At 43.9% G+C, this 72,089-nt stretch overlaps 2 protein-coding genes and 1 pseudogene across 4 annotated transcripts; 1 reads left to right on the top strand and 2 right to left on the bottom strand.

Annotated features, from left to right (window-relative positions):
* Positions 1-2,923: 2,923 nt before the first annotated feature.
* Positions 2,924-4,635, bottom strand: LOC125537816 (annotated as a pseudogene).
* Positions 4,636-5,582: 947 nt separating this feature from the next.
* On the bottom strand, positions 5,583-6,971 carry LOC125534021 (heavy metal-associated isoprenylated plant protein 4-like). Its single transcript, XM_048697329.1, has 4 exons — positions 6,747-6,971; positions 6,488-6,663; positions 6,294-6,378; positions 5,583-6,187 (listed from the first exon to the last, which is right to left on the bottom strand). Exons 1-4 carry the CDS (start codon positions 6,868-6,870, stop codon positions 5,652-5,654), a joined length of 921 nt encoding a protein of 306 aa, XP_048553286.1. The 5' UTR covers positions 6,871-6,971; the 3' UTR covers positions 5,583-5,651.
* A 32,686-nt stretch (positions 6,972-39,657) lies between these two features.
* LOC125539651 lies at positions 39,658-60,468 on the top strand. Of its 3 annotated transcripts, none has more exons than XM_048703151.1 (18): positions 39,658-39,745; positions 39,853-40,061; positions 45,188-45,334; positions 45,569-45,612; positions 47,245-47,282; positions 48,176-48,266; positions 49,309-49,414; positions 49,495-49,565; positions 50,687-50,756; positions 51,272-51,334; positions 53,038-53,109; positions 53,926-54,027; positions 54,129-54,203; positions 54,339-54,461; positions 57,961-58,077; positions 58,539-58,595; positions 59,434-59,530; positions 60,258-60,468. In XM_048703151.1, the coding sequence occupies exons 2-17, from the start codon at positions 39,894-39,896 to the stop codon at positions 59,491-59,493; spliced, it is 1,404 nt and encodes a 467-aa protein (XP_048559108.1). In that variant the 5' UTR covers positions 39,658-39,745; positions 39,853-39,893; the 3' UTR covers positions 59,494-59,530; positions 60,258-60,468. The 3 variants fall into 3 exon arrangements, with proteins under 3 accessions (XP_048559108.1, XP_048559107.1, XP_048559109.1); XM_048703150.1 differs by lacking the exon at positions 60,258-60,468 and adding an exon at positions 59,607-60,200; XM_048703152.1 differs by lacking the exons at positions 39,658-39,745; positions 60,258-60,468 and adding exons at positions 44,900-45,016; positions 59,607-60,200.
* Positions 60,469-72,089: the final 11,621 nt, after the last annotated feature.

Consider the following 72,089-nt stretch of genomic DNA (forward strand, 5'->3'; position numbering starts at 1 on the left):
TAGCTTCCATCCAAGTGAACATCGAGATACATCCTCGTCGTGATAGTTTTGGTTACCCTAACCCTAGCCCTCACTTGTGGTTTACTTTGGTCACTTGCACTTGCTATCATATTGTGTCATTTTCTCACCATATTATTACTAACATCTATTGCTAGAATAATTGACTCATGTTAGAAATTGTTAGGCTCACATTTATATTCGTCACTTGCCTAAAATTGCTAATAAGTAATTAAAATTTGTAATCGTACATATTCACCCCCACGCATCTAGGTCCATCTCATCCTTTCACCATGCCAATATAAATTTTCAAATAACAAATATATATGACATAAATATATCCTTTTCTCCAAGCTCCCTAGGAATAGGGAGCTAGGGTTGATAGGGGCTCCGTGTGTACCAGTTGTTCCTCGCATGGGCCTGCATGTTAGTTATTCAGGTCATATCTTGCTAAAACGTTTAATAAATTACCATTTTTATGTGCTCTATTATATAGATGTGAGAATCTTGCAATCGCGGTGTAGCTCACAATTGTGGTTTTAACATATTATTTGGTGACACCACACTTTGAATTCATGATCTAGTTACCTAATCATGATAATATTACACTCTAGATCCATCTATCATATTATTTATTTTATTCATATACTCTAAAGGGATTTACCAAGTTTTGTGAATATTTAAGAAACTATGAAGAAATACCATAAAATACACACTAACGGTTGTATGTTGAGTAATGCTATAATTTTGTTTTCTTTGATTTACAGTCAATTTTATCTTAATAAAATATTATCTCAAACAATATTTAAAAATATAAAAGACCAACAAAACATAGTTAGCATTTTGGTCAAGAAAATTTATTTCCAAAGATCAGTACTAGAGTTGAATGATAGATATGTAACTTATCATATATGCATAGTTATATTCGTTCCATAAGTTAGGCTTAAAAATATTATTTAAAATGTGGTGAAAATATATATATGGAAGTAATACTTTCGGTGCTATGTAAAGAGGTTTAGTATAATGAATATAGATTGATTCCTGCTCTAATGCCTCAACATCACGACTGGCGCTGATGCCGGAGAAGGTCTGATGCGGTAAACTATTAAATAGGCGATCCCCCTAGACGAAGGAAGAGCCATCCCCACGATGTTTGACGCATGTATATAAACAAAGAGCTCACGATGCACCCAATGTGTGGTGTGCACATGTAGGAGAACAAAGATCCTCAGTCGACTGAAACACAAACGGTGTGTACTAACAAGTTGTCCACGTCGACCCATTAGTGAAGGAGTCGACAGATTGTCCCCATGACAGTTGGCCAGTTGGCCCAGAACATTGTTCCTCAATGTTGTGATCTAAAACTCCAGATACCGAGAATCCAGTACATTGTTGCCTGGAATCGTCGTGAAGTTGTCCACAAACATACGCGGACAATCGTGTTGGGACACCGACATCCCCGAGAAGAGCCCAAACATGGTGACGGTAATGACGACCATAGCGAGCAATGCGAGAACTGGGATGTGTCGGTGGCCAGCGGCATACCATATGAAGGTGTACATGTCGTACAACTCGACGAGGACGCCAACACTATTCACTGACATCACCGGGATGTTCGGTATCTCGTTGATGGTAGAGATGTCGTAGATCAACAACATTGCTCAGTTGAACATGACGGTCATGTAGGAGTATGACTCTGTATATCCAATAGAATAGAAGATGTAAATGTATACATAACTAACTTTCACATCACCAAGACCTAAAAACGCTCCTTCGACGGATGACGTAGATGTAAAATAATCACATCATTTCTTTCAAGTGATGCAAAATACAACACTTGCAGATGAAAATTTGCATCAAAAGCCGCCTCATGATGTAAAATCTGCACCCGCGCGCCAACCGTCAATAGCTAGTTCCTTTCTTCACCACCATCGCGCGACCACCTCCTCTCCTCCCACCGCACAACCGTTGTTGTGCCACCCGCCCACCACACCGCCCTACCGTCAAATCCGGAATGTCCACCGCCCTCGCCACCGTTTCCACTGCATCTCCAACACCCCTCGCCTTCAAATCAGTCGGCCGCTTTTCGGCCATCGTGCCGCCGCCCGATTTGAACTCCAACATCGCCCGGCCGGCCTCCCGCCTCCGCCCACCAACCGTCGCCTCACTCGCCACTGCCATGTCGCCGAAGAGACTCGAAGAGCAAGACCGGCTTCTTCGGATGCGGGCGAAGCCTTCAGGAACTACGATGTCGAGTTTCACTGTGACGACTATAGCTACTGGATCGACACCTTCGAGTACTCGGAGGTGGCCATGTGTGCGTACGGCATCGCAGCTTGGTGTTTCGGCCGGCCAAGGCACGAGATGAATTTTCCGAAGATCGAAACCCAAGCGGATATCAGAGTTCATCAGGCCGAACAATGTCAAGATTCTATGAATGGAGGAGAGAAGAAGAAGTCGGCGATTCTCGTTGCTCTCGGTGATAGCGACGACGTGGCGATAGCGAGGTTTGCGAGTGAGCATCCGGAGTATGTCCACGCCGAGCGCGAGTCCTTCTGGAAGCGCAAGGTTGAGCAGAAGAACCAGGGAGTTGAAGAAGGAGGAGGAAGCCGGCTCCTCGATGGTGATCCCCGTCGAGTCTGACTCGCCGAAATGGCCTGACTCCGAGGAGGAGGACGACGAGTGCGATGACCCAACAAGCAGGAGTTCTGGGAGCAGTTCAAGAGCGGCGACAAGTAGACTAATGGAGATGCTCTCAGGAACATCGGTCTGCTTCACGGTACACATGCACAAATCTTTCTCTAATAATAAAGCACGGATTGACTTTGTCGGGTTCACCGTCACAATACGCTTTCTTCTTATGTCATAATACGCATTTACAATTTTTATAGACAAAATCATAATATAAACGAGGTGGTACTAATTACTTGGTGTCTATAATTGATCCCAACACACTTAAAACTTCCGTTCGTTCACGGGCTCGGGCCGTCGCTGCCTATTGGGCCTGCGCAAGCAGTTTTGGAAGGAATCAGATTGTATCGTATTCGGCGCCTTCCCCAGGCGCCTCCATATATGACCAGCCCTCGCCGCTTGTCGATTCCGCACTCGCCCGTCCCCAAAAAATCCCCAACCGCAGGCACCCCTGGCTCTGGCGCGATTTCGAAGCCTCCTCTGGTCTTGAAGATTGGAAGGCCGCCGATCTACCGGCTCTGCTGCTGCTGCAAATCGAACCCAGATCCACGCACCCCTTGAGCTCCTCCAGGTAGTCGTCCGTCAGGCTCCTTGGCACGCCCCACCCCAGAATCCCTGGCGCCCGCTCCGGCGCCGTCTGGGGCCCCGTCTTCCCCGGCGAGCACCACCGGTCACGCCCTCCGTGGCCATGCTGCCTCCCACTGCGCATCGCACCATACCTCCTCTGCCCCGGGGCTGCTCTTGACCCAGCGGTTACGGCTGCGTCGGTGGGTAGGCGGGGGCGTCCGCGGATGCCGGGTGCAAGGAGAATAAGGACAAGGAGCCCGCCGTGGCCGCTGGCGTGGCGGTTGTGGAGCAGGGGTGCGGGAATCCCGACGAAGAAGGGGCCATGGCCGCCGCGGAACTCCTCCTAGCAGTGCATGGGCGTGTGCCCGCCATGGCCCCGCCGTCGGGCTCCCGGAAGCGCGCAGATGAGTAGAAGCCCTCCGCCATGGCCAGTGAAATGCGGGGGAGCGAGGAGGATTCGGCGGCACGCGCGGGTACGGGGATCTCCCGGCGGTGGTGAGTGCAGGCGGCAGTTCTGGAAATCGGGATGGGGGAGTTTTCCGGAAGGAAGGAAGAGATTCGCTACCAACGAGGGCGCTGATCTCTACTACCAAAGCCGACGTGTTACTTCTAAAAAACCGCCCACGTGTTAGCTAGCGGGCACGCGTGTTGAGTTTTCAACACTTAGACGTGTTAGCTAGCGAGGGTGTCACCAAATCTCTCCGAGACGTGTTAGCGCACATATGTGTTTATTTTCTTACTGAATTTGATTCTATGCTACATATTTTTATTTTAAGGTTTAAATTAACTCTGTTTATGTCTTATTCGCAAAAAAAAAATCTTGTTCTCTCCCTCACGAACTCATACCGACTATGTGGAGGCGAAAACTAAAAAGGAAACAAGCATCATATATACATGGATAAGGATTAGACAATGTCTGACAAAGGCTTATATGCTCGCACTTTCAATAAAGCTAGAAAAAAGGAAATTATGATTAGCCCTGAATTGAGGTACAACAGACTAAGTAAAACAAGAAGTTAGAATGTCTATACGACAGGACATCGCGGTGTTAACACATCGTGCATGCCTGGACGTCGGACGAAGTATACTATATTTTTATTATCCGATGTGGATAACTCAATAGAAGCATTGCGTGTGCGGTATTATTATTTTTACCATTATGGTAATCTAAAGATAAGGTTGTTCATCCGATTTAGTTGACTAGGATTCACTTCCCAAGTTTCGAACTAGTGCCCCAAGGACTTCTATCGTTAATTGATTCATCATTTTTGTTATCATCAAACTTATCATCTATCTGTCTAGCCTGATTAATGATAATTGACGTTTGCTTTACAGCGAAGCACGTCAACTCTTTTTTCTCCCATTGCAACGCACGGGCATGTTTGCTAGTCTATACCTAATGGGGGTATTGCTTCTGGTGGTACATCATGGAAATTGCCTCCAAAGTTGCAAAATATTACCCACCAATGTCAAGTGATTAAAAAACGTTTCACACAGGCAATCCCCTGCCTGGGCCGGCCCATGCAGTAGGGACCTCCTATACTATACTTTGCGCACTGGGAGCATCGCACCCGTTTGGGCCGGCCCATGTCCGGATGGCCTGTTTTTAAAATTTTCATTTTTCATTTTTTTTCGTTTCATTTTTCCTACTTTAAATAATTTGAGACTTCAAATATGTTCCAAAAATTAAAAAAAGAATTTTTAAATAAATAATTTAATAAATCATAAAATATTTTTTTGATTCAAAAAATGTTCACTATTTTCTAAAAAATGTTTTTTATTCAAAAAATAAATTTTTAGGAAATCAAAAAATGTTCATGATTTTTGAAAAAGTTCATGTATTAAAAAATGTTAATGAAATTGAACAAAATGTTGCCAATTCAAAAAATGATCATGAAAGGAAAAATATCCCAAAAATTCAAAAACAACGTGACATACAAAATAGTTTATTCATTCATAAAATGTTCGTTGATTCAAAAAGTGATCATGCATTTCAAATAATGTCCGTTTATATCAAAAAGTTTTTCATTAAATCAAAATAATGTTCATGAATTTAAAAAATAGTACCACCAATTTCCAAAAAAATGTTCGCCGATTCAAGAAATTTGTTTTAAAAATGTTCACAATTTTTTTAAAAAAACAAATATTATAAAATGTTCATGAATTCAAAAAATGTTCATGAATTCAAAAAATGTTCTCGATTTCAGTAAAATGTTCGAAAATTTGTAGAAGTGTTCACACCCTTGTACATTTCGTTTTTTCCCCTTCTAATATATCGACATGCAAGGTTTTTTCGTGTTTGCAAAAATAAATAAAAACGAAGAGTGTAGTTCAGTGGTGTTCTTATTTAGAATTTCAACACATTCGCCATAAATAGCCTACAAAATACAAACACTCTACATGACGGAGCATCCATTGGGGTTGTCGTGACTGAGGAAGTCAACAGGGTGCGAGCAATGCAAGAAGGACGTGTCCTGGTACCCTCTGAGCTCAGAGTACGTACTGTATGACCCACAGCCACCATCGTAGCCATGACCGTAATAACCACCACCGCCACCGTAGCCGTGCCCGTGGCCATAACCGTAACCACCACCACCACCGCACGGCGAGAAGCTGTCGCCGCCGCAGCGGTGCGACGGGTGCGAGTAGTCGGCGAAGTGCGGGTGCGTGCAGGGGAGGAAGTAGGGGGCCACCACCTCCTTGATCTTCTCTATAACCTCTGCAACCTCTTCGACCACCTTCTCGACCACCTCCTCTTTCTTCTTCTTCACCACGACCGTCTCCTCCACGATGCGCACCGTCGTCTCCACCTTGTCGATGACGCAGTGCTTGCGCGTCCTCTGGTAGATGTACTTGGTCAGCTTCTTCTCCTCGATGACGCCTTCAATGACACAAGTGTTCTTGCCCAAGTCCGTCTTGGCAGCGTAAATATCTGCATTAGTCGATAATTAATTAGCATGTGCACGTATCAATATAGATGCAAGATCACCCGCAAAAAAAACATAGATACAGGACGAATTTGTGAGAGGGGAAATTACGCTTGTGCTCAAGTAGGATCTCTCTGACCATGACTGCGCAGTCCGGACAGTGCAAGGGAACCTTCACGGTTATGATCTTGATCTCCTGCATTATGAAACGGGAAAAGGGATGAATGGTGCACATAAACGAAACGCATTTACAACTTACAAGGTGGTTTTCACTTTTCAGATAGAGAGATTGTCTGTTTAATTACCTCTTTCGTGCTCTTGACCTCGGTGATTATCTCCTTAGGGGGAGGTGGGGGAGGTATGTACTCGACGTTCCTCCTGCATCCCTTGGACACCTTCACCCTGAGCTTCTCCTCGTCGAACCCGACGCCCCTCACCGTCACCTTCCCTGACCCCGCGTCCAGTTTCACCTCCTGAACCCCTGCAGCACACCACGCACGCCCCCAGCCCGCCGGTGTCAGTCAGTATGCTATGCTATAAAAACAGAAACTGAGAAGCACGTACCGTGGAACTCGGTGAACTGCGTCTCGATGTCGCGAGCGCATTGCCCGCAGTGGACGTGCACCTTGTACACGGCCGTCTTCAGCTCCACCACCTTGGTCTCCTCGACCTTGGTTTCTCCCCCCATGGCGACTCTATCCCTCAGCCGGTGCTACTACGGAGTGCTAGCTAGGCAATGCACTAAAAAGAGTGGATGCTGCGATGCATAACGCATTCAAGGGGTTAATGTGCGCGGCTCCAGGAGTAGGCTTCAGGTGTGAGGTGGGTGCGTGTGCACGCAGGGTGTGTGTTTGTTGGAGAGTTGTTGGAGGTGGTTCGCGTCACTTGTTTTCTTGTTTTGCTTTTTTGAGTCGGGGTTCACATCCCTTGTTGATGGTTGAGAAAAAACGGCTCGGAGGATCGGGATCGATCCACTTCGCATGCACTTCGAGCGTGGAGGTATGTGTTCGTCCGGGACGTGAGTGACGACGTGCCGTGGGTTTTGTCAATCCAAACTCGTGGTTCGCCAAGAATGTTTCCCCCAAGTGGTTGGGCTGTCGTGTGATCGACCGCGCGCGCGCGCTTCACGGCGGGTCAACTTTTAGCACAAGCTAATTGATTAGTGTACACTTCGCCTACGTCGACGTGCCATCGTCTGCTGGTTAAAGTATTCATGATTGACCTACCAAGGCGAAAACGTTGACGGCTCCAAGTCGACGCTGCGATCAGCGGTGTTTTTTTTATAACAGCGGACGGCAAAGTTCTATGCTGACGGCAACCATCGGCGAAAGTAGAAGTCGGGCCGGATAAAAACAGAGAAAACTCAAAATGTAGATTATCAAAATGTTCTTTTTTCAGACCATGCATGTGAACATTGTAAAGAAGAAGAAAGCCAGAAAGGGTCGAAATCCAAGTCAACATCAGTACTAAGCATGGAGGCACGATAACGTCCATGCTAGCACGGGCTCTCCTCCTCCTCCTCAGGAAAAACCTTCTTTCTCCTCCCGCCGGCGTCGGTCTACCTCGCATCAAATGGCCTTTGGGCTATGGAGGTGCGGAGGATCTCAGCCCCTCACCGGCAGGAGGGACTCCGATGTCATTTTTGTTAGGTTCGGCGTCTTGGTTGGAGTTGTGTACTGGTAGTGATGTCTCTCGGTAAGAATAATGTTTCCCACGTCTGATTTCCGTCCCCCACTGAATTCAAATAATATCTTCCACGTCTGATCTCCGTCCCGATGGTGCGTTCGGCATCGTCGGAGGACATGTAAAGGTGTGTCACCGTCGGATCACACGGTACCTATTTGGATCCAGTTTTCGTTCGTCTTTGTTCGTGTGATTACAGGTTTGATCTTTTTGATCTACGACTCAATTCATCGGCAATGGTTGTTGTTCCGGTGCTCTGTTCTTTTGGGGCCTTAATATAACGACTTCCCAACCGTCTACTATAACAATGTTTGTCCGGCTCAGGTAAGGGAAGGGCGATGATGGCGGCGCGCTTTTGGCTCGCTTCAATGTTTGTAGTCATCGCTAGATGGCCATGAACCTAATCATAATTTTTATTACATCTAGTTTTCTTTGGACTGCCATGATTAATTATGAATAGATCGGCAAATTCTCTAGTAAAAAATTCAAGTCAACAATGAGTACACAAGCGCTGACGACCGGAAACAAAAACGACTATGCAATCTAAGAGCCAGCCCAAGGAAACAAGAAACAAAAATAGACAAGAAAGAACATGCCCACTAAGAGCATCTACAGCCACAGTCACCTAATTTGACCTCCTATACGCCCGCGAACGCGTCTGGACGCGTCCGTTGAAGGTGACCGGGCGCACCTCATTTCTTCTGTTCCACAGCTGCATCCCTCCTATGGTGTACCCCAAATTCATACAAAACCATGCAAACGATGTTCCTACGTACTTGAGCGTATAACGTAGCAATCCGGCATAGAACATAGTCCGATACAAAAGATGTGGGCCGAGTTCATCACTTAACAATACTAAAAATCAACTAAAACCGGCAGGGGAGGGGATTTCACAATTCTCTCCATGTTGGACGCTTCCCTTAGGGTCTCGGCGGCTGGACTCGGCGTAGGCGTCAGCTGCTACGGGCGCGTTGTTGTCGTCGTCGCTATCTGAAGCGGAGGAGGATGAGGACAAGGTGATGATGCATGCCATGCGACGGGCTTCGCGAAACTGCTCCTCCCGGAGCCGTGCTACTCCCTCCGCCGTTCTCGCCTGCTGCCTCGCCAACCGCTCCGACTCCTCCAGCGCCACGCGGAGCGTCTTCGCATCTTTGCGGCGACGATGTCAGGCGTCCGTCTCCGCGGATATGTACGAGCGGCGGATGGCGGTGCGGAGGTCCTCGTCGTCGTTGCTGGCCTGGGGAAGTGGTTGTGGCACGGATCTGCTCGATCCTCCGTTGGATTCGTGGCTGAGCCGCCTCTGCTGCATGCTTCTTTGTGAGCGGATACGCGTGGCCCACGGACTTCGGTTGCGGTTCCGCCAGCAACAACACCCAGCAGCGCCCCGGAGGGGCGGGTGCGGGCGGTGATGGGTGCCGCCTGGCAGGGGCCGGAACCCACCCGGCCAGCCGCCGACACCCCGAAAGAGGAGTTGCCGCCCCGATTCAGCAGCGAGTGGTGGAGGGCAATGCAGAGCGTTAACTCCTCCTCGTTGGGCGCGGACGAGCCATCAGAATCCCCGGCGGCCTTGAGCCACTCCAGTAGGTTGGATTTACTCTCGGACATGGTGGGCAGGGGAAGACGAAGTGGATTTGGGGGAGAAGTGGAGAGGTCGAGAGAGTACAAACTGACTTTAACTAGAGTTTGCTCGTCGGACGTCATATATATGTGGGGGCTGGAATGGGGTCATTGCGGGCCATAGCGGACCAGGCCGACATGGCGAGCATGCCCAGGTGCACCCGGGCGCCCCCATATCCGCCCCCATATTTGGGCTGGATATGAGGGGTGCCGGTTAGCCCGGGCGTTTGCGGCCCGTTTGAAACGCCCGCCTAGGTCATTTTTTTGTGACTGGGCGAGCCGCTCGGGCGTTTGAGGAGAGTTTGGGGCTCTCGGTTGTAGATGCTCTAAGGGCATCTCCAATGTCGTCTCCTAAAATGGACACAGTATCTATCGTAGACTGGTTCGGACTCGTCTGTGGATATGGATACAGGAGGAGGTGTTCATCCAACCACATCCCCTAAATGTCCATTGATGATGGCTTGAAGCTATGTCGGTATTTCTCCAAAGAGGAAGGGATGATGCAGCACAGCGGCGGTAGGTATTTCCCTCATATATGAAATCAAGTTTATCGAACCAGTAGGAGGACCAAGCAACAACACGTAAACATCACCAGCACACAAATAACAAATACTCGCAACCCGAGGTGTAAAAGAGGTTGTCAATTCCATTCGGGTAAAGGTGCCACAAATTAGCAAACGGACGTGAGAGAGTTGTAAATATTGATAGATCGAACGCCAAATAAAATAAATTGCAGCAAGGTATTTTTGTAATTTTGGGTTTAATAGATCTGAAAATAAAAGTAAAGGAAAATAGATCGCAAAGGCAAATAATATGAGAAAGAGACCCGGGGGCCGTAGGATTCACTAGTGGCTTCTCTCGAGAAAAATAGCAAATGGCGGGTGAACAAATTACTATTGGGATATTGATAGAACTTCAAATACTCATGACGATATCCAGGCAATGATCATTATATAGGCATCCCGTCCAAGATTAATAGACCGACTCCTGCCTGCATCTACTACTATTACTCCATACATCGACCGCTATCCAGCATGCATCTAGTGTATTAAGTTCATGAAGAAACAGAGTAATGCAATAAGAACGATGGCCTGATGTAGACAAGATCTATTTATGTAGAAATATACCCCGTCGTTTTATCCTTAGTAGCAATGATACATACATATCGATTCCCCTTCTGTCACTGGGATCAAGCACCGTAAGATCGAACCCACTACAAAGCATATCTTCCTATTGCAAGATAAATAGATCAAGTTGGCCAAACAAAACCCAATATATCGAAGAAGAAATACGAGGCTATAAGCAATCATGCATATAAAAGATCAAAGAAACTCAAATAATTTTCATGGATAAAAAGAGATAGATTTGATCATAAACACAAAGTTCATCGAATCCCAACAAACACACCGCAAAAGAGTTACATCATATGGATCTCCAAGAGACCATTGTATTGAGAATCAAACGAGAGAGAGGAACCCATCTAGCTACTAACTACAGACCCGAAAGTCTACAAAGAACTACTCATGCATATCGCAGAGGCACCAATGGAAGTGGTGAACCCCTCCGTGATGGTGTCTAGATTGGATCTGGTGGTTCTGGACACTGAGGCGGCTAGAATTAACTTTCATCGACTCCCCTAGGGTTCCTGAATATTGGGGTATTTATAGAGCAAAGAGGCGGTCCGGGGGCACACGAGGTGGGCACAACCCTACAGGGCGCGCCTGGGCCCCCAGGCGCGCCCTGGTGGGTTGTGCTCCCCTTGGAGCACCCCCCCCCAGGCGCTTCTTCGGCCCATTGGGTGTCTTCTGGTCCAAAAAAATCTACAAAAAGTTTCGCTGCATTTGGACTCTGTTTAGTATTGATTATCTGCGATGTAAAAAACGTGCAAAAAACAGCAACTGGCACTTGGCACTATGTCAATAGATTAGTACAAAAAATGATATAAAATGACTATAAAATGGTTATAAAACATCCTAGGTTGACAATATAACAGCATGGAACAATAAAAAATTATAGATACGTTGGAGACGTATCAGCATCCACAAGGTTAATTCCAGCTCGTCTCGAGTAGGTAATTGATAAAAATAGAATTTTTGATGTGGAATGCTGCGTAACATGTCATGTCATATTCTTTTCTTTATAGCATGGACATTTGGACTTTTATATTGTTCGAAGCAATAGTCTAGTTTTGACATGATAACTTAAATGCTCAAGCATATAAACAAGCAACCATGTCTTTTGATATGTCTCCAGCGTATCTATAATTTTTGGTTGCTCCATACTATTATATTATCTATTGTGGATGTTAATGGGCTTTATTTTACACTTTTACATCATTTTTGAGACTAACCTATTAACCGGAGGCCCAGCCCAAATTGTTGTTTTTTTGCCTATTTTAGAGTTTCGCCGAAAAGGAATATCAAACAGAGTCCAAACAGAATGAAACCTTCGGGAACGTGATTTTCTCAACAAACGTGATCCAGGAGACTCGGAGTGGGCGTCAAGAAACAATCGAGGAGGCCACGAGGCAGGGGGGCGCGCCTACCCCCCCTGGGCGCGCCCTCCACCCTCATGGGCCCCTCGTTGCTCCATCGACGTACTTCTTCCTCCTATATATATCCACGCCCCCCCCCCCCAAAACATCTAGGAGCACCACGAAAACCTAATTCCACCGCCACAACCTTCTGTACCCAAGAGATCCCATCTTGGGCCCTTTTCCGGAGCTCCGCCGGAGGGGGCATTGATCACGGAGGGCCTCTACATCAACTCCATGGACTCTCCGGTGATGTGTGAGTAGTTTACTTCAGACCTTCAGGTCCATAGTTATTAGCTAGCTGGCTTCTTCTCTCTCTTTGGATCTCAATACAAAGTTCTCCTCGATTTTCTTGGAGATCTATTCGATGTAATCTTCTTTTGCGGTGTGTTTGTCGAGATCCGATGAATTGCCGGTGTATGATCCAGTTTATCTATGAACAATATTTGATTCTCCTCTGAATTCTTTTATGTATGATTGGTTTATCTTTGCAAGTCTCTTCGAATTATCAGTTTGGTTTGGCCTACTAGATTGATCTTTCTTGCAATGGGAGAAGTGCTTAGCTTTGGGTTCAATCTTGCGGTGCTCGATCCCAGTGATAGAAAGGGAAACGACACGTATTGTATTGTTGCCATCGAGGATAAAAATATGGGGTTTATATCATATTGCATGAGGTTATCCCTCTACATCATGTCATCTTACTTAAAGCATTACTCTGTTCTTATGAACTTAATACTCTAGATGCATGCTGGATAACGGTCGATATGTGGAGTAACAGTAGTAGATGCAGAATCGTTTCGGTCTACTTGTCGCGGACGTGATGCCTATATACATGATCATACCTAGATATTCTCGTAACTATGCTCAATTCTATCAATTGCTCGACAGTAATTCGTTTACCCACCGCAATACTTATGCTCTTAAGAGAAGCCACTAGTGAAACCTATGGACCCCGGGTCTATCTTCCATCATACTCCCTCCGTTTTTATTTACTCTGCATATTAGAGTTGACTGAAGTCAAACTTCATAAAGTTTGACCAAGTTTATAGAAAACAATATAGACATTTATCATAATAAATCTATACGATGTGAAAGTACATTTAATAATAAATCTAATGTTGTTGGTTTGTTATTGTATATCTTAATATTTTTGTATATAAACTTGGTCAAAGTTTGTAAAGCTTGACTTTGACCAAAGCTAATATGCGAACTAAATAAAAACGGAGGGAGTATTAATCTTTCATCACTTAGCTATTTCTATTGCCGTTTATTTTACTTTGCATCTTTATTTCTCTTTATCATAAAAATACCAAAAATATTATCTTATCATATCTATCAGATCTCACTCTCGTGAGTGACCGTGAAGGGATTGACAACCCCTTTATCGCGTTGGTTGCGAGGTTCTTATTTGTTTGTGTAGGTGCGTGGGACTCGAGCGTGATCTCCTAGTGGATTGATACATTGGTTCTCAAAAACTAAGGGAAATACTTACGCTACTTTATTGCATCACCCTTTCCTCTTCAAGGGAAAACCAACGCAATGCTCAAGAGGTAGCAAGAAGGATTTCTGGCGCCGTTGCCGGGGAGAATCACGCCAAGTCAAGTCAAGATTTGACTCCCGACAACGAGCCATTTCTGGCACCGTTGCCGGAGAGTCTACGCACAAGTCAAGACATACCAAGTACCCATCACAAACTCTTATACCTCGCATTACATTATTTGCCATTTGCCTCTCGTTTTCCTCTCCCCGACTTCACCCTTGCCATTTTATTCGCCCTCTCTTTTCCTCTCGCCCTCTCTTCTCGTTTGCCCCTTGTTGCTTGTTGCCCTTTTTTCTTTACCAAAAGGTGTTGATCTTCACCTTAAAAGGTTGGAAGAAATCGGAAACAACGTCAGAAGTTTTATATCCTTGCAGTTTGAGCATAATAATTTCTTTAGAAACGAGCTTAAAGAACAAAAATATTTTATCGGTTTCATGAATAAAGATCTCGATGATATGCCTAAGGAATTTTATGGTTTGAAATCTCAGTTTGCTCATCTTGAAAAATTAATTGCCCAAATTTCTGATAAGTATACCACTTTAGTTAATAAGATGGCCGCTAAACCAGAAGAGTATGAAAATAAAGATGAAGATCTAAAAGTTATTGATTTGTCTCCTATTAAATCTTTGTTTTGCAATATGAATCTTGATAATGATGGGACTGAAGATGAACCACCTTTACCTAGAAGGCATTCCAAAAATTCGGAGTTTTTAGATCTTGATGCAAAAATTGTTAAAAGTGGGATTGAAGAGGTTAAAACTTTAAATAGCAATGGACCCACTATCTTGGATTTCAAGGAATTTAATTATGATAATTTCTCTTTGATAGATTGTATTTCCTTGTTGCAATCTGTGCTAAATTATCCTCATGCTTATAGTCAAAATAAAGCTTTTACTAAACATATCGTTGATGTTTTGATGCAATCTTATGAAGAAAAACTTGAGTTGGAAGTTTCTATCCCTAGAAAACTTTATGATGAGTGGGAACCTACAATAAAAATTAAAATTAAAGATCATGAGTGCTATGCTTTGTGTGATTTGGGTGCTAGTGTTTCCATGATTCCAAAAAACTTTGTGTGATTTTCTAGGTTTCTGTGATTTTGATGATTGTTCTTTAAACTTGCACCTTGCGGATTCCACTATTAAGAAACCTATGGGAAGAATTAATGATGTTCTTATTGTTGCAAATAGGAACTATGTGCCCGTAGATTTCATTGTTCTTGATATAGATTGCAATCCTTCATGTCCTATTATTCTTGGTAGACCTTTCCTTAGAACGATTGGTGCAATTATTGATATGAAGGAAGGGAATATTAGATTTCAATTTCCATTAAGGAAAGGCATGGAACACTTCCCTAGAAAGAAAATTAAATTACCATATGAATCTATTATGAGAGCCACTTATGTATTGCCTACCAAAGATGGCAATACCTAGATCTATGTTCGCTTTTATGCCTAGCTAGGGCGTTAAACGATAGCACTTGTTGGGAGGCAACCCAATTTTATTTTTATTCCTTGCTTTTTGCTCCTGTTTAATACTAAATAATTTATCTAGCCTATGTTTTGGTTGTGTTTTTTATGTTTAATTAGTGTTTGTGCCAAGTAGAACCGTTGGGAAGACTTGGGGAAAGTCTTTTTGATCTTGCTGTAAAAAAACAGAAACTTTAGTGCTAACGAGAATTGCTGCCATTTTTATTTGGAATGTGCTATTTAGTTAATTCTTTTTGCAGATGATTAATAGATAAATTCCTCACGTACATAAATTTATTTTTGAATTTTTGGGGTTCCAGAAGTTTGCGTTAGCTACATATTTACAGACTGTTCTGTTTTTCGTGTGTTGTTTGCTTATTTTGATGAATCTATGGCTAGTAAAAGAGTTTATAAACCATAGAGAAGTTGGAATACAGTAGGTTTAACACCAATATAAATCAAGAATTAGTTCATTACAGTACCTTGAAGTTGTGTTTTGTTTTCTTTCGCTAACGGAGCTCACGAGATTTTCTATTTTGAGTTTTGTGTTGTGAAGTTTTCAAGTTTTGGGTAAAGATTTGATGGATTATGGAACAAGGAGTGGCAAGAGTCTAAGCTTGGGGATGCCCATGGCACCCCAAGGTAAAATTCAAGGACACCAAAAAGTCTAAGCTTGGGTATGCCCCGGAAGGCATCCCCTCTTTCGTCTTCGTCTATCGGTAACTTTACTTGGAGCTATATTTTTATTCACCACATGATATGTGTTTTGCTTGGAGCGTATTGTATGATTTGAGTCTTTGCTTTTTAGTTTACCACAATCATCCTTGCTGTACACACCTTTAGATAGAGACTCACATGATTTGAAATTTATTAGAATACTCCATGTGCTTCACTTATATCTTTTGAGCTATATTGTTTTTGCTCTAGTGCTTCACTTATATCTTTTAGAGCACGGTGGTGGATTTGTTTTATAGAAACTATTGTTCTCTCATGCTTCACTTATATTATTTTGAGAGTCCTTTAGAACAACATGGAAATTTTCTTTTAGTAATAATATAAAAACTTTTATAGAAGTGCATTGAATACTATTAGAAGTTTGATACTTGATAATTGTTTTGAGATATGGAGATGGTGATATTAGAGTCATGCTAGTTGAGTAGTTGTGAATTTGAGAAATACTTGTGTTGAAGTTTGTGATTCCCGTAGCATGCACGTATGGTGAACCGTTATGTGATGAAGTCGGAGCATGATTTATTTATTGATTGTCTTCCTTATGAGTGGCGGTCGGGGATGAGCGATGGTCTTTTCCTACCAATCTATCCCCCTAGGAGCATGCGTGTAATACTTTGTTTTGATAACTAATAGATTTTTGCAATAAGTATGTGAGTTCTTTATGACTAATGTTGACTCAATGGATTATACGCACTCTCACCCTTCCACCATTGCTAGCCTCTCTAGTATTGTGCAACTTTCGCCGGTACCATCAACCCACCATATACCTTCCTCAAAACAGCCACCATACCTACCTATTATGGCATTTCCATAGCCATTCTGAGATATATTGCCATGCAACTTTCTACTGTTCCGTTATTATGACACGCTTCATCATTGTTATGTTCTTGCATGATCGTGTAGTTGACATCGTATTTGTGGCAAAGCCACTGTTCATAATTCTTCATACATGTCACTCATGCATCATTGCACATCCCGGTACATCGCCGGAGTTATTCACATAGAGTCATATTTTGGTCTAAGTATTGAGTTGTAATTCTTGAGTTGTAAGTAAATAAAGTGTGATGATCATCATTATTAGAGCATTGTCCCAAGTGAGGAAAGGATGATGAAGACTATGATTCCCCCACAAGTCGGGATGAGACTCCGGATGAAAAAATAAAAAATAAATAAATAAAAGAGGCCAAAAAAAGAGAAAAGGCCCAAATAAAAAAATGAATGAGAGAAAAAGAGAGAAGGGACAATGCTACTATCCTTTTTCCACACTTGTGCTTCAAAGTAGCACCATGATCTTCATGATAGAGTCTCCTATGATATCACTTTCATATAATAGTGGGAATTTTTCATTATAGAACTTGGCTTGTATATTCCAATGATGGGCTTCCTCAAAATGCCCTAGGTCTTCATGATCAAGCAAGTTGGATGCACACCCACTTAGTTTCTTTTGTTGAGCTTTCATATACTTATAGCTCTAGTGCATCCGTTGCATGGCAATCCCTACTCACTCACATCGATATCTATTGACGGGCATATCCATAGCCCGTTGATACGCCTAGTTTTTTTGACTATGTTTGATACGCCTAGTTGATGTGAGACTATCTTCTCCTTTTTGTCTTCTCCACAACCACCATTCTATTCCACATATAGTGCTATAACCATGGCTCACACTCATATATTGCGTGAAGATTGAAAAAGTTTGAGAACATCAAAAGTATGAAACAATTGCTTGGCTTGTCATCGGGGTTGTGCATGGTTTAAATATTTTGTGTGGTGAAGATAGAGCATAGCCAGACTATATGATTTTGTAGGGATAACTTTCTTTGGCCATGTTATTCTGAGAAGACATAATTGCTTAGTTAGTATGCTTGAAGTATTATTATTTCTATGTCAATATTGAACTTTTGTCTTGAATCTTTCATATCTGAACATTCATGCCACAATAAAGAAAAATTACATTGAGAAATGTGTTAGAAAGCATTCCACATCACAAATTCTTTTTCATCATTTACCTACTCGAGGACGAGCAGGAATTAAGCTTGGGGATGCTTGATACGTCTCCAACGTATCTATAATTTTTGATTGCTCCATGCTATTACATTATCTATTTTGGATGTTAATGGGCTTTATTTTACACTTTTATATCATTTTTGGGACTAACCTATTAACCGGAGGCCCAGCCCAAATTGCTGTTTTTTTCCTATTTTAGAGTTTTACCGAAAAGGAATATCAAACGGAGTCCAAACGGAATGAAACCTTCGGGAACGTGATTTTCTCAACAAACGTGATCCAGGAGACTTGGAGTGGGCGTCAAGAAACAATCGAGGAGGCCACGAGGCAGGGGGCGCGCCCTCCACCCTCGTGGGCCCCTCGTTGCTCCACCGATGTACTTCTTCCTCCTATATATATCCACGTACCCCCCAAACATCCAGGAGCACCACGAAAACCTAATTCCACCACCGCAACCTTCTGTACCCAAGAGATCCCATCTTGGGGCCTTTTTCGGAGCTCCGTCGGAGGGGGCATTGATCACGGAGGGCCTCTACATCAACTCCATGGCCTCTCCAGTGATGTGTGAGTAGTTTACTTCAGACCTTCGAGTCCATAGTTATTAGCTAGATGGCTTCTTCTCTCTCTTTGGATCTCAATACAAAGTTCTCCTCGATTTTCTTGGAGATCTATTCAATGTAATCTTCTTTTGTGGTGTGTTTGTCGAGATCCGATGAATTGTGGGTTTATGATCCAGTTTATCTATGAACAATATTTGATTCTCCTCTGAATTCTTTTATGTATGATTGGTTTATCTTTCCAAGTCTCTTCGAATTATCAGTTTGGTTTGGCCTACTAGATTGATCTTTCTTGCAATGGGAGAAGTGCTTAGCTTTGGCTTCAATCTTGCGATGCTCGATCCTAGTGACAGAAAGGGAAACGACATGTATTGTATTGTTGCCATCAAGGATTAAAAGATGGGGTTTATATCATATTGCATGAGTTTATCCCTCTACATCATGTCATCTTACTTAAAACATTACTCTGTTCTTATGAACTTAATACTCTAGATGCATGCTGGATAGCGGTCAATGTGTGGAGTAATAGTAGTAGATGCAGAATCGCTTCGGTCTACTTGTCGCGGACATGATGCCTATATACATGATCATACCTAGATATTCTCATAACTATGCTCAATTCTATCAATTGCTCGACAGTAATTCGTTTACCCACCGTAATACTTATGCTCTTGAGAGAAGCCACTAGTGAAACCTATGGCCCCCGGGTCTATCTTCCATCATATTAATCTTTCATCACTTAGCTATTTCTATTGCCATTTATTTTACTTTGCATCTTTATTTCTCTTTATCATAAAAATACCAAAAATATTATCTTATCATCTCTATCAGATCTCACTCTCGTAAGTGACCGTGAAGGGATTGACAGCCCCTTTATCGCGTTGGTTGCGAGGTTCTTATTTGTTTGTGTAGGTGCGTGGGACTCGAGTGTGATCTCCTACTGGATTGATACCTTGGTTCTCAAAAACTGAGGGAAATACTTACGCTACTTTAATGCATCACCCTTTCCTCTTCAAGGGAAAACCAACGCAGTGCTCAAGAGGTAGCATCTTTCAAAATATCAACGCTAAAATAAGCTATCCCTAGCTCATCATGCTCAATCATTGATAGATTCATGAAACACACTCGCATATTAACTACACCCAATGCTCAAGTACGATCATAGTGCCTCCTAGTTGGTGCTTTTATAAGAGAAGATGGAGACTCAAATTCAAAAATAAAAATTGCATAAAGTAAAAGAAAGGCCCTTCGTAGAGGGAAGTAGGGATTTGTAGAGGTGCCAGAGCTCAAAGCAAAAATTGAGAGATAACAACATTTTGAGAGGCATACTTTTCCCAACAATGAAAACGACTTACAGTTCCCAACACTTTCCATGCTAGATATATCATAGGCAGTTCCCAAACAGAAATTAAAGTTTATTCCTTTTTCCACCATACTTTCACTTTCCATGGCTAACCATATCCACGGGTGTCTTCTATACCAACACTTTCCAAGGAATTTATTATTTGACAACATAAAGTAAATTTATTTTTTCATTTCAGGACTGGGCATCCCTAATACCTTTGCCTTACTCTTGTGCAATGACAAGTGAATAAACACTCATCGTGAGAATAACACATCTAGCATGGAAAATATTAGCCACCCCTCACCACCTAACGAGCGGTACAAGCACACAAAAGAGAAAATTATTTTGAATATTAGAGATGGTACATACAAATTTGCTTAGAACGACAAAATAATACCGCATATAGGTAGATATAGTGGACTCATGTGGCAAAACTGATTTAAAGGGTTTTGGATGCACAAGTAGTGATCATACTTAGTGCAAAATGAAGGCTAGCAAAAGATTGAGAAGCGACCAACCAAGAAACGAATAATCTCATAAGCGAGCATTAAGCATAATTAACGCCGAGTAATGCACCACAAGTAGGATATAATTTCATTGCATGACTATTGACTTTCGTGCTTGCATAGGGAATCACAAACCTTAACACCAACATTCTTACTAAAGCATAATTACTCATTAAAATGACTCACATATCACATCATCATATCTCAAAACTATTACTAAGAATCAAGTTTATTTTGTGCAATGATCTTCATGAAAGTTTTTATTATATCCTTCTTGGATATCTATCACTTTGGGACTAATTTTCATGTGTTTCTTTTGACAACCTCCAACAAATATAAGTGAAGATCATGAGCATAATATTTCTTACTCTCAAATTAATTTAAGTGAAGCAAGAGAGAATTTCTTAAAAAATTTATTAACTCTCAAATAAATCTAAGTGAAGCAAGAGAGCATTTCTTCAAAAATACTAAAGCACACCGTGCTCAAAAAGATATAAGTGAAGCACTAGAGAAAATCCATAGCTCATAAAAATTTAAGTGAAGCATAGAGAGCAATTCTAACAAGTCATGGCATAATTTTGGCTCTCTCAAATAGGTGTGTCCAACAAGGGATCAAGACTTAAAACACAAAATAAAACAAGCAAAAACTCATATCATACAAGACGCTCCAAGCAAAACACATAGTATGTGACGAATAAAAATATAGCTTCGAGTAAAATACCGATGGTCGTTAGAAGAAAGAGGGGATGCCACTCGGGGGCATTGATACGTCTCCAACGTATCTATAATTTTTGATTGTTCCATGCTATTATATTATCTGTTTGGGATGTTAATGGGCTTTATTTTATATTTTTATATTATTTTTGGGACTAACCTATTAACCCAAGGCCCAGTGCAAATTGCTCTTTTTTGCCTATTTCAGTGTTTCGCGGAAAAGGAATATCAAATGGAGTCCAAACGGAATGAAACCTTCGGGGGCGTGATTTTTGGGAGAAACGTGATCCAGAGGACCTAGAGTGGATGTCAAGAAATGGATGAGGTGTCCACGAGGCAGGGGGCGCGCGTACCCCCCTGGGCGCGCCCTCCCCCCTCCTGGGCCCCTCGTGGCTCATCCGACCTACTTCTTCCTCCTATATATGTTCACATACCCCGAAAACATCCAGGAGCACCACGAAACCCTATTTCCACCGCCGCAACCTTTTGTACCCAAGAGATCCCATCTTGGGGCCTTTTCCAGAGCTCCGCCGGAGGGGGCATCGATCACGGAGGGCCCCTACATCAACTCCATGGCCCCTTCGATGATGTGTGAGTAGTTTACTTCAGACCTTCTTGTCCATAGTTATTAGCTACATTGCTTCTTCTCTCTCTTTGAATCTCAATACAAAGTTCTCCTCGATATTCTTGGAGATCTATTCGATGTAACTCTTTTTGCGGTGTGTTTGTCGAGATCCGATGAATTGTGGGTTTATGATCAAGTCTATCTATGAACAATATTTGATTCTTCTCTGAAATCTTTTATGCATGATTGGTTATATTTGCAAGTCTCTTTGAATTATTAGTTTGGTTTGGCCTACTAGATTGATCTTTCTTGCAATGGGAGAAGTGCTTAGCTTTGGGTTCAATCTTGCGGTGCTAGATCCTAGTGACAGAAAGGGAAACGACACGTATTGTATTGTTGTCATCGAGGATAAAAAGATGGGGTTTATATCATATTGCTTGAGTTTATCCCTCTACATCATGTCATCTTACCTAAGGTGTTACTCCGTTCTTATGAACTTAATACTCTAGATGCATGCTAGATAGCGGTCCATGTGTGGAGTAATAGCAGTAGATGCAGGCAGGAGTCGGTCTACTTGTCGCGGACGTGATGCCTATATACATGATCATGCCTAGATATTCTCATAATTATTCGCTTTTCTATCAATTGCTCGACAGTAATTTGTTCACCCACCGTAATACTTATGCTATCTTGAGAGAAGCCACTAGTGAAACCTATGGCCCCTGGGTCTATTCTCCATCATATAAGTTTCCAATCTATTTTACTTTGCAATCTTTACTTTCAATCTATATCATAAAAATACCAAAAATATTTATCTTATCATTATTATCTCTATCAGATCTCACTCTTGTAAGTGACCGTGAAGGGATTGACAACCCCTTTATCGTGTTGGTTGCGATGTCTTATTTGTTTGTGTAGGTACGAGGGACTTGCGTGTGGCCTCCTACTGGATTGATACCTTGGTTCTCAAAAACCGAGGGGAATACTTACGCTACTTTGCTGCATCACCCTTTCCTCTTCAAGGGAAAACCAACACAATGCTCAAGAGGTAGCAGGCATCCCCAAGCTTAGTTGCTTGCTCTCTTTTGGATAATAGCTTGGGATGCCGGGGCATCACCAAGCTTAGGCTCTTCTTACTCCTTATTTCTTCATCCATCGTAAGATGACCCAAAACTTGAAAACTTCAATCACACAAAACTCAAGAAAAGCCTTCGTGAGATCCGTTAGTATAAGAAAACAAATCACTGCTATAAGTTTTGTAGTAAACCAATTCATATCTTGTTATTGCATTATATCTACTATATTCCAACTTTTCTATGGCAAAAACTTATCAAAGAAACCCTAGAATCATTAAAACAAGCACACAACACAAAGAAAACAGAATCTATCAAAAATAGAATAGTCTGTAGAAATCTGGATATTTCAAATACTTTTGTAACTTCAAAAACTCTGGAAAATGAGGACGACCTGGGAAATTTGTATATTAATCTACTACAGAAGAAATTTGTATTTTATCGATCTCTGGTTAAAAATGAAATTATTTTCGCGAGAGCAAAAGTTTCTGTTTTTTCAGCAAGATCAAACAACTATCACCCAAGAAGATCCTAAAGGCTTTACTTGGCACAAACACTAATTAAAACACAAAAAACACAATCATAAGAGTATCATAATTGTGCTAACACTCAAGAACAGAAAGAAAAAAGCAAAAATAAATTTTATTCATTGGGTTGCCTCCCAACAAGCGTTATAGTTTTACGCCCTTAGCTAGGCATAAAGCAAGGATCTAAGTTCTGTCATCTTTGTTTCGAGATCCATAAGATGCCCTCATGATTGATTCATATGGTGTCCTAATTCTTGTTCCAGGAAAGTGTTCCATACCCTTCCTCCAAGGAAATTGGAACTTAATATTGCCCTCTTTCATATCAATCATGGCACCGATAGTGCGTAAAAATGGTCTACCAAGAATAATTGGACAAGACGGATTGCAATCAATATCAAGAACAATAAAATCTATGGGCACATAATTCCTATTTGCAAGAATAAGAACATCATTAGTTCTTACCATAGGCTTTTTAATAGTAGAATCCGCCAAGTGCAAATTTAAAGAACACTCTTCAATATCGGTAAGACCAAGCACATCACATAAAGATTTCGGAATCGTAGAAACACTAGCACCCAAGTCACACAAAGAAAAACACTCATAATTTTTTATCTTGACTTTGATAGTAGGTTCCCATTCATCATGCAATTTTCTAGGAATTGAAACTTCTAATTCGAACTTTTCTTCTAAAGCTTACATCGTAGCATCAACAATATGTTTAGTAAAAGCTTTATTTTGTTCATAAGCATGGGGTGAATTTATCATGGATTGCAACAAAGAAATACAATCAATCAAAGAGCAACTATCATAATTAAAGTCTTTGTAATCCAAAAGAGTGGGCACATCACTAGTTAAAGTTTTGACCTCTTCAAACCCACTTTTATCAATTTTCTCAACAAGACTTTCACCCTCTGAAATATCGGGACGCCTTCTAGCTAAAGTTGACTCTTCTACAGTCCCTTTTCCATAAATCTTAACTTTACTAAACAAGGAATCAATAGAAGAAACACCAATCATTTTAAGATCTTCATCACTTTTACGAAAATAGTCACTAGAAAACGGTTTTTCTAAAAATTCTCTTTTAGCTCTAAGCATAGCGGTTCTTTTCTTACTTTCATCCATAGAAACATAAAGAGCTTTAATTGATTCCTAAACTTTAGGCACAAAAATTTCATCTTGAGATTTTCTACATCATGAGAAATTCTATCAACACTTCTGGACAAATCATCAATCTTATTCAACTTTTTCTACTATGGTAGTGTTGGAAACTTTTTGCGTGTTGATAAATTTTTTAATAGTATTCTCAAGATCAGAGGTGTTCCTATTATTATTATAAGAAGGATTTCCGTAGGAATTACCTTAATTATTAGAGGAATTATTAGGAAAAGGCCTAGGATTAAAATTACCTTTATAAGCATTGTTATTGAAATTGTTTCGTGAGATAAAATTCACATCTACGGCATCACTATTTTGATCAATCAAAGTAGACAAAGGCATATAATTGAAATAAACAGGAGCACTTTTACTAGCAACCAATTTCATAAGAGCATCAAATTTTTCACTCAAAGAAGAAATTTCTTCAACCGAATTAACTTTTTTACTACTAGGAGCTCTTTCGGTATGCCATTGTGAATAATTTGCCATAATATTATAAAGCAATTTGGTGGATTCACCCAAAGTAATTTCCATAAAAGTACCACCTGTGGCGGAATCTAAAAGATTACGAGAAACAAAATTCAACCCGGCATAAAAAATTTGTATGATCATCCAAAGATTTAACCCATGAGTTGGGAAATTCCTTAGCATCATTTTCATCCTTTACCAAGATTGTGCAACATGCTCATGTTCAAGTTGCTTGAAATTCATGATCTGCGTTCTAAGGGAGATAATTTTTGCGGGCAAAAAATACTTAGTGATAAAAGCATCTTTGCACTTATTCCAAGAATCGATACTATTGTGAGGCAAACAAGAAAACTAAATTTTTGCAGAATCACGCAAAGAAAACGGAAATAATTTCATCTTCACAATATCATTGTCCACATATTTTTTTCTTTTACATATTACATAATTCCACGAAGGTATTAAGATGGTACACGTCATCCTCATTAGGAGTACCGGAAAATCGACCTTTCATAACAAGATTTAGCAAAGCGGTATTAATATCACAAGACTCCGCACTAGTGGTGGGAGGAGCAAGAGGAGTGCCAATAAAATAATTGTTGTTGGTATTTGAGAAATCACACAACTTGGTGTTCTCTTGAGACATGATGAATACACAACAAGATTTCACTCAAAAACAGATCCGGCAAGAAAATGGCGAACGAAAAAGAGGGCGAATAAAACAGCAAATTTTTGTGAAGTGGGAAAGAGGAAAATGAGAGAAAATGGAAAATAGTGTAAATTACGAGGAGATGAGGTTTGTGATTAGGAACCTAGTATATGTAGATGATCTCCCTGGCAATTGCGCTAGAAATTCCTTTTGATGGTGGCTTGAAGCTACGTCGGTACTTCCCCAAAGAGGAAGGGATGATGCAGCACAGGGGCGGTAGGTATTTCCCTCATATATGAAACCAAGGTTATCAAACCTATAGGAGGACCAAGCAACAACACGTAAACATCACCTGCACACAAATAACAAATACTCGCAACCTGATGTGTAAAAGGGGTTGTCAATCCCTTTCGGGTAACGGTGCCACAAATTGGCAAACAGACGTGAGAGAGTTGTAAATATTGATAGATCGAACGCCAAATAAAATAAATTACAACAAGGTATTTTTGTATTTTTGGGTTTAATAGATCTGAAAATAAAAGCAAAGGAAAATAGATCGCAAAGACAAATAATATGAGAAAGAGACCCAGGGGCCGTAGGTTTCACTAGTGGCTTCTATCGAGAAAAATAGCAAACAGTGGATGAACAAATTACTGTTGGGTAATTGATAGAACTTCAAATACTCATGATGATATCTAGGCAATGATCATTATATAGGCATCACGTCCAAGATTAGTAGACCGACTCCTGCCTGCATCTACTACTATTACTCCACACATCGACCGCTATCCAGCATGCATCTAGTGTATTAATTTCATGGAGAAACGGAGTAATGCAATAAGAATGATGACATGATGTAGATAAGATCTATTTATGTAGAAATAGACCCATCGTTTTATCCTTAGTAGCAACGATACATATGTTGTCGGTTCCCCTTCTGTCACTAGGATCAAACACCATAAGATCGAACCCACTACAAAGCACCTCTTCCCATTGCAAGATAAATAGATCAAGTCGGCCAAACAAAACCCAAATATCAGAGAAGAAATACGAGGCTATAAGCAATCATGCATATAAGAGATCAAAGAAACTCAAATAACTTTCATGGATAAAAAAGAGATAGATTTGATCATAAAATCAAAGTTCATCGGATCCCAACAAACACACCACAAAAGAGTTACATCATATGGATTGCTACCTCTTTTAACACTGCGTTGGTTTTCCCCGAAGAGGAAGGGATGATGCAGCAAAGTAGCATAAGTATTTCCCTCAGTTTTTGAGAACCAAGGTATCAATCCAGTAGGAGGCTACGCGCGAGTCCCTCGCACCTGCACAAAACAAATAAATCCTCGCAACCAACGCAAATAGGGGTTGTCAATCTCTATAGGGCCACTTACGAGAGTGAGATCTGATAGATATGATAAGATAAGATTTTTGGTATTTTTATGATAAAGATGCAAAGTAAAATAAAGGCAAAGTAAATAACTAAGTAGTAGGAGATTGATATGATAAAGATAGACCCGGGGGCCATAGGTTTCACTAGTGGCTTCTCTCGAGAGCATAAGTATTCTACGGTGGGTGAACAAATTACTGTTGAGCAATTGACAGAATTGAGCATAGTTATGAGAATATCTAGGTATGATCATGTATATAGGCATCACGTCCGAGACAAGTAGACCGACTCCTACCTGCATCTACTACTATTACTCCACTCATCGACCGCTATCCAGCATGCATCTAGAGTATTAAGTTAAAAACAGAGTAACGCCTTAAGCAAGATGACATGATGTAGAGGGATAGACTCATGCAATATGAAGAAAACCCCATCTTGTTATCCTCGATGGCAACAATACAATACGTGCCTTGCTGCCCTTACTGTCACCGGGAAAGGACACCGCAAGAATGAACCCAAAGCTAAGCACTTCTCCCAATGCAAGAAAGATCAATCTAGTAGGCCAAACCAAACTGATAATTCAAAGAGACTTGCAAAGATAACCAATCATACATAAAAGAATTCAGAGAAGATTCAAATATTATTCATAGATAGACTTGATCATAAACCCACAATTCATCGGTCTCAACAAACACACCGCAAAAAGAAGATTACATCGAAAAGTTCTCCACAAGAGAGGGGGAGAACATTGTATTGAGATCCAAAAAGAGAGAAGAAGCCATCTAGCTAATAACTATGGACCCGTAGGTCTGAAGTAAACTACTCACACTTCATCGGAAGGGCTATGGTGTTGATGTAGAAGCCCTCCGTGATCGATGTCCCCTCCGGCGGAGCTCCGGAACAGGCCCCAAGATGGGATCTCGTGGATACAGAAAGTTGCGGTGGTGGAATTAGGGGTTTGGCTCCGTATCTGATCGTTTGGGGGTACATAGGTATATATAGGAGGAAGGAGTACGTCGGTGGAGCAACAGGGGGCCCACGAGGGTGGAGGGCGCGCTTAGGGGGGTAGGCGTGCCCCCCTACCTCGTGGCCTCCTCTTTTGTGTCTTGACGTAGGGTCCAAGTCTCCTGAGTTGTATTCGATGAGAAAATCACGTTCCCGAAGGTTTCATTCTGTTTGGACTCCGTTTGATATTCCTTTTCTTCGAAACCCTAAAACAGGCAAAAAAACAGCAATTCTGGGCTGGGCCTCCGGTTAATAGGTTAGTCCCAAAAATAATATAGTAGATAATATAGCCCGATAATGGATAATATGTTAGTCCCAAAAATATAAAAGTGGATAATAAAGCCCGATAATGTCCAAAACAGTAGATAATATAGCATGGAGCAATCAAAAATTATAGATACGTTGGAGACGTATCATGGATCTCCAAGAGATCATTGTATTAAGAATCAAACAAGAGAGAGGAAGCCATTTAACTACTAACTACGGACCCGAAGGTCTGCAAAGAACTACTCATGCACCATCGGGGAGGCACCAATGGAAGTGGTGAACCCCTCTGTGATGGTGTCTAGATTGGATCTGGTGGTTCTAGACTCTGCAGCGGCTGGAATTGATTTTCGTCGACTCCCCTAGGGTTTCTGGAATATTGGGGTATTTATAGATCAAAGAGGTGGTCCGGGGGGCACCCGAGGTGGGAACAATCCACCAGGGCATGCCTGGGCCCCAGGCGCACCCTGGTGGATTGTGCTCCCCTCGGAGCACCCCCAAATGCTTCTCCGGCCCATTGGGTGTCTTCTGGTCTAAAAGAATCCAAAAAAAAAGTTTCGCTACGTTTGGACTCTGTTTGGTATTGATTATCTGCGATGTAAAAAAACATGAAAGAAACAGCAACTGGCACTTGGCACTATGTGAATAGGTTACTACCAAAAAATGATTAAAAAATGACTATAAAATGATTATAAAACATCCAAGATTGATAATATAACAGCATGGAACAATAAAAAATTATAGATACGTTGGAGACATATCATCCATCCAGGTAGATGGTGAACTCCCCTATCACCTCCTGTGGCACTCCCATGAGTGTCCCGGGGGGGCCTAGACGCCGTCTCTCCCATCCCCTCTCCCCCACCTTCTCCCGACAGGCGCCACCGAGCGAAACCATATTTGCATTGGCAGCGGCAGGGCCTCTGCTCCCCTCTTGCTCGTTTCCTAGAGGTTGGTGTGGGACGACCTTGACGAGTAGAGGCACCGTGATATCGTGGGGTGCGGCGGCGCGATGACGGGTGCTTGTGGCAGTGGCGTGCGCACGTGTTGCAGGGCAGCGGCGGCCTGGACACGCACTCGCAGCGCAACGGCTGCACTTGGGTGGCTCCTGGAGGTGGCGTGCTCCACCTAGATCAGGGTCGGACCTCCTGGCTCTGGTGCTAGACATGGGAAGCGGCGCGGGGTGGAGGCAGCGGCTAGGTCGCACTGGGCATGATCTGCGGCAACGCAACATCGCTCCTGCTACAGTGTGTCAGATTCGCAATGAGGAGCAGGTTGGGCGGTGACTGGATTTCCGGCGTCAGCGCGTACGCGGCCGGCTTGTGGTGGTCCTCTTGGATGTCCCTCTTTGGCTACGGGCAGCGGTTGGTCCGGTACTCTCCCGTCATGGGCGAGAGGCTGGACCTTGCCACTTACGGATCTCGCCTAAGAGCCGTGATGGGGCGCCACTGGGAGTGGTTTGTGGGGAGGCCAATGTGAGGGATGGGTGGCTCTAACACGGTTAGGCCACCCATCACCAGCGCAAAGGTGAGTCGGTCATGGACGAGGTCTGCTCCCTTTCCTCCCTCTTTCCCTATTCTGGGGTCTCCTGGATCTACTTTGGTCAAGCTGGTCTCTAGCGGCTCCATCGGTGGTCTGGCTTGTCGGTCGGCGCTCGACTCATGCTCACGGATGTGCTCTGGGAGGTCTGGGTGCCGGGCAGCGACTCGACTGGTGGGAGGTGCGGTGCTCGTGACCGGGGCTCGCAGCTCGGGTGCTAGTTGGCCGTCATGGCCATGTGGGCGGTGTGGAGGCTAGTGCTTGGTGTTCCATGCCTGGGTGGCACGTGTTGCCAAGGTGAAAACCTTGTCTAATTCTAGTTAGATAGACGGAGGCGGCACCCATGGGCGTCACTCCCTTCTTGAAGGCCTCATCGCGGTTGCTCTTTGACCTCCGTATCTCTCCGAATGAAAAACTTGATCCTTTGGATCGGGCGGTGGTGGCGTTCCAGCATCGTGCCCTTCCTGAAGGCACCGCCTGTGGGAGTTCACGGATCATCAACGTTCAGCTTCATCTCTTAGTGTGTGCTTTGATAGCTTCATCATCTCCTAGTGTTGCCTAGTGTTTATCGTGTGTTTGTTGGAAGTCTTACGGAGTGGTGTTGTTGATCATTAACACCTTTGTATCTTGGCTTGGGTGTGTTGTGGTGAAGTGGTGTATTACTCGAGTTGTTCATTGCTTTATAATATAAAGCGGGGAGATACCCTTTCTCGTCAATGTCCATCCAAGTCCAGCCTCGTTCATTTCAAATGCATAGCAACATGAACAAATTAAACTCCAGTGTTCATAGCGTCCGATCACAAAGACGGATGTTTATAGTTTTTACATGTGCGTGATGACAAAAGTTTCAGTCCGTGCAAATAAAGCAATATTTTTGCATTGTCCATGCCTCCTCACTCGCTCAGCCGCCAGCTCCTCCTTTGTTGGGAAATGTAGTAATTTCAAAAAAATTCCTACGCACACGCAAGATCATGGTGATGCATAGCAACGAGAGGGGAGAGTGTGATCTACGTACCCTTGTAGATCGACAGCGGAAGCGTTAGCACAACGCGGTTGATGTAGTCATACGTCTTCACGGCTCGACCGATCAAGCACCGAAACTACGGCACCTCCGAGTTCTAGCACACGTTCAGCTCGATGACGATTCCCGGACTCCGATCCAGCAAAGTGTCGGGGAAGAGTTCCGTCAGCACGACGGCGCGGTGACGATCTTGATGTATTACCGTCGCAGGGCTTCGCCTAAGCACCGCTACAATATTATCGAGGATTATGGTGGAAGGGGGCACCGCACACGGCTAAAAATATGATCACGTCGATCAACTTGTCTAGAGGTGCCCCCTTGCCCCCGTATATAAAGGAGCAAGGGAGGAGGAGGCCGGCCCTAGGAGGGGGCGCGCCAAGTGTGGAGTCCTACTAGGACTCCCTAGTCCTAGTAGGATTCCACCTCCCATATGGAATAGGAAAAGAGGAAGGGAAAAGGAGAAGGAGGGAAGGGGGCGCCCCCTTTCCCTAGTCCAATTCGGACCAGACCAAGGGGAGGGGTGCAGCCACCCTTGGGGCCCTTTTTCTTCTTTCCCGTATGGCCCAAGAAGGCCCAATACGTATTCCCGTAACTCTTCGGTACTCTGAAAAATACCCGAATCACTCGGAACCTTTCCGATGTCCGAATATAGTCGTCCAATATATCGATCTTTACGTCTCGACCATTTCGAGACTCCTCGTCATGTCCCCGATCTCATCCGGGACTCCGAACTCCTTCGGTACATCAAAACTCATAAACTCATAATATAACTGTCATTGAAACCTTAAGCGTGCGGACCCTACGGGTTCGAGAACAATGTAGACATGACCGAGACACGTCTCCAGTCAATAACCAATAGAGGAACCTGGATGCTCATATTGGCTCCCACATATTCTACGAAGATCTTTATCGGTCAGACCGCATAACAACATACGTTGTTCCCTTTGTCATCGGTATGTTACTTGCCCGAGATTTGATCGTCGGTATCTTAATACCTAGTTCAATCTCGTTACCGGCAAGTCTCTTTACTCGTTCCGTAATACATCATCTTACAACTAACTCATTAGTTGCAATGCTTGCAAGGCTTCAGTGATGTGCATTACCGAGAGGGCCCAGAGATACCTCTCCGACAATCGGAGTGACAAATCCTAATCTCGAAATACGCCAACCCAACATGTACCTTTGGAGACACCTGTAGAGCTCCTTTATAATCACCCAGTTACGTTGTGACGTTTGGTAGCACACAAAGTGTTCCTCCGGCAAACGGGAGTTGCATAATCTCATAGTCATAGGAACATGTATAAGTCATGAAGAAAGCAATAGCAACATACTAAACGATCGGGTGCTAAGCTAATGGAATGGGTCATGTCAATCACATCATTCTCCTAATGATGTGATCCCGTTAATCAAATAACAACTCTTTTGTTTATGGTTAGGAAACATAACCATCTTCGATTAACGAGCTAGTCAAGTAGAGGCATACTAGTGACACTTTGTTTGTCTATGTATTCACACAAGTATTATGTTTCCGGTTAATACAATTCTAGCATGAATAATAAACATTTATCATGATATAAGGAAATAAATAATAACTTTATTATTGCCTCTAGGGCATATTTCCTTCATCCTTATCATCCACCTCCATCTCAACCGCCAAGAACTTCAACATCCTAACACAACTAACGCTGCATCGGGATCCAACTCGTCCATCCTCATGGTCAACATTTTGGTATCCTCTGAAGCGGCTGCGAGCTCAGCCCTCTTTTCTTTGAGCTTGGTCTTATTCTCTTCAATGTTGATCTTCTCGGATGTTGAACCTCTCCACCTTCTTTTCCTCCTTCACGTCATAGCGCTTGACACATGCCTCCTCCTTCTTCGCCAAGACGTCCTCGAACCTCTCCATCATCTTGGTCGTCGTCCCTTCTCGCTTCTCCTTCTCATCCTCCCACTTATTTCCCCGAAACCCCCTTCTAACCTTCTTGGACGGCTCCTTTGTTGCGTCGGTTGGATTACCCGCTTCGTCCTCATTGTCGATGCCACCGGTCTTGATGGAATTGGCAATGGATAATTGTCACTTGGGTTGTGCATTCAACTTAAACCAAGAATGTATGAGGGTGAAGCTCTTCTTCTCCACATTAAAATACAAGTTGCACGCACAGGAGGGCTATCAAAAAAGGCATTGTCAACATGGCGCATATCCGGCTAAATGGCCAACACAGAGATCATATTCGGCCAACAAATTGCATATATACCCGGCAAAATGACAAACATATAGAATATCTTGCTTGGTGATTTTCTCACTACTTGGCCATTGACCGCTTAGTCGTTTGTACTGGTCGGAATACTTGCTCACAAGCTCTTGGATGGTGTACCATCGATGGTCGAGTGACTTTGTCCCACGAGTACATATGACTTAGTCGTAGTAGTAGGGCTCAAACTTCATGTGCTCATGGAACCAAGAATGAATATTGGACCAAAATGTTGCGCCACTTTGCTTCATGCCATAGATAGGATAGATGCTAGTGGACAACCATGCATCGCACAACAATTTTTCATCCCTCGTGTTGAAAATTTCTCCTCTACCCCTCTTATTATTTGGACCGGTCAACTAATCCTATGGATAAAGGCCCATCTTGTCGGTCTACGTGTCCTGCTCATGCTGCCTAGTGCATGAGTCCAGGTGTTAGGTGTACGTGCGCGGCTGCTGGACGTGCGCCTCGGCTGCGAGTCATCCACTTGTCCATCCTCAAAGCCGCCTCCATTGAGGATCATCTCCCTCAAGTCCTCTTTACATCGTCATACATCGTCTCGTCCAGTTGAGACATACCAGCGTACATCGAGCGGGCACCCATTGTATCCATGCTTGGTGTCCATGACCGAACAAGCCGCGACGATGGCGAGTGGGTGAAATGGAGAGGAGCCACGCTAAGGTTAATGCAATATGGCACATACCTAGCAGTGGAGGGGACTGCTATTGACGACTGAGTTGCTTGGTGATATACATGTAGGGCGACTGAAACTACTCTGGCCAAGGCAGCGTGTGCACCGACGACGGCGGAGGTGCGTCTCCATCCCCGCCCATCCCCTGCCCGTCGTCCCCGCCCTAGCCCTTCTTCTTGATCCTTTGTCTTCTTTGTGAGACGACAGGCTTACCTGTCGCCAAGTTGATCTTGCGAGCAACCACCTTCTCTGGATGCTTGCTTCCTCTAAACTAGGAAGTAGTTGGGACCCAAGTGCAATGGTTTGTGGCTAGCAACAATTTCCCTTAAAGTAGGTGAGATTAAGGTTTATCGGACCCATGCGAGTTTGAGAACACATGCAATGATTATCACTTGCATGCACAAATACAAAACTGCCTTGGCCCCTAACTAGCGAGGTTGTCGATCTCACTAGCATTGCTAGTTACAACTTATACAAGGATTAAAAGCCCAAGTGTATGGAAGATTTGATTGCAAGAAAAGTAAGAGCAAGGAATTGGAAAGAGTATTTTATTAATGTTGAAAGAATATTGGACCGGCTTCAATAGGTTCACTAGTGGTTTCTCTCAAAAGGTAAAGCATGGTGTGGTGAACCAATTACACTTGTGATCCTGAAGTTCTGCGCTATCCACCTTCAAAGCAAACACTTTTGGCTCGGCGATGGCATTGGAGAAATTGTTAACATGACGTGGACATAGTTGAAGAAGCATGTCCACCAGTACGAGGCCTCGCTAGACACAAATTTGCAGCTCGTCGATGCTGCCGTAGAACGCCATCAAGGTGGTGGCCTGGAAAGTTTTATTCCTGATGACAACATTAGCACCGACTGAGTGCTGTCATCTCACAAAATTAGTCATATACCAAGACACTAGACAGAAGGAAACCAGGGCTCTCCCGCCGAACCGTAGTCGTCAGGTGACAAGCGAAGAGAAGGGGAGCCTGCAACTGTGTAGGTACAAGAACCGCTCACCTTAATATCGCTTGGTGAAGACAAGGGCAAAAACCGCTCCCTCTTGTTTTAAATACAAGACGACTAACAAAAATACAATTTGCACCTATATAAGGTCACTATATCTTCTCGAGAAGAATTGATTAGACTTTTACCTCACATGATGGTGCTTTTTAATGCAAACATTTCATATGTAGCCATAGAGAAAGAGACACCACATGCAACATGTTTAATTAGCTCTGAATAGAAGAGTTTCTTCACACAATTAATCAAGCTATTTTTAGTTGGTTTTCTTTTCTTTTTGGTGTATGAAAAATGTGATAGTGATCTTGTGCAGAAAACGAAGGGCTCGTGAGACGGTGAGACAGGGCGGATCTTATTCCCCACGTAGGTCAGGGAATAGTGATCAAACGCGTACCCTCCCACGTGCCTCGTCCTCTGTATGGGCTGGGCCATTCGGGGGTTCCTGAACTGTTTTTTCTCTTGTTTTATGTTTTCCTTGATCCTTTTCTCCTTATTTCAAATGCGTGAACTTGTTTTCAACCTCCTTATGTTTTTCCAAATCAGCAAAGGTTATTTCAAATTCGTGAACTTTTAAAAAACCATGGAAAATTATTTCAAATCCAAGAATATTTTTCATTCAATTCCTCAACTTTTAAAAAACACGTTAACATATTTTATATTTGAGAGCATTTTTTGAAAAATCCGTGAACTTTTTTTTTGAATTCGCAAACAATTTTTTAAATTGAAAAAATCAAATTCGTGGACATTATTTGTGTTTCATCAATACTTTTTGAATTCCTGAACATTTTCTTAATTCGTGAGCCTTTTTTATGAGTTCATGAACATTTTTTTGAAGTTGCGAACAATTTTTTAAATCAAGAACATTTCTTGAATTCACAAATATTTTATAAATTCAGGAACATGTTATTGATTCGTGAACAATTTTTGAAATTATGAACATTTCTTGAATTTGTGAGAAAAATCGCAAAAAAAACTAAAAAATATTTTTTTAGTTTGTGAACATTTATTTTCAAATTTGGGTTTCATGAACTTTTTTTGAAGTTAACAAAAGCAAAAAAAATGAAAAAAAGGGAGTCTCGCCCTGTGTTTGGGCCAGCCCAAAGCACGCTCGCGATTCCTTGATTTCCCGTCGGAGAGAGAGAGGATAAGTAGATATAATGTTCAGACTTTGCCGGGCCTTTTTGGTGCTCTACGAAGCCTGAAGGCTAGGCACGGGCCAACGGTTGGCATACCGGGAGCTCCTATTTCTTGAATCTAGCATCAGTCTGGCTTGCAGGGCTCAAGTGTATGGCTTTGCCCATTAGCACTGTCGCTCTCTCGTTCTAAGTACGGTTTTGTCGGGCATTTTTATTCTTTTTATTTACTTTTATTTTATCTTTTGGTTTTATTTTTTTCATTGGTTTCTTTTTTGATTCATTTTTCTTTGTTTCTTTCAAAGTTTTACAGGCTTTTTTTTTCTTTTCTTCTCTTATTTTTATTAGTAATAATGTACATGCAATGCACGTTTATATTAGGTAGGATATTAGTTGCTCGTTATATTAGATAAGATATATCTGTTGCATGTTGGTATTTGGTAAGATATTAATTACTTTTTTCGCGGGAATGATTGGATATTAATTACATGGCAGATTTCATGAGATAGCGTTGAGTCAAAACGTGTTTATAACCAACGACAGTGGTGGGTAATTAGAGCGTTAAACGTGTTTGGTGCTTAACATAGAATTTGAACCGCTAGATAACATGATTTGACGATAGAGATGATTTGGATCTGCCCCTTTGGATCTTTTTATATTGGTATAGATATTTTTACTATTTTTTCTTTCATCATTTTCTTCTTTTCTTTGTTGTATAGGTTTTGTCATTTTATTGTACATTTATGTACACACCAAGAACAAGTTTTAACATTTTGTAAATACATGATTAACATTAAAAAAATTGAACACAGTACAGATGCAAGCACTCTTATACACGCGCATACACTCATCCCTATGAACGCACACACGCACACCCTACCCTTATGAACACCTCCGAGAGACTGAGCCGGCATGTCATCTTGAAATTTACGAAGTCACCGTAGGCACCTCATCATCGACGGGAACGTCTCCTCCCACTGAATGCGCATCACCGGAAATCCTGAAATAAATTCATGAATAAATGCGAGCACCATGACTTGAACCCTGGTGGGCTGGGGATACCACTGTCCCTCTAACCATCCAACCACAGTTTATGTTTGCTTTTTCATTAACATTGTATATTTCTTATACATTATGAACATTTTATATATACACATTTAACATTTTCTAAATTCAAGATTAACATTTTTCTAAATACTTTTATGTCCGCTTTTTTCATACACATTCTACATTTTCTATATATTAGGGACATTTTTATGTACACGCTTAACATTGTCAAAATAGATTATTAACATTTTTCCATACAGTTGTACATTTTTTGTATACATTGAAAATATATTTTCTATACACAATTAACATTTTTTAAATGCATGATTACATTTAAAAAAATGAAAACTTATATTGGTTGTTTTCTACTTTACACATTCTTAAATGCATGATTACATTCCATACGCATCGTGCATTTTTTGTATACACCAGAAATATTTTCTTCTTTACACATTTAATATTTTTCTAATGTGTGATTAACATTTTCAACTTTGTGTATGAAGTGCTTTTGATAATATAAATATTCAAATATTTCAAAATGCCGGTGTCCATGCTCGGTACTATCTCGCTTCAAGCGAGACATAGGTGCGCCCTCCTATTTGGCGCACAGGGCGCTGCCTAACACCAAAACACACACTGAGGGGGTGTTTGGTTAAAGGCCTGGGCACCCTGCCTCGAGGAAACTCATGCCTGGATCGAGCCTGGATTGTTGAAAAATTTTACGTGGTGAGGCTAACCTGACGCACATGTGTTTGGTTTGTGCCCTGAGCCTGGTGTTGCTTTGCAGTACAACTAATACATAAAGAAATCCACACCCATCAATCATATGTAAAAGAAATAATAAACTAATACCAGGCGGTGCGGCAGGCTCACACAGGCGCAAGACATGAGACGCCTGGCTCAGGCTAATCACGCTGCCAAGTGGCCGGCCAGGCTAATCCTTTTGTCAGGCTGTGCAGGCCATGCTAGACTCGTATGACCCAGGGCACCAACCCAACATGATGCATGCAGGTTTCAGGGAAGCTCCAGGCCACGCAATATTTCATCAAGGCAGCAACCAAGCATACCCTGAATAATTTTTTTTGAGAAAGACACCCTGAATAAATGGCGTGCTGGTATGGGGACGCGGGCCGGCCTAATAGAGGCCTGTTATGGCTTGCGCATAAGATTTGTACCACCAGCCCGATCAGCCCCTTGTAAATCTGGTGTGTCTGACTCCCAGCAGCGCACAGATGAACATGGCAAGGCAACATTTTTTTGAGCAAGTATGCTTGTATTCAAATCGTAAAATAATACAAAGTCCTTGACCCATACAAGTACACCCTAACACACCGAAATCACAAAAATATATTAGTCTTTTTGGCTTCTTGAAAAAAGTTGGGAATTTCAAAATAGATTTGAAATTCAAAAATAAAACAATAAATTTATAAAAATGTTCATCATTTTTGAAAACGAACATTTTCTGAATTTTGTTGAATATTTTATTGCATTTTGATCAGAACGCTTCGAAATTTCTATGAACATATTTTGAGTTCTGTTGAATTTTCTCTTGCATAAGAAATTTGAATTGCATGAATTTTTTTTTCAAATTTATGGATATTATTTGCCTTGATGAACAAATTTCATACTTGATTAACAATATTTGAAGTTTATGATTTTTCTCAAATTGATGTAAAAAAATTAAATTCAACGAACAAAAATGTTTGTGAATTCGAATAATGTTCAAAACTTGGAAAAATATACTTGTGAATCGAAAATTGTTCATGACTTGCAAAAATAGTTCACAAATTAACAAATGTTCGAGAAATCATAAAATGTCTGCACATTCAGAAAATGCTCGGGGTTTCGAATAGATGTTTGTCAATTCAAAAAATGCTCATGAATTTGAAAAATGTTCATGTATTTGAATTTTATGCACAAATACAAGTAATGTTCACGATTTTTTAAGAAAATTCATAAAAATCTAAAAATGTTCCAGAATTTCTAAATTTTCCCTAAATTCTAGAAAAGAAAATCATCAGTTGAAAAATGTTCATGAATTCGAAAAATATTCATAAAAAAATGTTCATGTATTTCGAAAGTTGTTCTGCAATTTCAAATAATATTTGCCAATTTTCAAAAAATGTTTGCAATTGTTCTAAAAAGTTCATGAATTCGGAAAATGTTCACAAGTTTAATAAATGTTCACGAAATTGTAAACATATTCAAAAATTTAAAATTGTTTATGATTTGATGAGAATGGTCATCAATTTAAAAAATATTCATGATTTAGAAATATTTGCCAATTTGAAAGATGTGCCCAAAAATGAAAAAGGAAAAGAAAAAACCCGACAAGAAGCTGAATTAGAAAATGGAAAACGTTAAAAAAGGAAAAGAAATATAAAAGAAAAATGAAAAAGACAGAGAAATTTAAAACTGGAAGAAACAACAAAGGAAAAACGAGAAAAACCGGTATGGTGCAGAACTCTTTTTTTTTAGCATCAGTACAAACACAAGCGCTCATATACACGCGCATACACTCATCCCTATGAACGCATACACGCACACCCTACCCGTATGAGCACCTCCGAGAGACTGAGCCGGCATATCATCTTGAGATTTACGAAGTCACCGTAGGCGCCTCGTCGTCGACGGGAACGTCTCCTCCCACTGAAAACGCATCGCTGGAAATCCTGAAATAAATCCAGAAATAATGCGAGCATCAGGATTTGAACCCTGGTGGGTTGGGAATACCACTGTCCACCTAACCAACTCAACTACAGATTGATTCGCGTATGGTGCAGAACTCGTAATGTGCCGGTCAACATATTACCAAGCGAGCGACCTACGGGAATAGGGTTCCCGGCCTGGACGTTCGAGGCTTGTCCGTTCCGTGCTGGCCGGGCCGGCTGACCCGAGCTCTACGCGGCCCGAGGCACGACGGGACTGGGCCGTGCTGGCCTGATCAGGCCCAGTTTCCATCATTTAGTGGATAGGGAGAATGCTCGGTGCAAAACTGCTGCCGATAGGCTGCGGCGGCTGCGATTCTGGATAGGAGCGGCGGCGCGGTTGAGCAAAGGCGTCGGCGCTCGTGGTGCAGCCCCTCTCCCCCACCCCCATCTCTCCGCGACGGCGCGGTTGAGCAATGGTTCTCCCTCTGTACTTCTGTGCTGGGCTCTGACCCCCTATTCCTCTCTGCAGCTAGCACGAGCGAGTCGACGACAGTAAAAAGCAGCGGCGTCATGGGCGATTTTACCTTGGTCACGGCGAGGGGATTTTGTAGGTGCTCGGGCACCTCCTCGTCTGTGAGGTCGAGGCCGCGTGGCGCGTACGCCGGCCATGGGGGCTATCCTCGATCCGGCATGGCTCCAGCTCGCTCTTCGCTTCAAAGAAGCCCGGCGTCACCGGAGGTGAGGAAGCCTTCAGTTTCTTTACGGGTGATTTTCCCATCCAAAATTTCATTGTTTAGAGTTTAGATGAAGATGTTCACCAATTTTATTGTTATTAACTGAATGGAAACATGTCTCTATCAACACGGCTTCCTGATGTTTACTTCCTTCAGAGTTTAGATATGTACTAGAAGTGTTTCTGCGCCGTTTTATTCCTAGCATTTCAGACTGAATTTATGCCTCCATGGCTAAGTTTATGTCTCTTTTAACCTGTCTATGCGAAAAAATCAGGACAAAATTACTGAGGCTGTAAATAGGGGAAACAAATAGAAAAATATATTAGAATTGTATCTTCTAGGAAGCAGAATATATAATGAAACTACACCTGGTGCCAACAGACTTTAATTATGGCTCGACGAAATACTTCTTAATTATTGAAAAATCTTATACACTTAGAGAATAGGCTTTCACCCCACTTTATAGATAAAGCCACATGGCCGAATACGATATAAGGTGTTGAGCTAAACCTCTTAGAAAGCTGATCAAAGATAGCTAGACTATACAAGACTAACAACACAAACAAAGCACCAGGGGTGCACTGTTGGGCTGCGCCAGCTTGTCGTCGAGCAAAAGCATGGGAGTGGCAGAACCACCCCAAGAAGAGCCCACAACGCCTGATGAAAAATGACCTCACGACTCCTTGATGAACCGCCGGATTTTGCCACCAAGTCCCACCTCATTGTCGTCGGAGAGGGCCACTACCCTCTCGCTCTGGATCGGGGAGCACCAGCCCTGTCGGTGACCAGAAGGGGACCTGAGACCTCGACACTACGATGTGTATATGACAGGAGGCAAATGAGAGTGGTCACCGTCGGGACCGAGGAGGCCTCAAGAGACGATTCCAACTAGACCAAGAACGCCGTCATGGCCGGAGGAGACCCGCACTCACCAACGACGTCGCAGGAGGGTTAAGACGCAAATGCGCCGCCATCACCAAGTCTGCCGATACGGACAAGGGTTTTCACCCATAGTGTTGACATGGGGATGTAGGAGAACCATGCCCCCCTTCCTCGAAGGCTTGTTCAGTTAGGCAAGGTTTGGAGGTTTGAAAGGGATTGAAGGGGTCAATATCCCCCTCAAACCTCCCCAATCCCCTTCAAATCCTTTGGTGAGGGGATTAATCGAACAAGGTCCAAAGAGGGAAGGGACACCTGCAATGTCGCTGGCGCCGGCGTTGAAGCGCTGAGCTTTTGCTCAGTACCTCCCTCATACATTGTTGTGGGACCTTGACCATCGAGCCCACCCCAAGGAGAGGCCCACCACCGCCATGACGGATTTGGGCCTTCAGATTTGGATCAGGGTCCGACTTCCACCGCCAGCAGCAACCTCGCCACGGGGCTAGCCGGAGAGCCGCCTGTGCGTCCCACCCTCCAAGACTGACGCCCCGGCATCCAAGACCCTACACCACCTTCTGTTGTCAAGTCCTTCATCCACCGAAGGACACCCCTGCCTCATTGCCAAGACCAGATTTGGGCGAGAGAGCCGGCCTTGTCGGTAACCTGCTAGATCGGACAAGCGCCGACTGCCGTAGGAGGGACAAGAAGGCTCCTCCTTCCGCATCCCAGGGCACCCATGCCTCATTGCCAAGGCCGATTTTTTTGTGGGAAAGCGGCCACGCCAGCGACCCCCGACCAACCCCGCTAGATCTGAGGAGCGTTGACCGTTGGAGGAGGGATGTGAAGGCGCCTCCTTCCATGTCCCAGGGCACCTTGGCCACCCTCTATGGCCGGAACTGAGGGAAACTAGCTTTTAATCAAAGGCATTACGCTAGCTTTAAATTAATAAAGCCCCAAACAGTAGATACTAAGTGTCGATAGCTTTATCGAAAAAGGCTTTCGCCCCGCTTTATATATGAAGCAAACCACCAAGCCACAACAATGCAGAAGAGTTCACGACACACACACACACAACAAGAAGTAGCACGGACACACAGGTTCAAAAGAGGGGTTCTGCTAAGGGCACAACTCAACAAGCCCTAAATGAAAAAACACAAATGGCGAAGCAACGGCTACCAAGTGGCTAATCCGGCTCTAGAGGTGGTGGAGGAAGCGGCAGCGCCAAGTGGAGAGCCATCGCGCGCAGGTCGGCGATGAGAGTGTCGATGGCGTCTCGGTCCTGCGGGCTGCTAAGCGTCCGCCAAAGCTGCATATAGCCACACATTTTGAAGATCGCGTCAGTAGCACGTCGGAGAGGCATACGCTGAATCACTAGCTTATTCCGAATCGTCCAAAGCGTTCAGGCGAGCACCCCAGTGCCCAGCCACCTAATGTGGCGGAGCCGCATCGGTGAGGCGATGAGTTCCGCGAATAGGTTGGGGAAATTAGTGTGGCACCAACTTCCACCGACCGCCTCCCGGAAGCAGATCCACAAGAAATGCGCGACACTGCAGGTGAAGAAGATGTGGTTGGAGTCCTCTACCGTCGCACACAATGGGCACATTCCATCACCCGGGTCATTCCGCTTAAGTACCTCCACCCCTGAAGGTACCCGGCCGCGGATCCATTGCCGGAGGAAGATCTTGATCTTCAAGGGCAGTCTAACCGTCCAGATCGCCGCGAGGGGTTCTGGGCCTGGAACTGCCGCGATAGCCTGGTAAAGCGATTTCGTGGAGAACCGACCTGAAGGCTCCAGGCGCCAGGAGATGCGGTCAACTTGTTGGTCAACATCTGGTTCCTGGAGCGTAATACACTCAAGGAGCTCGTGCCAAGCATCAAGCTCTTTGGGGCCAAACGGCCGACGGAAAGCAAGGCGCCCTAAGTCAATAAGGGCCACCTCGACGGAGATCCTAGGCTCTATCGCGGCGGAGAACAGGTCCGGGAAATGCGCCTCGAAGGCAAGGTCACCTGGCCATCTGTCGAACCAGAATAGGGTTGAGGCGTCGGAGCCTACCGCGATGGAGGTCCCGATACGAAGGACCAGGAGCAGTTGGATGACGGACTGCCAGAACTAGGAGCCACCGGAGCGTTGGCAGAAGGCGAGGGGCTGTCCACAGAGATATTTGTTCTGAATTATGTCAAGCCACAGACCTCCCTCCCCGTACGCGATGCGCCATAGCCAGCGTGTGAGTAGGGCGATGTTCATGCGTTTGGAGGACATGATCCCGAGCCCGCCCTAGTCGCGCGGCTTACAGATCTCAGGTCAGCGAACCATGTGGTACTTCTGCTGATCGCCCTCCCCCGCCCAGAAGAAACGTGCCTGAAACTTGGCTATCTCATGATGAAGGGTCTCATGAAGGCTGGAGAAGCTCATGATGAACAGCAACAAGCTAGATAGCGAGGAATTAATGAGTACTATTCGGGCCGCCTTGGACAGCCACCTATCCTGCCAGGGTTTGACTCGGTGTTGTAGCTTAGTCACCGTTGGGCGCAGCTCCGCCACTATCAGCCGATAGTCACTAATGGGTATCCCTAGATAGGACGTGGGGAAGGAACCCAACTGGCAATTAAGGCAGTCAGCAATACTTTGGCATTTGTCCGGGCCGTAGCCGAGAACCATGACCGCGCTCTTGTCGAAGTTAATCTTGAGACTCGACATCTGCTTCCAGCAGATGTGGAATTTCGGATTTGTGATGTCAACCGCGGAGCCTTCCACCATGATAATGGTGTCATCGGCATATTGTAGGAGGGAGACCCCACCCCCTCCTACAAGGTGAGGGACTATACCGCGGATGTGCCCCGCGGCCTTGGCCTTGTCTAGGATGGTGGCGAGAGCATCGACCACCATATTAAATAGAAAGGGGGAGAAGGGGTCGCCCTGCCTAACCCTGCATTGGGTGGGGAAGAAGGGGCCGATCTCCCCATTGATGTTAATCGCGGTACGACCGGATGATACCATCTGCATGACCTGGGTAGCTCACCAATCATCAGACCTCCTGAAGGAAGGGCCAATGTGCCGTGTCATAGGCTTTATGGAAGTCGATTTTCAGGAAGACCGCCTTCTGGTTTTTGGCGCGCACCTCATGAAGGACTTCATGGAAGACCAAAACCCCATCCAGAATATATCGGCCTTGGATGAAGGCCGACTGATTGGGATGGGTGACACGGTCGGCCAGCGAGGTCACCCTATTGGCGTACCCCTTCATCGGGATGTGGAAGATCACGTTAACCACCGTGATCGGGCGAAACTGGCGGATGTCTGAGGCCCCAGGTACCTTGGGGATGATGGTGATGATCCCGTAGTTAAGCCGGGTTAGGTCAATGGAGCCCACGGCCTTCGTCAGCTCTTGGTTGGCCAGACACCGTCACAATGCCTTCGTCTCTGTTGACACTACCTTCGTAGAAGGCCCCCTGCCCTCTCGCCCTAGATCGAAGGGTGCCACACCATCGGAAGGAAGAGCATCCCACCCGATAGCATGCATGAGCACTTATGGATGGCTTGCCAAGGGAGAGAACATTGAGGACGACCACCTCACACAAATATTTCGTTGTTAAATTCATTCGATAAGCGAAGTAACTAATATTGATTCAACTTGCCATTACCCCTTGCTGAAGCCTAGTGTATTTTTGTCCATTTTAAGGGCATCCTTCCTAGAAATTCAAAGGAAATTTGTAGGATTAGAATCCTTATGAATTTTTTTCAAGGCTTGTTTGATTTGTAGGTTGAAAATCCTTGTGAGTATTTCTTATGGTTAACTTCAAACTCATTTCGAAGGAAATTTTTATCGAGTTCAACCTTTTGGAAACTTTTCTATGTCTATTACAACTTTGGCACACACATTATCCCTCTGAAATATTCTGTGTTTTTCCGGTGCTACAACTAAACAACTTGTAATTCTTATTCATGTGGTTAAATTCCTGTAGGAAAGGACATATCATCACATCCAACTCCTGCAATTTTCCTATTCTTGCGAACCAAAGAAGCCCTAAAGGAGGCCATACAGTTAAATTTAGTTTGTCCAAAGTACAAAGGGATTTCCCGTAAGCAAAACAATCTTCTTGCCTGCCACTTTCTTCCATTTTGTATATTATATTTTCTGTAAAGTGCGAACAATATCTAATTTACTCATGCTTTCGATTGCAGAATTTCACATTAGTCTAATTCTTTGGAATATAAGCTTATTGTTTGAGGTATGTATATGTCTGTTGTAGGGATGCCTGCAAAAAATTGGACGAGGTACTGACGTGGAAATATTTGGTTTAAAGATTGCCAACTACAGAATGCACAGGGCATTCAATTTTGAGTGTTTTGCTTCCGGCGGGGGTGGATTTGGGACTGATTTTACAAATAAGAAAAGAGTAGGTTCCCTCAGTCTTTAATTTCCCCCTCCCCTACTTCTGCTTAGCCGCAGTGTGTTCCATCTTTGACTAATATAATTATTAAAAAATACGGGACTGCATTACTTTCTTGCCCTATATATTAGAGGTTCTTGATTTTATGAAATTCTCTTTACTGGGGTCCTACATCTTATTCATGCTATGTTAAGAAGTTCGATTCCTTGATGGTCTACTTTGCCTTTGCATTATCACCAGATTAAAAGCAGGAAGAGGGCAAAGGATGTTGTGCAGGACCCAAGGTATTCAAACTTGCTGCAACTGATTTCTTTCGTCACATTATGAACTGACTCTGTCCTTGTTGCCACTTATGGTTGTGGTTGTCATCACATTTTTTCCATACCATGTACCTCTTGTATTATGTAACATCTAAGTACATCTCAAAATTCTAATGGAAAAAAGTGCATAATTGAATTTTCATGTAACATTTGATATATGAGTATTTTCACCAAAATCTATGTACGTAAGTTTTAAGTCGGCACCACAATTATACTATATAGTATACTCTGGATGCAATGTGCACGGTTCTACTAATGTTTCATGTTAGACATGGCTAAACAGCACACCCCTTTCCAAAATTGATGCGTTGGAGATTCCAGTCTCCTTCACTGGTATTAGTTGCCGAAAACATACTTATTAATGCTACTGTATGACCCAACTCATTAATAGTCACAGAGGCAACAAACAAAAGCATTGCAATAAAAAAACGTAGCAATGCATTATGATTATTTCATTTGTAAGGTTTTCTGAAACTGACCAGGTTATTCTAAGTCTGAAAGATATGGAGAAACACAATTTTCATGTAATCCCCCTGCCCATTAGTGTGGAGGCCCTTGTACCCAGGTGTATCTGTGGTGGTTAGTCCCACATAGAGAGTTTGGACAGGTTTGGTACTTTGGTCCATCGTATATACCCTTGTGTTTTCTGAAAATAACACCTTTGGGTTAAATCTTTTACACACATTGTGGAAGAAAGTGTAAGCGGGGTGCAATCCATACGTGCACTCCCATCCCACTTGTGGGCGGGTATTAAACAAATTTTAACATTTAACTAGGGTGTTACAGGTGATCCTGTTCATCTCCCGTGTATGCTTGTGCTGACAATCTCGTCAGCCCTTACAGGGTGAGGGAAAGTTGAGTTTAATACCTTGATTCGTTAGTGTGGATGCCCTATTGACCTTCATATTGTTTTCAAGTATGTTGTCCAAATATTTCTGAAGACATTAGAAGTCAAAATTATGAAAGTTTGATTTTACCTGTGTCCAAAATGGGAGCTTTTAGGGAAATTTGAGGTATTTAACTCTTAGGAATATGTCCTCATTTGAAACATTATTTGATAATCTTTGAAGCTCAACTGTTTTGTCAGCCATTATACAGAATTTAATGTGCAGATTAAAGTGTTAAATATATCTTAATTGTGAAACTGTTCGGCTACATACCACAATATTGCTTACATGGGGTCGGCCTCTTGCCAACAACTTCGCTCTGTTTATCATATCTGTTCTACCTACGGGCTATAGCTCATTTGTTATGCTTACGTGTTAGATCTGGTTCTCAATACAATTTAATTTGTAGATTCCAGAACAACCTATACAATAAATTGTATGTAAAAATATCCTGGTAATTCAAGGCCATGATGTATGAAGTTGTGATGCATGCAGCTAAACTCCAGAAGTTTGGGTTCTTTCTCTCTTCTTTTTGGGCTTCAGATGTGCCTTGTTATCTTCTATGTTGACAGAATCTGCAGCTCAAACTAAAGACTTTAATATTTTTTCTTATTCATATCGTGCTATACTTCATAGTGATATTTAGTTTAATTTAGTTATGATTTTTTTGGTTATTCATATTATTATCAACAACTTTCTTTTGATGCAGCAAGGTAGCATCTGCAGACTCAAAGAACCAGGAACAGTGTGAGTGCACTTCAAATTTTAGTTTCATTTGTAATTATTGTGTGGCAAGTATGTTACCAAGATTGCTAAGTGTGCTTGTCTAGCAACTTGAGATATGTGTTGTTTTTTTCTCACCACATGCTCTCACTCCCTTACTTTTTTTACTTGTGGGCCACTGGGCCCATACTTTGTTTCCTGGAGTTAGTATCAAATAATCAACATACAATTCCACAAAAAAAGCAAGCATTGTCTAAAAAAAAACCCGAAAAAAGCAAGCATCTCCCAGTGCAACGTAATTATTGATGCCAAGAAAGGGAAGTGAGAGTTAGCATCGGATGGCCTTAATGCTGTGGTTGGCCTTATGGAATATTTGTATCTTTCTGTGTTTTCTTGTACTGGATTTTTTCCTGAACGCGCATCAATATATTAAGAAGAAAGGGAGTCTAAGCAGAAACATACACACCTGTTAGGGTAGGGTTTAATACATGGCCTTCACTGAGGAAAACAAAAAGAAAAATGACCAGCGGCCTATACAAACAAAGGCTATGGCCAGATGCTAGTGCTACTGAGGCCTTTAGCCCCTGCCATACACCACAACTTGGCCTCATCCCTTATATCTTGCATAATGACACTGAAATTATGAGAGGCCCCCTTAAAGACACATCCATTCCTATGCTTCCATAATCACCAAGCGACCAAAATTACTAATGAGCCGAAGCCTTTGCCGTATTGCTTGACAACTTGCCGTGAAGCTTGACGCCGCCACCTGGTAAAAACAAAAACAACATCCTTTGATCTATATATATAAACAAACTTATTTTATGCATTTAGCCTTTAATGTTTTTTAGATATGATTTTATTGCCACTTCACCCACCGCTGACACTTCTCAATACTTGGACATTTACGTTTTCAGGGGCACCAGAGTTAGGAATTGGAAGAGAAAACAAATCTGATAAAACGGTCATGGATAAGAAATTTCTGGAAAAAGTTGAAGCTGTTCGAAGGTACTCAATAGTTACCTCATGCTATAGTGAGTGAAAAGGCAAATCCATTGTTCAACTGCTGCTGCTTGAAAGTTTGTGAGCAAGTTATTGGATACACGAGATACCGAGACTCGATATGATATGGAAGCAAGAGGTTCATAGTTAAACTTCTGTTTGGCCAATGTGATGAAAAATATAAAAAATGTAGAAGAATGTGCTGCGTTTCCCACTTTTCCAACCCACACCTGATTTGGCTAGTGTCTTTTTAGCATGCCGCGTTCTTGCACGACTGCCAGGATGTAGACTATAGTTTTACAGCCATCCCATCTCTGCCTACAAGCCCAAATGACCACTATCATTTTGTATCGCTGGAAATTTTGGTTGAAACTGTTGTCCGTTGTGGCCTTACATCATGCCATTCTGCTGGAAATCTGACAGAGTGGACCCACCTGTCATTGTTAGAGCCTTTATGGCTGGGCTTGCGCTTGAGCCAGGGTTTTTTGCAGCTCCCCGAGCTTCCCTAAATCACCCACTGCCTTTCTGTTGTGGGAGAGGTGAGGGCGCTGTTGTTGATTTCCGCCACCGCCCTCGCGTCCATCTGGCGGCAGCTCGCAGGAGTGGGTGAAACACAGAGGATTGAGAGTGAGAGGGCAGAGTGTGGGCGATTTGAAGAGGCTCGGGCGAGCTGGCGATTTGAAGAGGTTCGGGCAAGCTGGCTAAAAAACTGGCTCTAGCTCAAGCCGAGCCAGAAGGACTCTGACAATGAGATGGAGACCCATTCAATGATATTTCAGTTAAAGGACTAGGCAGTGTACTTTTTTTTCTTTGCTAAAGGTTAGCCTTGGGGTGTTAGTGTTAAAATCCCTCGGAGCTATAGTTTTTTGTTACACCCTCCCTCGAAGGTGTATATATTTTTTCTTTTAATAAACTTTTACTGCCGGGACCTCCCCTACAGTTTCAGTTCAAAAAGGAGTGTTTTGCTGTAATTTACTCTTCTTTGAATCTAATGTTTTTATTCATGTTCTAAGCTTGGGGCTTCTGTTGTTAATATGTTCTTTTACAGGTCTGCACTTGATAAAAAGAAAGTTGAAGAGAACAAAAATTATCAAGCTATTGATTATGATGCTCCAATTGAATCAGATAAGAGCACACTTGGCTTTGGTACAAGGGTCAGTATACATGTACATCATTTACGTGTTTTCACTATTTGGTAGCTTCCATATCATGTACAGCGGAATTTCTCTGGCAGGTTGGGATTGGCATAGCTGTTGTGGTTTTTGGACTAGTCTTCACTTTTGGGGATTTCCTCCCTTCTGGAAGGTGCTTAACATCTACTACACTAATGGACTACACATTTGTTACTTTAGGAAGTAGCAAGTGAATGTGGTTTGTGGTTTTGGACTAGTGTTAAGAGTTTCTCTAGGAAGCTTTTGAAGTACTGAATGTGTTATATTAGATATATTTTTAGTCAGTCTGGTTTAGCTTAGTCCAATCTGTTTAACATACATTGTACGTGTGGATCGCACTTAGCAGGATGTGTAAAGTGTAATTTACAGACAATTAGTTACGTTAGGAAGTAGCAAGTGATGATTTAGAGTCTGATGGGCCAGTACATTTTTATGCACTAGAATATTACTATCAAATACTTAATTTATAGAGTACTATTTTCTTGTTTGAAATATCTAGTAACAAATCTATTGTACAATTAATTGATGACAGTTTTGGAAATACAATTACAGCTTACATCATTTTTCTCTTACATGTGATGCTGGCAAGTAAAGTGATTCATCTATGAACAAAGCTGTAGGTCATAAGAGAAAAATAGTTATTCTATTTTGCAGTTAAAAGTTAGACTTTTCATTGTATGCCTATGTACATAATCATTTTCTTATGAGGAACTAGTGGACCACATTTGTTACGTCAGGAAGTAGCAAGTGAATATGGTTTGTGGTTTTGGACTAGTGTTAAGAGTTTCTCTTGGAAGCTTTTGAAGTACTGAATGTGTTATATTAGATATATTTTTAGTCGGTCTGGTTGAGCTTAGTCTAATCTGTTCAACATACATTGTACGTGTGGATCGCGCTTAGCAGGTATGTATAGAGTGTAATTACAGACAATTAGTTACTTCAGGAGTCTGATGGGCCAGCACATTTTTATGCACTAGAATATTACTATCAAATGCTTAATTTATACTATTTTTGTGTTTGAAATATCTAGTAACAAATCTATTGTACTATTAATTGGTGGCAGTTTTGGAAATACAATTACACCTTACATCATTGTTCTCTTACATGTGATGCTGGTAATTAAAGTGATTCATGTGTGAACAAAGCTGTAGGTCATAAGAGAAAAATAATTTTGCAGTTTAAAAAGTTGACTTTTCATTGTATGCCTATGTACATAATCATTTTCTTACGAGGAACTATACTCCCTTGTTACAGTGTTAGCCCTAGCAATGAAAGCACTGTGGTTAACAAACAGCTTTCTGAGGAGGAAAGAACAAACTATAAGGTACCCCCCCCCCCCCCCCCACCCATCCACCCAGAAAATATTGCTGACTTTTAAATATATGAACCACTCCAGTTACAGCGAATGTTATAGTGTATGTGTAGTATTACCCACAAATTGTTCATAAAAGGTTTTGCTTTTGAAAAATAAAACCATGTCCATGTCACCCTTATAATGTTTTATAGCCATGTGATTTTCTGTCGCAAGATGTAGCTCAATAAAAAGGAAGCATAAGCAATCAGTCTAGACAGCAGGCGTACTGCGTAGCGGTCATGGCCATCATCTAAGTATTCAGAATTGTAGTAAAAACAAATGCCATGCTTAGAAACAGTTGTGGAATGTGCTTGCTTATGAGCTGTATACTTGTATTGATTTGTATTGTACCTCTGATGTTTCATTTCGACACAAAGGGTCAAAGAATTATTTTAGCCGCAATACCAAAAATATCTAAGGAAATGTTTTCAGTTCAGTTTGGTACTTTGTTATTGTATTAAGATATTGTCAATTGTTTTGATTAGAGGGCACTTGAAGGGTACGAAGAAACACTGACCAAGTCGCCTAACGATCCTACCGCTCTCGAGGTGAACTGTTATTTCCTTCTTTCTTTTACTTGGGTTATGCATCCTGTCCTAGAACTTTCTGCTCTTACCATGTGATTTCTGTCCACATTGGTACTTCATTTGTTATTTATTGATGCAACTTGCATAACAAGACTCCTCGTTATAATTGTCCATGAATTATAATTGCTTAGTTAGTAAAAGTTTAATTGGCCACCGGCGATTACTGGCCTTACTGGTGTGTCTTGATGTTATTTGGGGGCAAGAATACAAGAGGAGTGGCCACCCAAGGTGCACCCTGTTCAGGCTGCACCAGATGGGGCGCCCATGCATCACCCCCCCCCCCCCCCAGTTTTGAGAAAAAAAATTCGTCTCTTTCTCTCTCCCATAAATCCTACCACCCTCCTCCATAGCCTCACCGCTCCCTCTCCACCTCAATCTCTGCTGCCGCAATCACCATAGGCGATCTTGTGGATCATGATGAGTGTCAAGTATGGTGAGCAGCAGAAGCATCGCAATGCTGTCTTCGACAACGCACAGCCCAGTATCTTCAGTTTGCTCGACACGATCAAGGTCGAGGCTCGGTCATGGGCAAAGGCAGGGGAGGTGGGTCTTGGTGTACTACTTCCGTCGATTGCTCCTTAGGCGCGTGGAGTTGTAAATTGGAGTATTAGTCCGGTCCTGGGCTTGCACAAATCTTGGTCTCTATCAATGCATCGAGATGCAAGTTTTTGCGTTTTCTTGAACAAAAGATCTGTATTTTATATTTGAGGGTGTCCGCATCTATACAAGGAGACCCTGGCTGTTGAATAAAGCAGACAAGAAGTTACCCTAATTTCTCCCGTCTCTTCTCTGTCCTCTAATCCCAGCGGCACCACCCTCCTCCATAGATGCAGTATGCAGCAATACATCCAGCCCAGCTGCACCTCCCTCTCCACCTCAATCTCTCCTAACCACGGGACACCTTTTTGTTTTGTTTTGAGAAACCTCGTCACGAGGGCAGGGGGTTCCTGCATTTTATCAAGAAGAAGAGAGATGATCCCCAAAACCTAATATTCTCGGTTAATCAGGGAAAACCGAGTGAAAACCCAAAAAAAGAGAAGAGAAAAAAAGGGAAAAAAGACACTAGAGCTTGGGGATAGGGACAAAGACAAATGGAACATCAAGGGACATTGTCTGAGCCAGACACCAGAGCGCCAAGGCCCAAAGCAATAGGGTGAGGCTCAAGTGCAACCAAACTGACCACCGCTCGCCGGAGAGAACTCATCCATATCGAATGACGCCTCTGCCTCAACATGGGAGCATCAAGGTCCATCTTTCACTTCCTGGCAATGACCGCCAAAGTGCTCAACGCCGCGATCACTTGTGGTGAAAGCGGTTTTTTGTACATGACCACGGGACACCTGGCATGCCACCTTTGGTTGGGATAAATTTTGGCAGTTTCAGGCCAGTCATATGCTAGACTCCATCATATTTACTCCACTTATCTTCTAGTAGCACTACCTCGCAAGCTAGTGCTTGTGTGGGTGAATTGTACGTATGACCCCTTTTTGGAATGCAATTGTACTATTTTCTTTATCTTGTTGAGATTGATGTGTCAGAAAGAAAATTTTGAGAATAATACATGCATATAAATACTTGAAACATTGTGGAAATATTTAATTGAATTTGAAAACTGCCAATTTTGTTCTATGACATACCTGTTTACTTTTCACATGGCCTCACAGGGTGCAGCAGTATCGTTGGTTGAACTAGGTGAATATCAGAAGGCCTCAGATCTACTTGAGAAGCTAGTTAAGGTACCCTTATTTGGTGCAGCTTGTATTTGCTATTTGGAGTTTTTGTCTTTTTAGGAAACGGAAGCTTTATTACCCCAGGCCTCTTCATCACAGATACAACCTCAATTATTACATCATTTATTACAAAGTCACCAAAAAGTAGCCTAATCAAAAGCCACATAGACCACACAGATCATCATCACAGACTAAGATGCCTATCACTGGGGGGCGCCATTCATGCTGGAAGACGCGCTCGTACCATACTGACCGAGTCCTTTGCATGTACTTCGTCCACTTCGGCGTTCTCCCATTGCGCCCACAGCGTGCGCACATCGTGCACCCATTCGCGTCTGTAGCTCAGTCAGTTGTATAGCAAACTGTTGTAACCAAGCCATGTACTTGTATTTATACCATGCCATTGCACATGAATAGAATTACGAAGAGTTCCTCAATTCTTCTATGGTATTTGAACAGAACAGGGAATGAACTCCGAGTAAGCCACTCGAGCTTCTTGGTGCCAAGCTCCATCGACTCCTTGTGTTGCACTTTCTGTAACAACGTCCAGGACCACAGCCAACTGGTAGACGAGAGCAACACCTGCATACAAGATTGAACTCATCTTTTTGTCAAGCATAACATCATTTCTACTTCCTTTTTCACAAATACAAGATCATTTCTACATAGCTAAATGGGCCAAAAAACTGCTGCAGCCTGACCATAATAAGCGTAACGACTAACGACTTATCTACCCCCTGCAGCCACCTCGGAAATATTTGCAGGTTCTGTCTAGCTTGTGAACTTCTTATCTAGCAGAAATGCACATTTTACTTGATGTAGGTAATCCCTGACAAAGCAGAAGCATACCGCTTGTTAGGTGAAGTAAAGTTTGAGCTCAAGGATTATGATGGGAGTTCTTCATCATACAGGAACTCTCTATCTGTAAGCAAGTATTGATGCACATTTATATTTATACAAAATATATGTTGTCGTTGACTAGTTATCACGATACAGGTTTTTTAACTCTAATACTTTGTGATCAGTCATCTGACAGCATTGATTTTGACGTTCTCCGTGGGCTGACAAATTCATTAGTTGCTGCTAAGAAGCCCGATCAGGTCTGTAAATAAAATTATGATCAAGACATACCTTGACATATAACTTATTTGAAGTTAAACTCTAATTTTGCCCAGTTTGTACAAATCAAAATATCTGCCATATTTTCCCAATTAACCGACCTTAATTTCTGATAGGCAGTCGAAGTAATTCTATCTTGCCGTCGCAAGTTGAGTGAAAAGCGTCAAACCAGGCAACCTGATTTGGAGGCTGCAAATGAGAATGGTGCTCAGGAGTCTCGAGATATCGATCCTATCCAAGTATGTTGTTTCTCATCACAGGATCAGCTGTTACTAATATTTTTGTAAATTACTTGGTTTTTAGCAGAGTTAGTGAAGCTTTCTGCTTAAAATATTGACAGCATACATGTTGAACTGTGATTCATAATGGGATAGCTAGTGTGCTGAATACAGCCAGAGGGCGTGCTGTGAGGAATTTGATAGGCATAGACTTAAAAGGCGCAGTTCCTGGCCAAAGCCGTCAGTATGACAAAATTCCACACGGCTTTACCTGGGCAGGGTGCAAGGGGGCTAACATCGGCAACTCTCTGGTCAATTGGAGCTGCGTCTGCTGCCTTCTCGAGCTAGGCGACCTAGGCATCCTTGACCTCGACAGAATGGGATGTATCTGCGCCCTACATCTACATGGCTTTGGTTCAGCAAAACCGGCCCATCCAAGCCTTGGAACGAGCTTGCTACTCAAACCTCATCCTCAGAGCATGCCCTGTTCCACACCTCTACCTACACCAAGCTGGGTAATAGTTAGTCCTGCTGGTTTTGGTCTGAATGACGGCTTGACGGCATGCGGTGTCAAAAATTGCACCTGACATCCTTGCCAAGGTCCCTAAGCGTCAAAAGAAGTCTGCACCATAGCACAGGGGCCATAACGGGACTTGGATCGATGACATCCCTGGTGGCCTTTTGCTGCCAGAACTGCAACTGTTTCGTGCTGCTCTGGTGGGCTATGGCCGCAACTGACCTTTCCGATGAGCCAGATTGCCTTATCTGGCGCTGGACAGTCTGGGGTCTAGTCCGCCTGATTGCTACAGGGCGACCATTCACGGTTCCATCTGCTGTCATGCTTGGAAACTAACTTGGAAGTCTTGGGCTCCATGGAAGGTGAAAATTTTCTTCTGGCTGGCTGGTATGAACTGCTGCTGGACAGTGCAGCATCTCGCTCTCAAAGACTTGCCGCACAAACCAGCTTGCTTATTCCGCGGCCAAACCTTGGAGACAATGCAGTACCTTTTGGCTAACTGCCTGTTTTCCAGAGTGATCTGACACGAGGTTCTCTCCTCGATTTGTTCCACCTTCGGAGGCCTCGTCCCTGGTGAAACCCTCGTTGACCAGTGGCTTGAAGCTAAGCAGAGGGCATCAAAAGAGAGGCACAAGGGCCTTGCTAATACTGTGCTCCTCACGTCCTTGATGATCTGGAAGCACAGAAGCGCCTGCACCTTCACAATGCACACCCAAATTCTCGTGTCCTCCTCAGCAACATCATTCATGAGGGTTGTGAGTGGGTTAGAGCGGGAGCCACCCGGTTGACAGCGTGCCGGCCTGAGGGCTGGGATGTTCATTGATTTCCCGAGCAGTGTTTTCATTTTCCTTTTTGCTCTACCCGTTTGGGTGTGTGATTAACTTTGTTCCTACCTTTTCAATACATCGAAACGCAAAGCTTTTGTGTTTTCTCGGAAAAAGATATGTTTTGGTATATATGCCAATATGTATGTGTAATTGCGTAATTGTGTATTAGTGTAATTCTATCAAGTTCCTCAATTCCAAATTTCCAACCCATATACATGCGCTTCTCGATACCTTGCCACCCTCAGAGGCCAACTAAGTTTTCTCGTGGCGACGCAGAGACTGGCCCATGATTTCCTGTGCCTTGTTCCCACAAACACATTGTTATGGTGCTGCTAGAAGGAGGGCGCAAGAGGGCCGTTGTTATGGTGCTGCTAGAAGGAGGGCGCGAGAGGGCTGGCCGGGGGCCTTTTTTGCCCACGGCCGGGCAAGAGGGAAGGGATTTCCTTCATAACAATTTGGTATCAGCTAGGTTCGGTTCGATCATGTCTTCACCGCCGCCCAACCCGTCTCTTCCGCTGCCGGTCACCTCGTCGCCTCCGGCGACCACCACCACCGTCGCCCCGCTTGTGCCCGCACTGGGATCCTCCGTCGCGCCGGCCTCCGCCGTCCTCACCCCGGAGGTGTCCGGGGCACTGTGGGACCTAACCCAGGCGGTCTAGGAGATCCACCTGTTCTTGGTCGGGTCCTACAGGCCGCACCCGGCTGCGCCGCCACTGCGCCGCCGTGGCTGCCATGGCAGCCGCCGCACCAGGCGGCCTCCGCCGCGCTTGTCGGGCCGCTGCAGCTACCATCCACCGCCACCATCGCCTCCGCCGCAGCAGCCACCGTCGGTCAGCTCCGGCCCCGCATCGACCGCGCTGGCTGGAGTCCCGATCCAGCAGATCAAGTTCCCGCCATCGCCGTCACCGCTTCCGGCTTGGATCACTACCCGCCACGTGTCAGCAGTGGTGAGGCTGCAGGCTGCTGCGCGCGGCCTCCTAGCACGTCGGCGTGTGCGGGAGATGCGTGGTCTGCAGCTGCCGCTCCTCCCAGTTGCACTTCGCTGCGCAAAGGATCTCAATCTCGTCCGCTGCGTCGAGGATCTTGGGCATGCTGTTTTCCCCACGGACAGCGACCTCAAAGTCTGCGACATCGGCGGTTGGGGGGGCGCACCCCTCCTCGTCATTCTCCATCCCAAGCCCTCCACTCTTCTCTGTGCGGTGCAAACCAACAGCCGTCCGGCGGGGAGAAGGCAGGGTGTCACCGACAGGAGTGCACCGCGTAGCACCACTGCATTCCGCCGGCCGCCGCGAGGGCGCCTCTGCTGGTCGCTCTTGCGACCACTTTTTAGGTGGCCATACACATGCACTCCTTTTGTCCAGATGGTGTCCATGGGATCCAGGTGACTGTACACGTGCACGTCCGACGTGCGGATGGTGTCCACTTTTTGTTAAGGGGTCCAAAATAAATCGTCCCAGTCCATTTCAGGTCGAGAGTAATAAAACAAGCCTAGATGTAAAAGGCTTGTTTTTAGGTGTTAGGTTTGTGTTGCGTCGAGTCAATGGTTATAAGTTGGTTAGGCTGCAGCTCGAGGACAAGCTGCATGTCCAGGTGGGGTGTAGTGTTAGAGTACGTAATGGGCCTAATGGCCTGGGCTGGCGGTATAGCCCGTTAGTCTTAGGGTTAATTAGAGATAAGGGTCGCTTGCTTAGGGGTCAAGTAAGCCTTGCTTGGGAGTCAAGTAAACCTCTCTATACAAAGAGAGGAGATGTATCAATCTAATCAAGCAAGAATTAAGAAGGAAATCCCTTCCCTCTTGCCCGGCCGTGGGCAAAAAAGGCCCCCGGCCGGCCCTCTCGTGCCCTCCTTCTAGCAGCCACATAACACACGTGGGCCCACACCAACTAAATCTACCGATGCGGTGATGCATTGAGCCAGTGTCCTCGACAGCCAATACTGCAGTCCATGGCACAGACCTGCTGCTATCCGTTCCTCTCGAGGTGCACCTACTCTCCTCTGGCCTCTCTCAGGTCGGTTGGTTTGTTGTTGTCACAAAAGAAAATAAAACTCCACATGCCCCACGCTTGAAATCCTGGTGCGTCTACTGTAGCACTGTTTGTTAGGACAATCTACTTTGAGTTACTGACTGTTAATATGGGAGTTTAGAGTGCTCAGTTATTTTAATGTGCTATCACAGGTTGACCTGCTTCTCGGAAAGGCCTATTCTGATTGGGGCCATATCAGTGACGCTGTTACTGTTTATGATAACTTAATCACTGAACATCCTGAAGACTTCCGTGGTTATTTGGCGAAGGTATTGATAGAATGCATACTTTGCGCTTTACCTTGGAATTTGGAACTTTGAATTGTGCTTTTTAGGACAACATAAAGAGTGAACATCAGCTATGTCCTTAATTTTTCAGTAGATTCGACATGCCAATTCATTATACACAATATTAACAAAATAAATAAGGGGGCATATCTAGCCATGGACTGGGGTGCATGGAAGTTAGCTATCCACGTGCCAGAACCATGACTAGGTTCGAGATCTTATGGATTTCAACTCTAGCCTACCCCAACTTGTTTGGGTTTGAAGACTTTATCGTTGTTGTTGTTGTTGGAGATATTTAGAACATACCATGATTCAGCTATTTGATTTTACCACTAAGCAAAGTCACTACTTTGAATAGTTGTGGACTCTCAGTAGTCTAATCTTGACCAGTTATTTGTTTCTACTGTGAAGTGACGGTATACATTTTGATTTCACTTTCACAGGGAGCTATACTGAAGCAAAATGGTAAGGCAGGTGATGCAGAAAGAATGTTTATTCAGGTATTGTCTTCGTTTGTGATATCTCCTTTCAAGAGCATGTTTCGTTTTTGTTTGTGACATTACATACCAACGGTTTCAATGTCTACTGGCCTCAAAATTAATTACTACTCCCTCTGTAAAGAAATATAAGAGCGTTTAGATCACTACTTTAGTGATCTAAACGCTCTTATATTTGTTTATGGAGGGAGTACAAATCAGTTATGGTACCTAATAACACCCAGAAGGATAGAGTTGAGTTGAGCACTTCACCAACACTTTAAATTGCAGAAGAGGGGATTTCCATTCCACTTAATTGGGGCTACCTCTAAGGACTGGCCAAGCCATCTGTAGAACACTTCTTGCCTATGTCTGAATATGCTATTTTAGACATATATAGGTCCATCGGTGTCGAAGTGTAGGCATATTACCGTGCCCTTGGACCATTTATACTATATAACAGGCCCTATGGGCCTAGGTATGCAAAGCCTTTGGGGCTCCTAATTAAGCATGGCAAGCCTATCTGACTTGGAGAAGAAGTAACGGAGAGCCCAATCCGGGAAGGATTCTCAGTCTACCACCACCTCTCCAGTCATACATAGAGAGGCCAAAGACTTGCAAGAAGACCAAGTTTTAGAAACCCCATGACTAAGCAAAGATCTACTTTCGTTGTAATGAAGCCACCAAAGTTCTCAACTGTTAATTGTAAATTAATATGCTATTTAAACATACCAGTAACAAGAAATGATTAGACATCCGCCTTAAGTGACATAGTTTTCCATCTGAGGAATAATCAAGAGAATCCAGTGTCTTTCCATCTTCAGGATGCCATTTGCGACTAAATTTACTCCCTTCCATGCAGGCCAAATTCTTCGCCCCAGAGGCAGCAAAGGCACTTGTTGATATTTATGCACAGAGATAGTCCACGAGAGGCAAAGGAGGAAAAGCTTTCGTTTGAGGTACCAACGCATTCCTTTTATTGAAATGAGGTCGTCCTAATATGTTAATATCACAACAAAGGGGTCAAAATTACAGATGTATGGCATATCCGGTGGACTGCCTCACTTCACCAAACTTAAGCTGTCGTGGACTGTTAGCACTTAGGACATTACAGGCGAGGGCAACAGTCCATGTTAAGCTTGTACTAGAAGATAAAGCAGTCCAAGTGAAGGAAGGAAAAACCAATAGGAGAAGAGCAAGAGTTCGAAGGGAAGGAAAAGAGTTTGAAAAGGTTTTGGTCAAAGTCTTAGGACGCATATATAGTTCAATCGGTTAAGTTCAAAGTTCAGTTTGTGTCTGCTATTCTGTTCATGTTCTAAAAGGACAAAAGTTACGAAAAAGTGGTTACTCTGCTTGAGAATACTCCCTTTCATCAAGTATGATGTTCCATTGAAACACCAATATGTAAAAAAGGGTTCAACCTATTGAGGTTTCTGTAATTCGCCACCGCCGAAGGTATCCTATGTCCAAGTAAATTGGGTACCTAAAGACTACTCTCACCGCTGAAGCCACACAAGATTAACTGATTAACTGGGTTTGCATTGAGAACCAGGAACATTTTATGCTACAAGGATGTACCGGCATAACGTTTTATGCTATTGTATAATTCAATCACGGGCTTTCATTTTATGATTCCTTTTTTCAGTCTTAACCTGGTTGACCAACTTGCTCTGTTTGAAATTTCAGAACGGCAAGTCAGAGGCACTTGCAATGTTGTACTCGTATTAGGCAATCAGTCTTCATTAGAAGACAGATTGTTGGTGACACATTTTTCATAGCTTGGCTGTCAGTGTTTCAGCTCATTTTTGTGGTATGGAAGTATAGCAAATCATGATTTTGAGGTATTGCTAGAAGGAAAAGGAAAATAGGGCAGGGCTGCAGGACCCCGCTTCGTTTCCAAGTATGGTCAGAGACGTTTGGCTCTCGGGGCCATGTGATACCTATTTGCATACAATTCAAAACCAAGTTTATTTGGAAATTAAAAAAATATGTACAAAAAGTATGTGTGTTTGGCTCTGAAGGTCACATTTTTTTTCATATAGCTTATCTACGAATGGCTCAACTCCAAAGCAAACCTCATTCACAATCACATCTCCTACAATAACGACTGCCCAAAGTGTGGCCATGGCCCAGAAGCAGCAGTAGCATATCTTCATTCAATGATCTCTTAACCGCAAACTGTGGCAACACATTGGCATTAATCTGGGATTGGACATTCAAGCTATGTGGCATTCGATCCTACTCGTTATCCTTCGGAAGATCTGAAACTCTGAATAATGGGGTTGAGATCCTCTGTAGAAGCCTACATGGTGTTATGGTGTAGTAGATGGCAAATGGGACCGGGCCCACATGACAGCGATGGTACTGCCCCATGTGCTGCTGTAGAGAGTCCTAACCCTGAATACCGAGGTCTTTCGGAACGAAGACATCCACGACTTTCACACCACGAGACTACTCGTCGATGATTAAAATCTTTGAAAAGCAACGCAGCCATCTCACCACGCCACGCCGTGCCGTGTCATGTATTGGCCGAAGAAACAAAGGGCCTGTTTAGTTGTCTATGTCAATTTTACACCTCCTGCATCCGTGTCCTGGCTCAGCCTGATTGAGTAGAAACAGGCTCTAGGTCATGTTGTGCACCTCATTTGATAGCTTACATTGCATATATAGTCATTTTTGTGTTGTTGTTTTGGTTGCTTGCATGTCTACATTGGTATGATCAATGCACTGATCATCGCAATGTGCATTACTTTGGTCAATGCACTGATCATAGCAATTTGCATTGTTTCGATAATGCATTGACCATAAACAGTTTGATAATGCATTGACCATACACAGTTTGATAGCTTATACATTGCACACCCCTTTGATCAATGGACTGATCATACAGTGTTTATGTATGCACATATAGCAATCCTAATAATCAATCAGTATACACATATGCACTACCTGTCCACATTGCTAGCAGTCCACACATCTACTCATATGTTGCTAGCAATCAGTCCACAGATAACAAAGCACAAATGGTGCTAAAATGAAATCTAGTCAACAGTTCAACATTTGTCGCTTTAATTAGTGCGGAGTGGTGAATCAATGCACAAACTAATCGATCCGGACCAGCAACTGCCTAAAAAACTAAGCGCTAAAATCAAAAATCAAATCAAATCTACAAAATCTAAAGCACTTACAACGGATGCCGCCGAAGGTGGAGCGGGAACAAATGGCGCTGGAGGTGGAGAGGGAGCGGATGGGACCAGAGTAAGGGAAGAAACCCTCGTAGGGAAGTCAAAAACCCCACCCCCACCAAGGCCGATGTGTCGATACCCGTAACCCCCATCGTGTCACCGCGGTCGACGTACCGGCCACTGATGGGTGGCCTAGTGCAGATGGGGGGAGGGGGATTTAAACATTCGAGGCAAATCATCATTGTTGTAGATTCCCACGGTCAGGGAGGCGACCCAGTGGTCGGGATTGGGACCGCCGGCATGGGAAGGAATGGGGCGGACCATCGCCGGCCATCGGTGAGACGGAAGGGGCGGTGAGAGAAAAATGTGTGAATGGTGTTTGGGCGGTAAGGGGAGAGAGGAATGCGAGTAACGGCCTGGTCGAAACGTCTCACACATCTCTTGTGCTTCCCAATGCATGTCTGGAATAGAAATGTGTGTCTCACATGAATCAACTCTGAAAAAACGGCTGATCCGACCGTTCCTCCTTAGCCAGGCACAGGGCTGCTTTCAAATTCACGTAGGTCAGGAAAATGATGTAGATCAACCTATCAAACAGACATAAATACATCTTAGGATGTGACTGATGGTGAAGCGGACTACCAAACACTTCAAAAGCTTAGAGTATCTCCAGCCGCGCCCCAGAAAGGCCTTCCCAGACTATTTTTTCGCGCCGGCACTGAAAAAACGGCCCAGTCGCGCCTCAGGAACCCGATTTTCACCGGCCTAGGTCGAAATCAGCGCCGGCGGACCCAGACCGAATCCGGCGCGCTGGGGGGCGCCGGGGGCGGCGGGGCGAGCGGTTTTGGCACGAAAGAGTCACGGGCCAGCCGCGTCAGCAACACCGCGCCTCGTCTTCCCCCAACGCCTCGGTTTCCCGCGGGGAATCAATGGCAAGGCTGCCGCCGGTCAGCCTTGCCATTGACAGCCTTGCCATTGATTCCTCACGGGCGGCGCGTCACGGGGCGGCGCGCCGACGCCTCCCCTCCCTCGCACGCGTACACACTTGCGCGGCGCGGCTATATAAGCCGGTGGCCTCTCTCGCCTCTGGCCACACCAGCCCCGCCCTAGCCGCCGAGCTCTACCTCTCTCGAGCGCCGCCGCCGAGCCCTCCCTCTCCCTCTCCCGTGAGCCGCCGCCGAGCCCTCCCTCTCTTGATGGCCGAGCGTTTCACCAGAGACGAGGCGGCGGCCAACGGCTTCGGCCGCCGCACACTCCGCGAACAGGAGTCGTGGCTCCTGTTCCAGGCGAACATCCCGGCGCCGCCGGACATGCGCGTCGGGCCGACGGGATGGAGGCTCAGCAACGGGGGAGTGCCCATTCCCCCGCTGCCCGACGCCGTGGCGTGCCCCTCCTACTTCGTCGACGAGGTAGAGATCGTGCACGCCTCCCTCCCCGACGCCCAGCTCGCCCTCCCCCAGTATGCCGCCGACAACCACGCGGCTTGGGCGGCGTACTTCGAGCGCCGTCAGCAGCAGAGGCTGGCGTCCACGAACGGCGCGGCGGTGGTGGGCGGCCTGAAGAACAGCGAGGGGCGCCACCTGTGGTGGGGTGTCCCCGGCCGCACGCTCGAGGGCGGCAACAACCCGCCGTTGGCATACCCCCCCGGCGAGGGTGGTCGCCCCCGCGCACCGTCGACGCGACGGGCAATGGATGCCAAGGAGGTTCGGCTCCTCCTCTTCTTCCTCCTCGCGCTCTTCCTCCCACTCCTCCGTCTCTCCGGCGTTGCTCGACGTCAAGGCCGAGCCCGCGGCGGAGACGCCGCTCGGCCGGCGCACTCGCAGCGCCGGCATCGTCATCAACGAGGGCGGCCGGCGCGCCTCCTCGTCGGCTCCTCCTCCGCGCTTCGTCAAGCCAAAGACGGAGTCGGGGCTCGCGCCGGTGAAGACGGAGCCGGGCCTCCCCGCCGTGAAGACGGAGTACGGCGACGTGGAGCTCAACGACGACGCGGCCTTGGAATGGGCACGCCAGGACTCCCTGAAGGTGGCGAGGGAGCGCTAGTGCGCCGCCCTGCGGCGCTTCGCGCAGCGCCGTCGGGGCTGCGACGAAGGAGGAGTCGTCGTCATCGTCGACAGCGACGATGACGACGCGCCGCCGCCACCACCAGTCCGCCATGGCGACGCCGGGCAGGGATCCAGCAGGGACGCCCGCGTCAAAGAGGAGAAGGTCGACGGTGACAACGGCGGTGAGGATGGCGGCGACGACGGCGACTACTCGGCGTTCAGCCAGTTTCTTTTTTAGATTAGTTATATATTTTGCTATGTAATGAAAATCCGCGAACATGTCTAATATATGCCCAAGTTTGCCGAAATTTAGTCGTGTTTAGCCGAACTTTGCCGAAATTTGCTATATATTTTTTCTTTCTTGAACGCGCCTGGGGGCGGCCCTGGGGCCGGAGGCTGGGGACCAACTCGTCCTCAGGCCAATTTTTTTGCGCCAGCTCATCCCCAGGCAGCGATTTTAGGCGCCCCCTGGGAGGCCAACGGCTAGAGATGCTCTTAGCGTACCGCGAACCCACCTATGGTTGGATGGTTAGGAAGGACAGTGATATCCACAGCCCAACAGGGTTCAAGCCCTTAACTTGACATTGATGCTCACATTTTTTTGGATTTGTTTCAGACCTTACGGTGATGTGCGCTCAATGAGAAGAGATGTTCATGTCGACTATGAAGACGTCTGTGACGACTCCGTCAATCTTAAAATGATGTGTCAGTTCAGTCTATTCATAGGTATAAAATATATGTGCTCATAGAAGTGAGTGTATGTGTGTATATATATGCGTGTCAACGCAGAGGCGGAGACAGGGGGTGAGAGCAGAGGGCAGACACCCCCCAACGTCTCGCCCCCCCTTGGAATGTTCGCTAGGTATATACATATATAGACAGACATAGCTGACGTACTGTTCTAGAGTTAAACGACCCATTACTCCAGTTCAAAGGCCCAACACAGAGAATCGCTAGTTACCTATGCATGGAAATAGGCGTACGTACAGCCATCGATCCAGTAGTCAGTTTCGTTCCTAATTTTATTCATGGCTTCGTGCGCCCATGCGCCGCCGCCTCTCGGATCTCGCTGCTCCTTTCGTCGCTGCTGGAGCCCTGCGCATTCATTCTGTGCTTCTAATCCAGCTCCTTCATCAACCGGTTTTGACACAATTTAAGGTACGTTACTGGTATTATCGTAATACAACAAACTCCCAGTAATTTTTTCAGATCAGACACATACGGTGAACTAGTCCAACTACATATAAAAATAGGTTGATCTACCTATTAGATGTGGTAAGGTTACAATTTAGAATTCAAATTCCACTCTCTGCTCAATGTTTCAATGGTTGAAGTATGAAGAAGAAGAATATAATGAAAGTAGGTTTATTTTTAAGCGGAAGGCTTCCAGCTCCAATATTCATGCCACCCAAAATAAAAATCCCATCTGATGTACTCATAGAGTTAAATTGAAACTAATAGAGATGTAGAGTTTTGTACTGTCAAATATTAGTTGCCAATGCTTTCCTATCAATGCTACTTCTGAAACAAAATTCATGTATTGGCTCTCTTGAATATAGTATCTTTCTTGCCCCCCTCATGTCTAAATCCCGGCTCCGCCCCTGTGTCAGCGTGTGCATTTGTGTCTGTGATATGCAGAGGCGGAGACAGGGGGGTGCGAGCAGGGGTCAGACACCCCCATTGTCTCGCCCCCCTGTGAATGTTCGCTAGGTATTCGTATACTGGTAGCGTAAATATACGTATATAGACAGACATAGCTGACGTACTATTCTAGAGTTAAACGACCCATTACTCCAGCCCAAAGGCCCAACACACAGAATCGCTAGTTACCTACGCATTAGGAAGTTCTCAAAAAAAAAACCTACGTATCAGGAAAATAGGCATACGTACAGCCGTCGATCCAGTAGTCAGTTTCGTTCCTAGTTTTATTCGTGGCTTCGTGCGCCCATGCGCCGCCGCCTCTCGGATCTCGCTGCTCCTTTCGTCGCTGCTGGAGCCCTGCGCATTCATTCTGTGCTTCTAATCCAGCTTCTTCATCAACCGATTTTGGCACAACTTAAGGTACGTCACTGGTATTATCGTAATACAACAAACTCCCAGTAGTTTTTTCAGATCAGACACATACGGTGAACTAGTCCAACTACATATAAAAAATAGGTTGATCTACCTATTAGATGTGGTAAGGTTACAATTTAGAATTCAAATTCCACTCTCTGTTCAATGTTTCAATGGTTGAAGTATGAAGAAGAAGAATATAACGAAAGTAGATTTATTTTTAAGCGGAAGGCTTCCAGCTCCAATATTCATGCCACCCAAAATAAAAATCCCACCTGATGTCCTCATAGAGATAAATTGAAACTAATAGAGATGTAGAATTTTATACTGTCAAATATTAGTTGCCAATGCTTTCCTATCAATGCTACTTCTGAAACAAAATTTATGTATTGGCTCTCTTGAATATAGTATCTTTCTCGCCCCCATCATGTCTAAATCCTGGCTCTGCCCGTGATGATATGTTAAAAAGAAAGAAAAAATTGCGCCGTGCGTCGTGCGCGTGAGCCCCATCGCCGATCACATGGCCGCACCATCCGCTTCCCCTGCTCGGCTTCCCGCCTTGTCCGCTCCCCTCCAATCCCCTCCCAATAGTACTACTAGCGGCAAAGATGGATCGCGCCCAACTCTCAGCCACAGTTTTTGACAATCCCGCTGGCTGCCTCGTGCCGCCGCGCCACCACGGGACCGCGGTTTGCGAGTTTCTTGCGTGCGTGCGTCGTCACCGTACGTGGCCAGCTGACGCGGGACGGATCGGATTCCGATCCGGTGCTATCTGCCTGCGCTGCGTCCGGCGTAAATGCCGATTGGCCGGATCGCCCGTGTGTCTGCAAGTTGTTGGGCCATGCCCGTGGCGTTTCTCTTGCGTCCCTGTCAACTTCGAGCCTTCAAGTACTCCCGTGCACGCACGCACGAGGTGATGGGGCTAGTCTTTACTCCCGCTGTGCGATGTGATGTCTGTTTGTCCTATTTGTCCTCCCTACTATTTGTGGTGTTTTCATGTTGCAAAAAAGTTAAGGGGAAATGATCTAGCACAAACAATTTCTCAAATAATGGAAATACAATTTTTTTAAAACATAGTCCAAATATAATTCACTTTTTTGGGGTGGGAGCTGCATCACATTGCCGTCCAGAGAGATGGCGAGATCAATAGCGTCGGTTGCGCCAGCTGGATCAAGGGGGAGGGTGTGGGCGGAGGACCACATCAGGTGGAACCGTGGGAGGAGCTACACAACGGTGGCAACATGCTCGGGGTGGGCGGCAAGGTGGAGTGGAGGACGGGGATAGCGGATAGACTTCGACAAGGTGGAGTGGCGGGAGGAGCATGGTGTGATATGCGTCAGTGTTGCTCGTGTAGGAATAGAGGAGAGGAGAGAGAGAAGAATGAACATGGTGGTCGGGTGGGGTGGCCCGGGACGGGCACCTCTATTGAGTTGATGTCCATCTAATCTCGAGCTCAAATGATCTTTTATAAACATCATAGAATAAAAAATAGTTTTCCGGGACATTAATTTTGTTTTTTTCTTTCCCAGATCAATAGGAATGTTTTTTCTTTATAAAAATTTGCACATATGTAGAACATTTTAAAATGTTTGTTGCCAAAAAAAATCAGTCTTGTTTTTGATTTATTGTCCATGGGGGAGCATTTGAGCTCAAAAGCAGAAACTCCACGTCTTACAATAAGGTCCTTGTTGGATACTCACTCTTTCCACATTATAAGTCAAACTTTCTAAAGTTCGACCAAGTTTATAGAAAACAATACCAACATTCACAATACCAAATCAATATAATTAGATCCATCATGAAAATATTATCATATTATATTTTGTTGGTATTGTGGATGTTGACGAATTTTAATATAAATTCCGTCAAACATTATAGAGTTTGATTTAATATAAAAAAGAAACGAAGTGAGTCATTTATTTTGAAAACAATCAAAACTGTGGGATATCTTCTTTCAAAAACCAAACCAATTCTTCGCTAACTAACCTTGCCTATGGCCAATTATCTAATACCTAAATTGCAATTTGTAGACTTTGTAAAAAAATGTTTGAATATACAAGATACCAAATTGCTAATTGTGAATTTGAGCTGATGATGTGCCCATGTGAATTCCATGCTTTTGTGCAATTAGGGGAAGAAGGGAAATTATTTGTGCTCAGTGCATGTTGATACATCTCCAACGTATCTATAATTTTTAAAGTATTCATGTTATATTTGCATCATTTATTTATGTTTTTGGCATAATATTTATTTGGACTAGCCTATTAATCCAGTGCCAAATGTCAGTTCCTATTTTCTAGTGTTTTCGAAAATATAGGTTAAAAATTCACAGGGTCGGAACGAGCTGAAAGTTTTTGTGAATTTTTTATGGATAATATCATATTTTTGGGCAAAGAAATCGGTGCAAGGTGGTGCACGAGGGCCCCACACCCCCTAGTGGCGCGGGCAGGGCCCATGCCGCTTGGGGTGGCAGCGTGGAGGCTCTGGAGGTCGGTTGACGGCCTTCTTTCGTTGCAAGAAAGCTAATTTTTGAAAGAAGAAAAAAATCCTCTTAGAATTTCATCCCAATCTGAGTTACAGGAAGAAACGGAGAGAAAAAGCGGAGGAGAGATCCAATCTTGGAGGGGCTCTCACCCCTCTGGGAGCCATGGTGGCTAAGAACCAGAGGGGGGAACCTTTCCCCGTCTGGGGGGAGGCCATGGAAGAAGAAGACGGAGGGGGGCCTCTCTTCCCCTATCTTCTGGTGGCGTCGGAGTACCGCCAGGGGAACTATCATCACTGACATATTATCACCTTCCTCACTTCTATTCAGCGGTCCACTCTCCCGCAACCCGTTGTAACCCTTTACTTGCACATGGTGTTGGATGCTATTTATTATTATGATGATGATTTCTTGCATCTTGTTTATGTCTGAGTAGATTATTGTCGTCCTATGGGTTAATTGGTGAATTGCTATGATTTATTTTAGTTGCATGTGGTTATTTTACTGTATTTTGGTGCCCATCATATGAGCACATGCGTGGATCACACCTTAGTGTTAGTAGTATGTTGATAGGACTATGCATATGTCGGTAGGAGTGACCGAAACCTCACCTCACCATGGAAAATGATACCTATAGGGTTGAAGGGAGACCAATATATCTTAATGATGTGATTTGATTTACCTGAATGAACTTGTTAGTAGTTGTGGATGCTTGCTAATAGTTCCAATCATAAGAACGTATGACTCAAAGTACGGATAGTATGTTAGCAAAGGCCTCTCACACATATACCTGCAATAATGATCGGTTTAGTAACTGAGTTAATTGCCTAGGGACAATTCCGCACACCATATCAACACTATTTCACACTCGCTTTTTATATTATATTGTATATGTTGTACTATTACTTAGGCAACACCTAACTTTTATATTCAAGTTCTTTAGTATCTAGCAAACCTATCCTCTCATACCCGCAACGTAGTTTTATTTTTTGTTTCTAGATAAAGCAAACATTCAGTGTACGTAGGGTATTAATAGCAGATAGGAACTGGGAGAATATCAATCCTATCATTTGCTCTTTTTGGGTTCGACACTGCATACTTACCACATCCATCTTTGAAAAGTGCTACGACAATTCCTTGCACTTGGGATTATCACATGTGTGACAGTGCAGCGGCGCCCTAACATAGCTGAGGGTCGGGCATCCAGGCTTAGAGCGGCAGGAAGTCTCTTGTGCATTTGGACAAGCTAGCGAGAGGAAAAGCCTACTCATGAAGTGTGATGCGTCTCCAACGTATCTATAATTTTGATTGCTCCATGCTATATTATCTACTGTTTTGGACATCATTGGGCTTTATTATCCACTTTTATATTATTTTTGGGACTAACCTATTAACCAAAGGACCAGCCCAGAATTGCTGTTTTTTTTGCCTATTTCAGGGTTTCGAAGAAAAGGAATATCAAACGGAGTCCAAACGGAATGAAACCTTCGGGAACGTGATTTTCTCAACGAACAAGACCCAGGAGACTTGGACCCTACGTCAAGACACAAAAGAGGAGGCCACGAGGTAGGGGGGCGCGCCTACCCCCCCCCCCAGGCGCGCCCTCCACCCTCGTGGGCCCCCTGTTGCTCCACCGACGTACTCCTTCCTCCTATATATACCTACGTACCCCCAAACGATCAGATACGGAGCCAAAAACCCTAATTCCACCGCCGCCAACTTTCTGTATCCACGAGATCCCATCCTTGGGGCCTGTTCCGGAGCTCCGCCGGAGGGGCATCGATCACGGAGGGCTTCTACATCAACACCATAGCCTCTCGATGAAGTGTGAGTAGTTTACCTCAGACCTACGGGTCCATAGTTAGTAGCTAGATGGCTTCTTCTCTCTTTTGGATCTCAATACAATGTTCTCCCCCTCTCTTGTGGAGATATTCGATGTAATCTTCTTTTTGCGGTGTGTTTGTTGAGACCGATGAATTGTGGGTTTATGATCAAGTCTATCTATGAACAATATTTGAATCTTCTATGAATTCTTTTATGTATGATTGGTTATCTTTGCAAGTCTCTTCGAATTATCAGTTTGGTTTGGCCTACTAGATTGATCTTTCTTGCAATGGGAGAAGTGCTTAGCTTTGGGTTCAATCTTGCGGTGTCCTTCCCAGTGACAGTAGGGGCAGCAAGGCACGTATTGTATTGTTGCCATCGAGGATAACAAGATGGGGTTTTCATCATATTGCATGAGTTTATCCCTCTACATCATGTCATCTTGCTTAAGGCGTTACTCTTTTCTTAACTTAATACTCTAGATGCATGCTGGATAGCGGTCGATGAGTGGAGTAATAGTAGTAGATGCAGGCAGGAGTCGGTCTACTTGTCTCGGACGTGATGCCTATATACATGATCATACCTAGATATTCTCATAACTATGCTCAATTCTGTCAATTGCTCAACAGTAATTTGTTCACCCACCGTAGAATACTTATGCTCTTGAGAGAAGCCACTAGTGAAACCTATGGCCCCCGGGTCTATCTTCATCATATTAATCTTCCAATACTTAGTTATTTCCTTTGCTTTTTACTTTGCATCTTTATCATAAAAATACCAAAAATATTATCTTATCATATCTATCATATCTCACTCTCGTAAGTGGCCGTGTAGGGATTGACAACCCCTTATCGCGTTGGTTGCGAGGATTTATTTGTTTTGTGCAGGTACGAGGGACTTCGCGTAGCCTCCTACTGGATTGATACCTTGGTTCTCAAAAACTGAGGGAAATACTTACGCTAACTTTGCTGCATCATCCCTTCCTCTTCGGGGAAAACCAACGCAGTGCTCAAGAGGTAGCAAGAAGGATTTCTGGCGCCATTGCCGGGGAGGTCTACCCAAAAGTCAACATACCAAGTACCCATCACATACCCTTATCTCCCGCATTACATTATTTGCCATTTGCCTCTCGTTTTCCTCTTCCCCACTTCACCCTTGCCGTTTTATTCGCCCTCTCTTTCCGTCCTCCTTCTCTTTCCCTAATTGCCTCTTTTTTCCCGTTTATTGTTTGCTCGTATGGTTGGAATAGTTGTTTATTTATTACTAAACAGAGAACCTAAGATCTATGGATCCTCATCCACTTGCTAATCTTTTTAAGAGATCCAATTATGATGAACCAGTTGCTAGTGAGTTTTGTGCACTAGATTATCTTTATGAAGTTTTTCTTGAAATTCGTGAATCTGAAAAGTGTGATGAATTACTTTATGAAGCGATTCACGATAGATCTTTGAATAAAAAGCATGATTGCAATGATTTTATTATAAATTATATTTATGCAAATTGTGCTAATAATATGCAACACCCTAAGCTTGGGGATGCTAGTTTTGCTATGTCCTCTACTTGTTGCAATGATCATGATTGGGGTGATTCTTATTTTGATCTTAAAAATTTATTTCCTCCCCAAGATGATTATGAGATTGATAATAGTGTTTGCAATAATACTGAAAGTGGGTTTGGAAGAGTGTCAACTTTAGATCCCACATATTTGGATAATGTTCAATCTTATGAAGTTTTTGATAAAAGTGGGTTTGAAGAGGTCATGACTTTAGTTAATGTTAATCCCACTATTTTGGAAGAGTGTCAACTTTGCATGCATGTGGATCGTGTTGAAAATATTTTATGTGATAGCTATTTTGTTGAATTTTCTTATGATCCTACATATAATTATTACGAGAGAGGAAAATATGGTGGTAGAAATTTTCATGTTACT

This window comes from Triticum urartu, chromosome 2 (genome assembly GCF_003073215.2).
Source record: "Triticum urartu cultivar G1812 chromosome 2, Tu2.1, whole genome shotgun sequence".
Lineage (NCBI taxonomy): Eukaryota > Viridiplantae > Streptophyta > Magnoliopsida > Poales > Poaceae > Triticum > Triticum urartu.

What these genes read in the sequence shown, in the direction of transcription:
- LOC125534021 (XM_048697329.1), bottom strand. Translation starts at nt 6,870, where the DNA reads ATGGGGGGAGAAACCAAGGTCGAGGAGACCAAGGTGGTGGAGCTGAAG. An exon ending in GCAGTTCACCGAGTTCCACG is followed by an intron (nt 6,664 to 6,746) that starts GTACGTGCTTCT and finishes GGTGTGCTGCAG; the next exon opens with GGGTTCAGGAGGTGAAACTG. An exon ending in AGGTCAAGAGCACGAAAGAG is followed by an intron (nt 6,379 to 6,487) that starts GTAATTAAACAG and finishes TTCATAATGCAG; the next exon opens with GAGATCAAGATCATAACCGT.
- LOC125539651 (XM_048703151.1), top strand. Translation starts at nt 39,894, where the DNA reads ATGGGCGATTTTACCTTGGTCACGGCGAGGGGATTTTGTAGGTGCTCG. An exon ending in GATGTTGTGCAGGACCCAAG is followed by an intron (nt 45,613 to 47,244) that starts GTATTCAAACTT and finishes CTTTTGATGCAG; the next exon opens with CAAGGTAGCATCTGCAGACT. An exon ending in TCCGTGGTTATTTGGCGAAG is followed by an intron (nt 58,078 to 58,538) that starts GTATTGATAGAA and finishes TCACTTTCACAG; the next exon opens with GGAGCTATACTGAAGCAAAA.